We start from the raw sequence: 71,084 nt of genomic DNA, 5'->3' as shown, positions 1-71,084 counted from the left end.
AAGAGAAAAAATAATAAGGAAAAAAGTTAAAATGGTAAGAAAATATATTTTATATAAAATACTTATAAAAATAAAAGTATATTAGTTATTTTAGGTTGCTCACTCTCTGAGAGAGTGCGCACACTCTCAATGTCAGGTGGACAACAAATAGTGTAATAATATCAGTTCAAGATTGTTTAGTGGGATAATAAAACGCTCGCATAATTAAGGTGTCTTTTTGAAAATTTGAGACAAATTCAAGTGTCACTTTATGTCTTTTTTCATTTTTTTCCGTAAAGTTTCCAAAATCTAGGCCAACCATATACGTAATTGTTTGGGCTCCATGATCTTATGGGCCTGTAAAAGATCTAAATTCTAGCACCTACAAAAGGGAACCGGCTATATGGGCTTTTAACGTAATTGTATGTAACATGATTTTATCTGACTTTGTGTGCCATGTTTTGTAACAATTAAGGATATTTGACAAATGAACAAAAATCAAATGAGTCGAGGTGTTTGAATGATCTATTTGTAAATTGAAGGGGAAAATGCATAAGTACGCACCCAAGCCTATGCCCGAAATCTCAGAGACACACCTAACCTTTACTAAGGTCCTATTACCCCCCAAACTTATTTTATATGTAATATTCTATCCCCTTTTGGCCTACGTGGCACTATCTTGTGGGCCCAGCGCATGTTGACAAAATTTTCAAGAATAGTGCCACGTAGGCCGAAAGGGGATAGAATATTATAGATAAATTAAGTTCGGGAGGGGGGTTAATAGGACCTTAGTAAAGATTAGGTGTGTCTCTGGGATTTCGAGTATAGGCTGGGGGTACTTATGCATTTTCCCTAAATTGAAGTATTCAAACTATACAATAGACACGAGTTGAAATGTCCAAAACATAATGCATAGATAAATATTTTAACTTGGCATTAACTAACAATTCAAACCTCCAACTTTAAAAATGCATATCTAAACACCTCAACTTATTCACCCGATATCTCGTGGACACTCAATACCGACACAAATAGAAAGTTGGATGTTATTATTATTATGTTAAAGAAACAACAAAGAAAAGCAAACAAAACTAACCACATATTTAATCAATTTGTTCACGTTTATTTGAAGAAAAAAAAGAAGAAGAAAAAAACTGTTTACATTTTCTAGAAATTGTTTAAACTTGTTGCTGTAACTTGCAAGTTGCAACTAAGCTATAAGAGTTATTGATTTCTTCATTCATTTGTCCTGGCTCCTGTGAAGTTTCAAGTTCTTCATCAATTTTTATATGGTAAAAATCAAATTCGTACCTTTTTTGCCTTTGATTTTGTGAGATTTGATTTGTTTTTACCTTCAGTGATCACTTAATTGCTCAAAGTTTGAAACTTTAAGCTTCTTTTTCATGTATAGCAAATGGGTTATTGGCATAGTTCAAGATTCCAGATGGGTTTGCCCTTAATCATTATTCTGAGAAGTAAATAGTTGTATTGTTTAAAATTTTTTAGTTTTGCAGTATACCCACTTGGTAATTAAGTGAAATTTGTGGGCATATGTTTGTGTTATGGTGTATATTGGGGGATTAGTAATTGATTGAGGAGACGGATTTTTTAGATGATTTATTGTTTGTCTTAGGTTACTTTTGAGTGAAATTTTTGATCAAGATTTTAGTATGAGTGAATTTTAGAAGGAAAGATGGATAAGTAAAAGTGGTAGTGGTTTGATTTATTGTACATCATTAGTGAGTTAGTTTATCAGATGGTTACGTGACTAGTAATTATTATCTCAGAAAGTTACTTTCTTTGTTGAAGAAAATTGAAATCGAGAAGAAAGGTGACTTTTTGAGATAGTAACTATTAGTTGAGTTACCACATGAGAAATAAACCCCATCATTAGTGATAGGAGACTGACTGAGTTTAGATCTTCTTCGTTTTTTTTTTTGTGATCAGGATAAAAGGGAATGCCTAAATTCTGCAGAAGTATTGGGTTATAATTGACATTTTGAATTCACATTGATTTAGTTGTCTGATGAAGCAATGCTTCCTATGTTCAAGTAGCTGTGTGTAATTTGTTCCTTTTTTTCAAATAATGTACTTTATCAATACCTAATAGACTTTTTAGCTCCACAATGAATACGATAAAGTATACTTTTGGAGGACTGTGCTCTCAAATGGGATGCCGTGAGAAGTAATAAGCTAAGCTTAGAATTATATTTTATTTACTTTATAAATCACAAGTGTTGTATGATTACATCTTCTTGGTCTTTGCTGTCAATCTCTTTAGTTGACGAGCTGAAAAATATAAGATTCTACTGATAGTTTGACGTGTGACAGTCGTAATCAGTTACCTGGTCTGATTATTTTTCTGATTATTTTGCTTATAGTCTTGATATGTATGGTACTGGTTATTTTCAAAGTTTCATTTCATTCTGATAGTAACCGTTCTATGAATGTCCAGAACCATTAGGTATTTCCCATTATAGTTGGAGGTATTGAATTCTTCTGGGTGTAGAAACTGTTCCTTGCCTCAACATCAGGATTGATGGCCACTTCTGAAGCAGTTCTGCAAGTTTTAGGTGGTTCACTACCTAGTCTTTTTGGATCTGATAATTCTTTTAGGAAATTGGGATCGTCACATACCTCCAGATCCTTCATAAGAATCAGAAAGAAGAGGGGTTCAAAGTGTGTGAATTTTCTTAACTGTTCAAACATATCATACCGTGCTATTAGGGTAGATTGCTTTCAGAGCACCAGACAATCTGTGCATGGAGATATTACTCATTCCTATTTGAGATCTGTGAACTGCAAATGCCAGCAAGCTGACAGTGCGAATAGTTTTGCATCAGAAAAGGGAAACGGATCATGGATTAGTGACAATGACCAGAGCTTCGATACAGTTCTTGGTAATACACCAAGTGTAATGCAGTTTGAGACAGTAAGAGAGCTTAAAGTAGGAGAGGAGGACTTTCAATCCAATGGGAGTTTACGTCCAAATGTCTCAGTGGAAGATACCTTGAATAGAATAGCTGGAAACTCCATTGAAGATGAAGCATGGGAACTACTACGAGAGTCTATGGTTTATTATTGTGGTAGCCCTGTAGGAACAATTGCTGCTAAGGACCCAACTAGTTCCACCGCCGATGTTCTAAACTACGATCAAGTCTTTATCCGTGACTTTATACCTTCTGGTATTGCTTTCCTTCTGAAGGGAGAATATGAGATTGTTCGCAACTTCATCCTTCACACTCTTCAGCTGCAGGTAAGATGCTATTAACTTGCACAAGTTACTGATGTTTTCTTTCAAACAGTCATACATTTCTTGATTGCAGTTTTCCTGCTTGTATCTCATCATTTAGTTTCTAATCTCATTCAGCAACCTTGCTATGTATGTTCCTCCACAGCTGTGTGATTAAAGATGGTTGCAGGAATAACTTTTTGTGATATGGTACTGCTTCTTATTATTTCAGTTAGGGATGGATTCCTGGGGAAATTTCATGTTTATCACTGGATATGTAAGCTAGTATGAAACATTTGTTTGACTAATCTTCTAGAATTAATGGTTGGATACTGATATTTCCTCTTAAAGATTTAGCTTGATGAGATAATATGGGTATACACCTATTATGTTTATGTCTGCAAACAGTTAGATCACTGTTTTTCAACTATGTCCTGTTATACATCCCTCTCAGCATTCCGATGGTTTTGCTTTTCTATTTGAGGTAAAATAACAATCTTCTGTGGCTCTGCCTACTCTCCTTTTACACGGTTCTCGAAGCAGAGGAAGAAGAGTGGGCATCAGCTATTTATCCTGCATGGCACAAGTGCTGGTTACCTTTAAATTCTGTAGTAAATGATTGAGAACTGTGGGCTCAACCAACTAAGTTGTTCTTAATTTCAATAAAAGATGTTCCATAGGTTGTAAACCTGAACATTCTCTATAGACTCCATTAATCTGGTTAGCACTTTATGCAGTATAAAAATTCTCTTAATGGAAGTGGTTTATCGTACAGCTAAGCTTAGATCAAATGAAGTGTTTCTAAATTCAGAGTAATCTGTATGATCAAATATATTGTTCAGATGTCAGGGAAAAAATATATGGAATGATAACTGATATGACATTATTCTGCAGAGTTGGGAGAAAACTATGGATTGTCATAGTCCTGGTCAAGGGCTGATGCCTGCTAGTTTCAAGGTCCGTACAGTCCCATTGGATGGTGATGACTCTGCAACAGAAGAAGTACTGGATCCAGACTTTGGAGAGGCAGCAATTGGCCGAGTTGCCCCAGTTGATTCCGGTAGGAAAAAGGATCTCTCTCTCAAAAAAACAAATAATAAGTTTGTTTTTTTTGTTTCTTCACCTTATCATTATTGTGCTTACAGAGATCTCTATATACTGTAACTGTTAATCCCAGGACTATGGTGGATTATTTTGTTACGTGCATATGGGAAGTCCTCTGGTGATCTCTCGGTTCAGGAGAGAATTGATGTTCAGACTGGAATAAAAATGATACTAAGACTATGTCTTGCTGATGGCTTTGATATGTTTCCAACATTGTTGGTGACTGATGGTTCGTGCATGATAGATCGCCGTATGGGAATTCATGGTCACCCTTTGGAGATTCAGGTTTGATTTCAATCACTGTAATAAAAAAGCTGTTATACCTGACAGGTTGGTGTTTAGATGGGATTAAAAAATAGTTGAATCAATTGTGGCTGGTTTAGTCCTTTACTAGATTTGAGAATATTGCTCAGTTCGCAAATCCTTGAAGATTCTCCATCTTAGAGTAATTTCAATTTTTTGTTCTTTTGCACTGTGCTACTAAGATTTTCTCCTGTTAAATATATATATGAAGCTTCTCGCAAAGGGGACTTGTGTGGGACCTGAACAGAATGAAGATTGTTTTTTCCTTCTATTTCCTTAGTAGAGAAGTAAACAAATGTAGGGATATTAAACTGATTATATTCCAGAAGATACTTGTGCTGTTGTTTATTTAATTCGAGATCTAATCAAGACGTTTTCAGTTGATTATTTTCAATGGGGTTTCGGGAACTTAGTGGACTTCACTGATTTAATAGATGCTGGGGCTGGGAAAGAACGATTTACAGCTTTAATTAATCTGAAATTGGAAGTCCATATCCAGAGGTATGTGTCTTAAAAGTCATTAATGTTTAAATATTAGATTAGAGAATACAAGGTCCATAAGTTCAAATTTTGTCCTACAAGAGTGTAGTGCCTTCATTTTCATGGAAGACTGTTATGATGCAATCCATGAGTGATCATCATGTCAATCAAATTCAAGGATTTTCCTTGAAGTGCTACTGTGGTTGAATGATAGATTAGGGCATTAAAGAGTATGCAGATCTTTTGTGTATTATTCTGCACCCTTCTTCCTTTTCAGAATCATTTTTATTAGTGCATTTCTTCTGTATCTCTCAACTCGTGTGTGTTGATCTTCTATGCAGTTAGAGCTATTTGTTCTTTATCTGAAAACTTAATGAATTGTTGTTTTTGTTCTTTGTTAGATCCACCTTGGCTTTAGGTTATCTCAGGTTGCTCCCTAAGAATGTTGTTTAAGCTTACATTTTAATTTGTTGCAGGCACTGTTTCATTCAGCACTGCTTTGCGCTCGAGAAATGCTTACACCAGAGGATGGATCAGCTGACCTTATCCGAGCATTAAATAATCGTCTTGTTGCCTTGTCATTTCATATTAGAGAATACTATTGGATTGATATGAAAAAGCTAAATGAGATTTATCGGTACCAGACGGAGGAGTACTCCTATGATGCAGTTAACAAGTTCAATATTTATCCAGATCAGATTTCTCCTTGGCTGGTGGACTGGATGCCAAGTAAAGGAGGATACTTGATTGGAAATTTGCAACCTGCTCACATGGATTTTCGATTCTTTTCTCTAGGAAACTTGTGGTCTATAGTCTGCAGTCTTACAACAAATGATCAATCACATGCTATATTGGATCTCATTGAGGCCAAGTGGACAGATCTGGTAGCTGATATGCCTTTTAAAATATGCTACCCTGCTCTTGAGGGTCAGGAGTGGAAGATAATTACAGGATGTGATCCCAAGAACACGTAATTTTCTACCTCGGTTACTTTAAAAAGTTTACTTTGTCTTCTATTGGATCTTAATAATAGCTGGCCCATTATCTTTCTTCATCTCACATCTATCTTCTTTTTTCTAATGCAGGCCTTGGTCCTACCATAATGGAGGTGCCTGGCCAACTTTACTCTGGCAGGTAACATTTATCTGTCGGTCTTGAATTAGGAATTTGGTGCTTGCATCCGTCTTATCTTTGGTTGGGAGATTAGACCTTCCCGACCTGATATTTTGTTGCAGTGCATGCCGTTGCTCACATTAACATATTGTTACAACTTACATCTCTGTTTTGTGTTAGGTCTCGTTAGTTAATCGGCAATTGTGTTACAAAGAATGACTTGAATTGCAGTGCATTTTTAGTGTATTTTTTATCTCGTGCATCTCGTCATTCATACAATCTCATTTATCGTGGGAGCATCTAATGAAGTTGCACTAGTTTGTTTCTAAGATAGAGAAAGATGGTGCAGAAAGTTTTGAACCAATTTCACTGGTGATATATAATACTGTTCGTGTATGTAGTATTGTCAAAGGTTTGCTCGTCTTTGTGTTCCGTAATTGAATTAGTTCCCCTAAGATACTATTATAGATCGGAATCAGCTGTGAGGAATTCAAAGTTGACATGTTATCTCTTGAAACTTTTGTAGCTGGCTGTTGCTAGTATTAAGATGAATAGACCTGAGATTGCTGCAAAAGCTGTTGAAGTTGCAGAAAAGCGCATATCACGAGACAAGTGGCCAGAATATTACGACACCAAAAAGGCACGGTTCATAGGGAAACAAGCGCGCCTTTTCCAAACTTGGTCAATAGCTGGATACCTCGTTGCCAAACTCCTCCTTGCCAATCCAAGTTCAGCTAAGATTCTCATTTCCCAAGAAGACTCCGAGCTTCTCAACGCCTTCTCTTGTGCTATCAGTTCTAATCCCAGAAGAAAAAAGCGCGGTCCAAAAAGTCCCCAGAAGACCTACATAGTCTGAGATCACACACAACCCCACAAATGATTGGATGTACAGTTGTTGATTGACTTATGACTATTCATTGAGCCAGTTAAAGTGTATGATAACTACATATAATTGTTTTGCCTGATGTTCACAAGCTGGAATTCTATTTAACATTTCAGCTTATAATATAATGTTCTGCTGTAAACTATTCACTTATTGCAGTCAATATTAAGAAGCTTTCAACCTCGAACAAGTAAGCGTCGTCGTCGATGCTTGAATATGAAATGGTTCATTATGAATTTTCTCTTAGAGTTCTCCATATGGAAGTCCCTGAAATTGTTTTTGCATAAATTTTGCTGTTGTACTACAGGGAGAAAGCCAGTCTGGAAGAGGCCTTATTTCATAGATTTGGACATTTTCTGCAAATTCCTATATAATATTGTATAGTAATACATAAGTATTCATTTAACACTCTACTTTTGTTGAATCTTCTGAGAAAAAGTGTTAATATGAAAAACAATATTGTTTATATATCATGCTACAGAGCTACGGAAGCAGAAGCCACTGATGCTTGAATTAAGATAGATTGTCTACATCACATCGCTCGGTGTTTGTAACAATCTTAAGCAATTTATCCATAATATTCACAAATTAAAGTGAGAATATCGCTTAAATAAAAGCTTGTATGAAGATAAACATCTCATAATTTTTTTGGTGTATACTATAGTCGGAGCTAGGGGGTGTGAATCGTAATGTAAATCCCTTTGACAAAAAGCTATACTATATACATAAAAGTTAAAACTATATTTTTTGTATATACGATAGATATTGAACTATTTTTTTTTCTCTATTTACGTCTTTATATTTTAAATATCTCAATAAAATTTTTGACTCCGTCACTAATATATACCTCATGTATAAATTTTTTTCCCAAAAGAACTCTACAGCCTATAGGATGTCATTATATTCCCCAAGAACAATATAGGTAAATTGTTTTTAATATATGTAGCTTTCAAATATCTGTAGCCTAGAATCTAGATGGCTCAAAATATGCAACAATTAAACCATAGTTAATATGCCACCAAATATGTACCAGAAAATTAATCTATTCACAGTACCTAATATCACAATAACTCTTAAATTATAGCATACATCCCATCCATTTAAAAAAAATGTCTCTTTCCTTTTTTAGCAATTCTTTAATTCCAACTTTCCACATAACATGTTTAAGATCACAAGATTAAAAAAATATTTCAGTATATTTGACATAACTTTAATTTAAGACCATAAGATTCAAAAATCTTTTTTACTTTCTTAAACTCTGCTCCAAGTCAAAATAGGGGCAAAAAAATTGATGGAGAAAGTATTATACATAAAATTGCACGTTTTGCTTTTTAAATGAGCTGATTTTTAATTTTTGCTCTTCAAATAAGCTAGTCTTTAGATCTGAACATAACTAGTAGGATATTATAATACAAAAATATAAACTAAGACTCGCGATAAAAATGATTGTTACGAGAACAAAATTAAAAACCAGCACAAAATAAGGACAAAAGGACAAATGATATAAAGTAGTTATATCATTCTGTCTTGGGCCATAAATGGGCCCTTACTCATTTCAACCCGCCGGCAATATGACCCACAAACCATTTTGCCGGCCCAAAGATCTACACTTCTTTGATCCTTCTAACTACCATTCAAAACAAAACAATTTTTTTTTTCATTATAACTCACCAAAACAAAATTTCCATCAATCTTATTTACCTTCAATCTACAACAATTTCTCTCAAAGAACCATGTTAACATCTCCGGTCCACGATGACACGACCATCTCCTCAGCGTCTGCAGCTGTCAGCTCGATCACGTTAGAGGTAGGAGAAGGAGAAGTTCGTGTTAGCGTGGACATGGAGGTGGAAACAAACATGTACAATGTTCATACCTCATTTTCATCCTCTACTAAGCCCCATGCAACGTCTAGTGATCCATGCTGGAACGTCATGCAATCAGAAGTCTCGAGTTTGAGTCTGGACGATTTTTGCTTCATTAGGAAACTTGGGAGTGGTGACATTGGTTCTGTGTATCTTGTTGAGTTGAAGGGTAATAATAAAGGGTGTTTGTTTGCAGCTAAAGTGATGGATAAAGAGGAATTGGTTAGTAGGAGTAAAGAAGGTAGAGCAGGGACAGAAAGGGAAATATTGGAAATGTTGGATCATCCTTTTTTGCCTACACTTTACACTACTTTGGATACTGATAAATGGTCTCTTTTGTTGACTGAATTTTGTCCTGGTGGTGATCTTCATGTTCTCCGGCAACGGCTGCCGGAAAAGAGATTCGATGAAGCCGCGGTCCGGTTAGTAGTGTACTTCTCCCTCTACCTTTACATCTTTTCTGTTTAACCATTCGTTATCTGAAATCTTATTATACTAATAAACAACAAAAATATGTCACTAATCCCATTTAACGATAAATTATTTTTAAAAACCACCTATTTTACGATAGATCAACGACAACCCCCCCNCCCCCCCCCCCCCCCCCCCCTTATTTCGTCATAGATCAAGTGTTGATGCACGAGTGAGGGTACAAGTTTGACCGAATCTAATAATTGTTGTCCATAGTTCAGAAATCAATAACTAAAAATCTAGATTCTCTGACTCATAGCCTTCAAATTTTGAATCTGTCTCGATTGGTACGAGTTGTCAACCTCTCATGCATGCACAAACAATTAACATACAGTAAGAAAGAGAGTTGACCGGGCGTCTTGTGGATGAGCTATCGGTCAATGTCTCACACACGCGTTGTATATTCCTTTATTAAAAGTTTGTCTGTTGTTGGAGCTCGAACCCCAGAACTTTGATTTAGGTTTGAAGGATTTCTATCTATTCCCATCACTACACTCATTTGATAGTACATCTACAATTAATTATTCCAACTATATTTTATAATTAACTATATACCTTATTGATGATTGATGTAGTGATCAATGTGATTATTTGTACAGTTTGTCAACGGGTCCACATTGCTATGATATATTTAATATTATAACATGATATTTTTAATGTGTCCTACCATAATTAATTATGTGCTTTCAATTATTAGTTGAAACTTCTTGATCATGACCAAAAAAATTGAATTAATGTAACATGTGAGTTTGTCTATTTGATTTAACAGGTTTTACACATCAGAAGTTGTGGTTGCTTTAGAGTATCTACATATGATGGGAATAATTTATCGTGATTTAAAGCCAGAAAATGTGCTAGTAAGATCAGATGGTCATATTATGTTAACTGATTTTGATCTTTCACTAAAATGTGATGATTTAGTAATGCCTCAACTTGTTCATGATGAGGGTACTAGTCCAAATTACATACATTATAATAATTCAAATGATCATAATTCGCCTTCGTATAATTCATCGTCACCGTGCATCTTGCCTAATTGTATCGTGCCACAGTACGTCTCGTGTTGGTACTCTAAGCACATGAGAAGACGAAGAAGAAGAGGAAGAGGAGGAACGAGTACTGAGAGACCCTTGAGGTTGATAGCTGAGCCGATTGAGGCTCGGTCGATGTCGTTTGTCGGGACCCACGAGTACTTGGCCCCAGAGATCGTGTCGGGGGAAGGACATGGTAATGCGGTGGATTGGTGGACGCTAGGGATTTTCATGTACGAGTTGCTTTATGGCGTGACACCTTTTAGAGGACTTGATAATGAGTTCACCCTATCGAACATCGTGGCTCGAGCCTTTGAGTTCCCTAAAGAGCCATTGGTCCCAAACATGGCTAAGGACTTGATCACACAACTTTTGGTCAAGGACCCCACCATGAGAATGGGGTCCATGATGGGGGCCACAACAATAAAACAACATCCTTTCTTTGATGGTGTGAATTGGGCACTATTAAGATGTACAACCCCACCTCATATTCCAACAAATTTCAATAGTACTAGAGACTTTGTCTCAGCTTATGATGATGATTATGTAGATTATTATTAATTTCGAGTATCGACTATAGTTATTTTTATACTATCAGGTTAAGTTTACGTACAATAACATGTAACTATTTGTACTAAATTTGATATGGTAGTCTGAATGATATAATCAGAGGATAGTTATAGTACGGAAAAGGTGAGTTGATTCCTGCAATGATTGTACGTTGGGAGGTAATAGGATCCTACTTAAGTTTAAATATGTTGTTGAAATTTTGAATATAGTTCGGGAGGGTACTTGTGTCTTATTTCCTCTAAACAATTTTTTTTTTGTATGCAACTAATGATTCTTCAAATCATAGTTATATTTGATAATTAAAATATGGTAAAATTAAGTAAGTATATAAAAATATTTTCCCTTTTAACTTTAAATTTCAAATTTCATTAATTTTATTGAGTGCATATCTTTTTTAAGTATTTGATAAATATATATTTTTAGTTATATTTTTATTCAGGCTACTTTCCATATATAATAAGTAAGATTTTTTTTGGTATGTAACTAATGTTTCTTCAAATTAAATTTATTTTTGATAATTAGGTAAGTATATTAAAATATTTCCCTTTTTAACTCTTAATTTCAAATTTCACTAATTTTATTGAGTGCATATCTTTTTTAAGTATTTGATAAATATATTTTTTTAGTTATATTTTTATTCAGGCTACTTTCCATATATAATAAGTAAGATTTTTTTGGTATGTAACTAATGTTTCTTAAAATTAAATTTATATTTTGATAATTAGGTAAGTATATTAAAATATTTCCCTTTTTAACTCTTAATTTCAAATTTCACTAATTTTAATGAGTGCATATCATTTTTAAATATTTGATAAATTTATTTTTATAGTTATATTTTTATTCATGCTACTTTCCATATGTAATATGGTAAGAAATTAATTTATTTCTATTGGGGAAGAATTTATGTGTATAAATATCACGGTGATCCATTTTTTATAAGTACCATTTCTTGAAATTAATTAGTTCATCAATAAAGCTTATTTTATTCTAGTAATGGAGGGTAAGAAGACTGCCGGACGTCAAAAAATTCCCATGAAAAAAATAGAAAACAAAGTTGCTCGATTCACCTCATTTTCAAAACGTCGATTGAATTTATACAAATTGGCCGGTGAGCTCGTTCAACAACATGATGTTGACATAGGAATAGTTCTTTCTTCTCCAACGAATAAGCCTTATTCATTTTTCCATCCAACTGCTGAAGCAGTTGTTCAGCGTTTTTTGAATCCAAATATAGAATTAAGTGACACTACAAAACTTGTTGTGACAAATGTTCGAAACAATGTGAATGAAATCGAATATAAACTAGCAGAGTTTAAAATTAGAGAAGATGTTGCAAACAAGGAAACAATTACACTTGACCAAGCCAAAGAGATGAGAGAAATTGGTTGGTGGGAGGATATTGAAAAACTCAAAATTGATGAGTTAACTCAGTTTGAAGCTTGGCTAAATGTTGCTGATTATAATATGAAAGATCGTTTGCAACAATTGGAAAATGAAGTTGCATCTAATGTTTCATAAATAGATTCATCTCTACATTAATTTTTGAAATATTATTATTTGTTCTGCTTTTGTTTTTTTATTTATTTTATTTTATAATTTTATATTGATATGCTAGCTATTTAATGTACTCTACAATGATATATTATGAAATGTTATTTCCATTAATATCAATATATTTTTTACATGTTTGATCACTTATTTTCTTATGTTTTGTTATATAAGTACTTTCTTAATTTGTTGTGTTTTTGCACTTTTTTTGTGATATAAAAACAAGAAATTTATATGTTATAATTCTTACAATCACTCATGGATAATTTTCTTTTACATGTATTTAATACTTAAAATATATAAATAAAAATAATAATTAAACATTAGACTTTTCAAGAATATATGGTCAAAAAGAATGCTTGGAACTGGCTAGACATATAGAAATTGATCTGCGGTGCAGCCTGATAAATATTCTTCATACTATCGTACATGTAAGAGAAAAAAATATATTGTTATTAATGGAAATAATATATATTTGTCCTTCCCACCCAACAACCGCGCCATCCTCAAACCCCTCCCCACCCTCCCCCCCAACTCCCATAGTGTTTTGCTACTATTGAGCTGATATTTATTCACTTACTTACTAAACACTTGAAAATAAATAAAAAACACTATTATTTTCTATTAAAACATTTTCTTTCAAATTAAACACACCCTTAATTTTGACTTGTTGCTGACTTACTGACCCTGTTTAGAAAGCTAACACAACTTATATTATATGTAAAATAATTTATTGTTAGGTAAATTTATCAGTCTAGATTGCATGAAAAATTTCCTCCAAGGTCAATCATGCACATAATTAAAATCTTTTTACTTCACTTAATATTCCAAATTTATCTTACTACTTTTATTTTTCAATTCAGTTGAGCACATACAATTAGTCATGGCATTGAAACATTAGACTTAAATTAATGGTTAATTTATTGCATAGTTATAATTATTTTTATTTGATCACAATACTGAAAGTAGATGTTTCTTTTTTATTTGTTCAATCTTAAAATTAAAAGATAATTTATCACTTATTTTTAATTTATTTATATTATTAATTATAGTTATTTCTTAAAGTCCAGAACTTTGAATTTATAATATTCAAAGGTTGACATAGTTATTATTCTATTACTTATTTATAAAAAATGTATCAGTTTACAGTGAACAAGTAAAAACAAGTAAAAATAAAGGAAAGAATATTTCCCAAATTGGTCTGAAGTGCACTTTCTTTGACTCTTGTAAAGCCAAAAAAGGAAAAATAATTATGGAAACAAGGATGAGAGAAATGAAATATAAAAAAGGAAAATAATTATGGGAATAAGCTAAGTTAGAGAGTTGAAAAAAGTCAAATTAAGAAGACAATTTTGTCTTTTGTGAAGGCAAATAAGTACTTAACCCTATTTAAGTGTATTAGTTTGATTGAGAATTAAAAAAAAATAGTAATTCACTACTTAACTTCTATTTTTTTTTTTGTGATTTTTGAATTTCAAATCTACAAGGATGGATAACAACCCACTCAATCAACATTTTCTTGACGAAGAGGTACAACAATGACAACATTATTGATTATTGTTTCGGTAGAACTTCATAGTTTTGAATCAAATATTGTATTTTGTATTTAAATATACATTTGTATAAATAATTTATTAAAAATATTTTTTTGATAAATTCAAAATTGTAGTTCAAAGTTTCTAGAATTTTTTACATGATTTTTCTTGTGATACACATTCACTTTTTGTGTGCAGCTTGTTGACATCGAAAAATCGAAAGAAAGTCGGATCTTTCAGCATCTTGAGAATGAGGTATGACAAGTGCATGATTGCATCGACACTTAATTAAGATGTTGAATGCTATTGATTTTTCGTGTGTTATACTTTTTTATATTTTAAATTTTTTTAGTGAAAATTTTAATTCTGCAACGAGGGTGAAGAAGGCCAAGAAAATGTATAGTTATACAACTTTTCCTTTGTATTTATGCGTGAAGGGTGTTTTAGTACCCAAACGTATGATCTACAAAACCGTTATTTTTAATATAATTGATAAGTGAAAAATGAAGCGAGGAAGTAGTTTTGAAATTGACATGAAGTCCACTTTCTTTGACTTTTGTTTGTAAAAGCCAAAAAAGGAAAAATAATTATGGTAACAAGTTTGCTAGAATAAATAATTATGGGAACAAGGAGGGGAGAAATAAAAGGATTTTTGTTTGAAGAAAGCAAAAGAAGAAAGTTTATTAAGAACTTTTATATATTAGTAATATTTAAATAAAAATAATAAAAAAGTATTATAAAGTAACTTAAATTCTAAATTAATTATATGAAATTTGTTTAGAATTCTTGATTTATGAAAGATAAGAACTTCTTTTACCGTCATTATTTGTCACCCTCGTCTTCAACATCATTGGAACAATTTGAGTGAACCACCTTTACACACAAAAAGAAAACATGATAAAAAGTTATCATATATTTTTGTATGTGTGGGTGATTGTCTCAACTTGTTTTAATGGTGTTGAGGACGAACGTGACAAATAATAACGATGAAGATAAACGGTAAAAGAAGTCCTTGTTTTTGGTAAGGCAAATAAGAATCTTATACAAACTCCATATAATTAATTTAGAGTCCAAGTTACCTTATAATACTCTTTTTGTTATTTTTATTTAAATATTAATTATATGTAAAAATATTGATAATATTTCTAAAATTAAACTGACAGTGTAATTTTTTTGTCCACTGTCGGTGGATACTATTTAATTTCTCAAGTATATTGATTAACCCGTAGATAAAAATTTTAAAAATAAAAAAAATGTTTTTTTTTTAAATTTTATGATTCTTCTTGTGACACACATCACGTTTTATGTGCAGGTTATGGATGATGAGTTTGAGAAAGTAGATGAATTGGAATTTAATGAAATATGTCAGTCCTTAGAGAACGAGGTACGTTGAATGACATCAATACTTATTGGCGTAAAATTATACTGTTTATATATAATTAAAATTATTTCTGTATAGGTTCTCGAAACCAATAAAATTCATATAAGTGCACTCATTCAATCACTTGAGGATGAGGTATACCAATGATGTTGCACTTCTTAGTATTATCTTACTATAATTTACCTGAATTCTCTACTCGTTTAAATTATGATGCTTGGACTCTTTAAAAATAATGCCGCATGTCCAACATGAATCTGTCGATATTTTTGAAGAGTCCAAGTAACATAGAGATGTTTTCACTCAGTTGGTATGCTTTTTGTAGGGTATGGTTAATAGCGAATTTCGGAACGTTTACTTGTTGAAGAAGGAAACTCCTTCATTCTTCCGGAATCTAGTTTGTGATTTTTTCCATGATGCTCGCACTGTTATATACAACCTGACTACAACTCTGTATGACTTCTCCTTATTGTTATGAGTCAATTTCGTTTTTATTTTGTCCATGTTTTTTGACGGCTTGTGTTACTTTCATTTAATTTTAGTGAGTCGTCATCAGTTGTGAATTTTGATTTTTTAAAGAATCATTGTTTCAAGCTGAAAGGAAGTTCGGCATGGTGAGTTGTTATTTCTAAAAGTATCCATAAGAATTCTTCTTCATAATAATGCAAATTTATTTGTTCAACTTCTTTTGCGCAGCATTGGAGCATGTACTCTTGTTAATGGATGTTCTATTTTTATCGAGGCAGTTGAAAATAAGTCCAAGAACGAGTATGATTCTTTCTATCCTGCTATTATTACTGGTTATTTCTTCATAAATATTGTGTTTTTACTTTTTTTTTGAGTCGAGAGTCTATCGTAAACCATCTTTCTACCTGATATACTCTACTCTCTCCAAACCTACTCGTGAGACTATACTGAATATGTTATTTGTCTTAGGTTATTTGACAAAACCTTTTCGCCTTACCTGTGTAGGTGTCTTGAGGCAGTAAGAAACATGAATCAAGCATATCATGAGCTTGATACCAAATTGAAAAGCCTCATGAAGGTACTCTAATATCATGCCTACATTTACTTGTAATGCTAGTAAAAGTTGCATAATGTGCGTACTAACGTAACGTTATTGTTTGCATACAAAATGAAGGTTGAGAAGGAAATAGTGGCAGCTGAGGAGAGAGCCTTCAGACAACAACAATAATTCTCTCATATTAATGGACTCGAGTAGCAGTAATATTCTGTTGTTAGTATATACCCCATGTTTGTTAAATGACATTGGTATAAATTTTTTCTTTGATATCATCAGACAGAATGGATGTATATAGTTGCTTCTTATGGCTTAGTTAATTCATGATTTATGTTTCACCTTTCGTTTGTTTCGAGAAGTGATCTATTGATCAATACCAATGCTTTCTTTATCTCTTAATTCTTTTCCGATACATTCACTACAAGAAAAGTGTGAATTACATGGGGATTAGTATGAAAATTCGTAGGAAACTTATTTTCCTGCAAATTTTCATACTAATCCCAGGAAAATCCCCATGTACTTCACACGTTTCTTGTAGTGATTGTTCATGGATTAACAATAATATACCTAAACTCTATTAATTGTCTCTGTCATTCTATGAGTCTTTTCCTTTTTGTGTATACATCCATCCCTTTGACATAATCCACTAATTTATAGAAGCTACACTCCTAGAACATGTTGTTTTTATTCATTATCTAAATAGTCTTCATTTAGAAGACGTCACAATGTACTATGTGCATGGATATATAGAAAGATAATGATGAGATTTTTAAAATGACATTCGTTTCAACGAGCTAAAGAAAAACATAGCTTAAATACTCATTTAATTTTAAATCGTGCTATTTTTTGAAACCCACGAGTACTTGGCCCTAGAAATCTTGTGAGGGAAGGCCATCGCAATTTAATACTTTTTTTTTTAAAAAAAAAGTGTGTTATTTCAATATTAGACAAGTAAAATGGATGGAGGGAGTACTTCTCAAGTTGGTTTAAGATCCACTTTCTTTGACTTGTAAAGCACCCAAAGAAAAAGGAAAAATAATTATGGAAACAAGGTTGAGAGAAATTAAATCATAAAAAGGATAATAATTATGGTGATGTGATGCTCCCGCTTAAGATTAGAAGTTATACATCGATAAAAATATAGGAGAGCTATTGGATATATAAGTAAGTAAATCTTACAAATTAGTGAAGCGTTTTAAAGCCATGCGGGTCTAGGCCCAAAGCGGACAACATTACTAGCAGACTGAATTGTTACAAATGATATCAGAACCACTCATGTGTCAGCCTTGTCGATGTGGGCCACAGTTCAACTGAGTTTAGGCAAATTCTAGTAAGACGAGGCAAACAAATGGTATCAGAGCCACTCATGTGTTAGCCTTGTCGACGTGGGACCACAGTTCAACTGATGAGTTTAGGTAAATCTCAGTAAAACGGGGCAAACCTCAGTGTTAAGTTCAGACAAATCACATGCGGTGGGGCAAACCTTAGCGAGGATGTTGAGTCACATAAGAGATGTTGGGTATATAAGTAAGCAAACCTTACCAACTAATGACGCATTTTAAAGTTGTGGGGCTTAGGCCCAAATCAGACAATATCACTAGTGAGGTGGGCCGTTACAGAGAACACGTTCGATAAAATAATTGAATTTCCATAACATGACATTCTCCTTAGCAAAAATTATTGCAGTAGGATAACAACTAGGAGGATTTGAAAAGTATTACATATGGCATTACCATTTTCAAGGCTTAGCTCAGGATTCCACTACTCATCGTATTTGATTTACTAATGCTACCACACATGACATCGAGATTCTATTACTAAGAAACATCTTTCTCAAAATATTTTTGCTTCTCACTTTGGTCAACAAGCAATAATTTTTCTGTAAATAGTTTGGCAAGGAAATTTTGAGTCGTTAATATGGGAACAAGTTAGAGAGAAATAAAAGGAAAATAATTTTTTTTTAAAATTCCAAAGAAGAGAGTTTGTTACTCAATTTTGTATTATTCGAAGGCAAATAAATACATACTCACACCATTTTTAATTTTAAATATCTTAGTTTGACTAAATATAAAATTTAAATAATTATAATCTTTTATTAAATATCTATATAATTGTTCAAATTTTGTGTATTAAACATGTCATTGGTAACTTATTGTATAGAGCCAAAAAAATTGGAAAGAAAACAAAACAGAAAATGAAAACGCCAAAAGATAAAAAGTGTTGGAATTTTGAAAATAAGTTTTTTGTCTAAATTTTTTACTATAGTCCAAAATATTCATAAAATTTGCGTGTCAACATGTATTTGGACAATTATAAATGTTGATGTTGGTGAAAAAAATAGCACATAACATTATTATTCAACTTCGATTACCCCTAAAATTTTTGAGTGTTTACTTCTCAAAAATGGATAATGAGCCCTCTAATCAAAATTTTCATGGTTACATTGAAAATGAGGTAATAATTTTTGGTTCAAACGTTTTATATATTTAAAAAATGAATTTAATATATATACTTTTTATTAAGAACTTATTTTCTCAAATTTTCTACTCATAAAGTTAAAATTATAGTCTGAAGTTTTTATAACTTTCCACCATATGATTCTTCTTACAATACACATTTACGTTTTATGTGCAGATTTGGGACAGGAAATTCAAAGAAACCTCTGAGTTTCTAGAGATGGAGGTACGTCAATTACATAATTAAAATTAGTTTTTAATATACATAATAGATGTTGAATCCCTATGATTCTTCGTGTATTTTTTTTAAAAAAATTCTTTTAGTGAAAATTCAGTCTTCACCATAGAAATGAAAAAGGTTGAGGGTAATTTTTTGATACATTACGTTTTAGGTGCAGAGTATGGACCATGAATTTGAAGAAGTTGATCAATTGGCATTTAGCCAAATATGTCAATCTTATGAGTATGCGGTATGTAATTTTGTATTTTGAGAAATTTCTTATATTAATTTAATTTAACATAAATACTCATTAAGTAGAGTAGTTACTACTTATTAATTATGTTTAATCCTATCTCAAATTTGGTCAATATAATTATAATGAACTGGTTCCTAAAAAGCAAAGTAATTACTACTTACATAATAATAATAGCGATAACAGTAATAATAGTACTCCATTTGTTCCAATTTATGTGACACTTTTCATTTTTTGAGAGTCAAATAGTTTATGTTTGACTGAAATCTGTGCATAGAATCTTCAATTTTTTTTTGTAATGAAACTTATATATTTGTAAACTATGTAACAAGTACTAAAAATCACAATAATTTATCTCCTAATTTTTAATTTATCCTTATTATTAATTATAGACATTTTTCAATGCCTAGAACCTTGAATAAATTAATATTGAAAGAAAGAATGATATAGTCAAATTATAATCCTATTCATTACTTTTTAAGGAATATATCAAATCAATACTGAATAAGTAAAAATAAGCCAGGGAAGTACTTCTCAAATTGGTAGTCTAAGATCCACTTTCTTTCACTTTTGTAAAGATAAAAAAGGAAAAATAATTATGGAAATAAGGTTAGAAATATACATTCATGTCTTGTGATACATTTTCCATTGTTCTTCTTGTGATACACATTCACGTCTTGTGTGCAGCTTTTGGACTTCGAGAAATCGAAAGAAAGGATCTCTAAGGATCTCGAGAATGAGGTACGTCAATTACATTGTATTTTGGAATCAAAATTTCTATCCCTAATAAATTACAATATTTATATGAGGTTGAACACCTGTGATTTTTCTATCCCCAATCATAGATGTTGAACATCTATGATTTTTCGTGTGTTATATTTTTTATATTTTGCACTCTATCTTAGTGAAAATATTGATTCTGCCACAACTATGAAGAAGGCTAAGGAGATGTATAGGCTTCTATACAACTTTCCCTTTGTATTTATGCGTAAAGTGTTGTTCATCCTAAAGGTCGTGACAGTGCATTAAACATGTGGTCTACAAGTTTTTTTTTTATATCTAATTTCAATATAGTAAATAAGTGGAACTGAAGGGAGGATTTTTTTTTGATAATTAAGCCATTATCACCTTAGGTTGTGAGCCTTTGGTTGTGTGGTAAACTTGACCCCTACCATGTTGATATATCACAAAAAGTTACAAGAGGTTAGAGTGGGACATGGACCTTACCTCTAACCTATTAATAATAAGAGTAACCAGAGGCGTATTTAGAGGGGGTGCCGTGGGTTCACGTGAACTCATGCTCCCCTCTCTAGATCATCTATAGTAGTGTTATAGTTTTTTAAAAATATTTAAATATAGATGCTGTGAACTCATGTTCAAAGTATCATATAATAATGCGATAGTGATTGGGTGCACTTCTCTAAGTGAGAGATAAAAATTTAAATCTTATATCTATCTTGTCTCTTTGAGTAACACTTTTCCAAGTGGTTATCAGTTACACTTTTGTCGTTTCAACTAATTTTTGTTTTGTTTTTTTCCTTTATTCTTTCAAAATTTTTAAGTGTGTTACATTGAGAATTCCTTAAAAATTTAGCATTGTAAATTTTTTATATAATTAAATCAAATGTGTCTATTAAAATTTAAAACTAGTAGTATTATATATTTTGGACCTATAATTTTTAAACTTTAATGGTTCCTATTACAAACTAAAAGTCAAATCGATCAAATTTATATTTAAGATACATTTTTTTGTAATCGTGCATCCATCTAGCCGAAATCCTGGATACGCCTCTGAGAGTAACACCAAAAAAGTTGATGAGAAGGAGTAGCCTATACAAGATTTTCTCATCCTAATCAAGAGTCATATATACTAACTTACAAAAGAAATTACTCTTTTCATATCTTCTCCTCGTTGAAAGGAATTGTCATTTGTCTAGTAGAATTAAGCCTTGATAGGAGAGGTAGAAGCAAATTTGGCTAAGTGGTCAGCCACACTATTTTCTTCTCTAAAACAGTGGGATATACTATCATTAACATTACTAAGAATTTTGGTGGTCTCCTAGATGATAGGTTTAATCTAAATGTTTTTTAAATTTTATCATCTTACACTAAATATGTGTACACTTTTTTCGTTTCATATTACTTATTCACTTTCTCTATTATGCCACGTCCTTAAAAAATTATAAATAAAAAGAATAATTTTGTGCAGGTTATGGACAATGAAATTGAGAAGGTGGATGAATTGGCATTTAGCCAAATATGTAAGTCCTTAGAGAACGAGGTACGTTCAATCACATCGACACTTCATTGAAGCTTTTTATGGTAATTTTGTATTTCGGAAAACTTTTTATGATGTCAAATTATACTGTTTATATATGGTTGATTTTTTTTATTTTATGTGTATTTATAATAACTAGTTTCTGGACACGTGCAACGCATGTGTGTCTCATGTAATATTTTATAAATTCATTAGGACGATTAAAATTCAATGAAAACATGCGTGTAATAAGTACTAAAATGCAACAATCTCAAATAAATGTGATGATAATAATTTTTTTTTTTTTATAGAAAATTAAATTAAAGAAGACTAATAGATAAATATAAAAAAAATAAACATAGAAGAAAAAAATAACATACGCAGCCTTCTTAAGACTTTAATCATAACATTACATAAATGAAAAAAGAAATACAAAATCGGTACATAATTTTCCAAGTTTTTGTCGACACCTTGTCTCATATCCAATCAAAATTCAAAAGTCTTCTCCATCGAGTCAAACTAAAGCATGAATCAAATAGAAAAATCACTTTATTTTCAAAAAGTGATATATAATGAAACTAAGGTAAATATATAAAATAAACATAGAAGAAAAATATAACATACACATCCTTCTTAAGACTTTAATCATGACATTATATAAATGAAAAAAGAAATACAAAATCGGTACATAATTTTCCAAGTTTTTGTCGACACCATGTCTCATATCCAATCAAAATTCAAAAGTCTTCTCCATTGAGTCAAACGAAAGCATAAATCAAATAGAAAAATCACTTTATTTTCGTAAAGTGATATATAATGAAACTAAGGTAAATATAAAAAATAAACATAGAAGAAAAAAATAACATACGCATCCTTCTTAAGACTTTAATAATGACATTATGTAAATGAAAAAGGAAATACAAAAGGTACATAATTTTCCAAGTTTTTGTCCACACCTTGTCTCATATCCAATCAAAATTCGAAAGTCTTCTCCATCGAGTCAAACTAAAGCATGAATCAAATAGAAAAATCACTTTATTTTCGTAATGTGATGTATAATCAAACTAAGGTAGATATATCACATACTTTAGATGTTAATGGCTTCACTACTTTAACTATAAAATGAAAAGGATAATTTTGGATGTGAGTTTCATGAAACAAAAAAGATGAATTTATATAGATAAAAATAGAGGAATACCAAAAGACATCTTAAAGTTTTAAAATAAATATTTGAAGGTTTCAAAGGACCAAAATAGATAAAAGAGAACAACTTTAAGAATATTAAATATATGAAATGAGCCTCCATTAAAATCTGGAAGAGTAAACAATCCTCCTTTGAACACATGAACTCTCCATTTACTTAATGTAATAATTAATTATCACACACTAATATTTAAACATGTAATTAACTAAATAGTTATAATATTTTAATTTAGTGTAGGGGCAAAATGGTATTTCAACTTTCAACTTTTTTTTGTTCCTACTTTTAGTAAAATATATGATGATAGATGTTGAACCTTAACACTTCTTCATATGTTCAGTTCTCATATTTTAAAGAGGAAGGGGTGCAAAACTCAGTTTTGACCATTAATATATTTTGTTTTAACACCGTTAATGAAAATTTTAACAACATGCATGACACTACAATTTGATATTTTGTCTTAAATTTATAGGTTCTTGAAACCAATAAAATGCGTATAAGTGCACTCATTCAATCACTTGAGGATGAGGTATACCAATGATGTTGCACTCCTTAGTATCTTACTATAATTTACCTGAATTTTCTATTCGTTTAAATTATGTTGCTTAGCCTCTTCAAAAATAATGTGCATGTCCAATATGAACTTATCGACGTTTTTGAAGAGTATGAGCAACATATGACGTTTTCACTCACTTGGGGTGCTTTTTGTAGGGTATGGTTGATAGCCAATTTCGATTCATTTACTTGTTGAAGAAAAATGAGGCCCCTTCCTTCTTCATGAATCGAGTTTATATTTATTTTAAGGACGCTCGTGCTATTATACTAAACCTAACTATGACTCTGTATGTTTTTTTCACGTTGTTATTGACTATTTGTTTTTTTTTTAAAATGACTATGATTGTTGACTTGTGTTACTTTTATTTATTAATTTTAGTGAGTCGTCAACATTTGTGGACTTTGATTTATTGAAAATACATTGTTTCAAGCTGAAAGCAAGTTCGGCATGGTGAGTTGTTGTTTCATAAAGTAGTTGTAAGAATTCTTCTTCATAATAATGCAGATTAATTTGTTCAACTTCTTTTGCACAGCATTGGAGCATGTATTCTTCAGAATGGAGTCTCTATTCTTATCGAGGCAGTTGATAAAAAGTCCAAGAACGAGTACGATTCTTTCTATTGTGTTTCAGTTATCACATTTTAGTTGGTTATTATTGTTATTGCTCGTCTTTTGAATGCTATGTTATGTTTTCCCTAATATGATTCAAAGTCTATATGTGGGAAAAGGTATTAAAAGAAGAAGTTCTTTCTTATTCATTTAAGAATACTTCAAAACATATTTTCCTTTAATTTCCGGAGGATACAGATTAACGTAGAAGGTTAGTAAGTAGTAGAGTGTTATCTTACTTATCCTATCCTTCTATACTGATAGTTGTAGTATTTCTCCCTTAATTACTTATTTCTTATCCTTCAATTTCTGTTAGTCTTTTTGACTCTTGTATTCCGATATATTGTAGCCTTCTATAGTGTTACATAATAATAATAATACTAATTAGTTAGTATCATGTAGGTGTCTGCTGGCAGTAAGAAACCTGACACAAGTATATAATGATCTTCATTCCAAATTTGAAAGCTTCATGGAGGTACTATATATATACTATCATGCCTACATTTACTTGAAGTCATTTAGTGATTACATTTCTGATTTTGATCTTTTTTACCTCATCACATTTTGCTAATTGTCAATTACATTAATCTAATTAACAATGGTAGAAGTAAGTCCATTCATCATAAAACAACAACATATTCAGTATAGTCTCAGGTCTGGGAGGGTGAGGTGTACAAAGAGTCAAAGACCTTACACCACGCCATTGAGGAGTAGAGAGACAGTTTTCGATAGACCTTCAGTTCAAGAACATGTTTTATAGACTAACAAGAGCAAAAGACAATGATGTAATTTAATGAAGAGAAAAAAAAAAGAGCATAGGTAGCCAACGTAAATCAAACAACAGTACCAGTAAAATCGAAGGATAAGATAATGCTAGCATAAAAACAATAATAATAGTAAGGAAATCGATAGATGCACTAGCTTGAAACCCCTCTCTATCATAGGGAAGGGGAAAAATGCTCAACTATCATGCTCTTCTATCTATGGGCATATGCTCGATAACCTGGAGATGTACCCTATCTTATCTAATCACCTCTCTCCAACGTCTATTAACATTATTGTTTTCATGCAAAATGTAGCTTGAGATGGAAATTGCGTTAGCTGAGGAGAAAGCCCTTCGTCTCAAGTGATTCTCTCATCCTTATGGATTGGTAATAATCTATAGTTCCCTTATTTGTTTTTTTACTATGTTTCCTATGTTATTAGTACTCCATGTTTGTTTCAAGAAATCTATCAATTAATTTCGATTCTTTTTTTTTTTTTAATTTTTTTCGATTGAGATATATAGATCTTATTCATAGATTAATGAAAATGTGCAAAAAATTCTATTTATATTTGCTATTCTGAATCTTATCCTTTTTACGTATGATATTGACTCCACTCTGCTTTGACAACATCCACTAATCTAGAACTTAATTTAATAATCATATTTCTCGTTAGTAAAAATATAATTTTGACACCATACAAATGTTATATTGTTGTTTAATACATTTTTTCTTTTTATGTTTTGTGAATAAAAGGAGTTTCAGATTAGAAGATGGGAAATCGAACAAAGGTCAATGCATGAACTTCGTTTCAAGAATCAGCCATGAATCTGGAGAGTGAATGTTGCTTTATTTACTACTCCACTACAATACTGCTACTAGAAAAACTATGAAAAATTATGTTTCAACTTTTTTGGTCACAATATAGGTGCACAACAATGTGTTTTGTATGAGATAGAAGCAAGACTATCTTTATTTATCTATCTTTGTTTTAATTTTACTATGCTTTTTTAATGGTTGAAAAGTCGTGCTAAGCTTAGATAGTAGCGTTGATTTTTATTGAGAAAATTTCAGAAATAGTAAAGATAATCGACATAATAATAAGGTTCTATATTTATAGAGATAATAGACATAATAAATTAAGTTCTATATATATTTATAGTTTCGGTAAGTACGCTCCATAGCTATAGTTATAGTTCTGTTTGCTATGGAGGTTGCGATTTGTATATTTTGCGTGTCTGTACGGTTTGTATATTGCACTTCTGAATATACAAAAAGGGTAAGTATATACAATTAATTATGTAATTATACATTTAAGAATTTTTCAGAACTCCATTTGTATATTACACTTGCCAATATACAAACATGGTAATTTATCATGATTTTTTCATAAACCGTATACAAATAGCTAGGGTAAGAATATACAAATTCTGGATTTATACAATCAGGAACCAGTTTATATAAATTCTGAATTTATTCAATCAGGGACCTAATATATACAACTTTTAAATTTATACAATTAAAAAACTGAATAACAAAATTTCGCAAAACTATGCCACAAATTAAAAATACTCAAAATTATAGTTATATTACATAATATACTCTAGAACTTTCCGCCATAATTCCTCTTCTCATACAATCATGTTTTATGTGCAAATTATGTCAGTCTTACGAGTACGAGGTACATTGATGACATTGTCACTTTGTTGAAGCTTCCTACAATAATTTGTATTTTGAAAAACTTATTTATTTATTGATTTAATATAAATACAAAGTTAGCAGCGTAATTAGTACTTACTTATTACTTTTTTAATCATATCTCAAATTTGTTCAATATAATGAATGAGTTCCTAAAAAGCAAAGTAATTACTAGCTACTACTTACTATTAATTTCCCAATGCCAAATATAGTTAAATTATCATTTTATTCTTTGCTTCTTAAAGAGTATGCCTAATCGATTGAATAAGTAAAAATGGAGGGAAGAAGTATTTCTCAAATGGGTCTAGATCCACATTATTTGACTTTTGTAAAGACAAAAAAGGAAAAAATAATTATGGAAATAGAGTTGAGAGAAATAAAATTTTAAAAAGGAAAATAATTATGGGAACAAGTTAAAGAGTTGAAAATAAGTATCCATTTCTATTTAAGTGTGTTAGTTTGATTCAGAACGAAAAAAAAGTTGTAATTCACTACTCAAGTTCTATTTTCTCTATGATTTTTGGGTTTCAAGTTTACAAAAATGGATGACAAATCACTCAATCAAAATTTTCTTGACGAAGAGGTACATCAATAACAACATTTTCGATTACTAATTCGATAAAACTCAATAGTTTTAGGTTAAATGCAGTATTTCTATTTAATAATTTATTAAAATCTTATTTTCTAAAATTTCGAACTTATCATAAATCCAATATTGTAGCTCAAAGTTTCTAGAATTTTTTTTCACGATTCTTCTTGTAATACATATTCACGTGGACATGTGCAGCTTGTGGACATCGAGAAATCGAAAGAAAGTTGAATCTTTCAGCATCTAGAGAATGAGGTACGTCAATTGCATTGACACAATATTAAAAAAATTTATAGTAGTTTTTGTATTATAAAACCGAATTTTCTAAGATGACATTTAATTTGATATAGAAAGAGTAGCATTTTATAGGAATCCGAACTTTTAAACTCAAAATTGTAGCTCAACGCTAGTTATTTCTAGAACTTTCCACTATGATTCTTCTTGTGATACACATTAGGTTATGGACGATGAGTTTGAGAAAGTCGAGGGATCAACATTTAACCAATTATGTCAGTCCTTAGAGAATGAGGTACGTTCAATGACATCGATACTTATTGACGTAAAATTATACTGTTTATACATGATTAAAATTATTTTTGTGTAGATTCTCGAAACCAATAAAATGCATATAAGTACAGTACTCATTCAATCACTCGAGGATGAGGTATACCAATAATGTTGCACTTCTTAGTATCTTACTATATTTTACCTGAACTCTCTGTTCGTTTAAATTATGTTTCTTGGACTCTCCAAAAATAATGCTGCATCCATGTCTGATTCATGGAGCATGTACTCTTAAGAATGGATGCTCTGTTTTTATTGAAGCAGTTGATAAAAAGTCAAAGGATGAGTATGATTCTTTCTGCATCAACTCAATATTTGGTTTGTCTACATCTTGATATGTAATTTTTTTGATTCAGAAAATGCTTGTATGTATGTGCTTGTTTATCTCGAAATCGATTTTTTCAGATCAAAGATCTTAGTTTTGTTATGTTGGGATTTTGTGTAGGTGTTTGCAGGTAGAAAGAAACTTGAATCAAGCATATCATGAACTTCATAATAAATTTAAAAACCCCATGAAGGTACTATAATATCATGCCTATACATTTACTTGAACTCCCTTTTATCATTTGGTAATTACATTTCTGATTTTCTATGTCTATGTTCTTTCAATTAGTCATCTTAACGTTTTAATTTGTCTCGTTGAAGTATGTGATTATCAAAAAGTTTAAGTTATGTTGTAGAGAAAGCACAGAACAACAACGTATTCAGTATAATCCCAGGGTGAGGTACCTAGGGAGGATGAGGTGTACAAAGAGTAAAAGACCGTACCCATCCTTGAGGGGTAGAGAGGTGGTTTTCGATAGACGACCCTCAGATCAAGAACATATTCTAAAGAAAAGCAAGAGTGAAAAACAATGATGAAAATAATGAAGAAAACGGTAAAACAGTGTAGATAGCTAAAGTAAATGAAACAACAATTAATAGTAAAATTGAAGGATAAGATAATGCTAGAATAAAAATAATAATACTAGTAAGGAAATCGATAGATGTACTAGCCTCGAACCCGACTCTATCACAGGGAAGGGAAAAACTCTCGACTACTCTGCTACCCACTAACCGATAATCCTCGTCCTTCATGCTCTTCTATCTATGATCATATCCTCGATAAGGTAAAAATGTGTGATGTTTTATCTAATCACCTCTCTTCAATATCTATTTATGTATTATGCTTAAAACCTAATGTATTACATGTCTACTAACATTATTATTTGCATGCAAAATAAAGCTTGAGAAGGAAATTGTGTCAGCTGAGGAGAAAGCCCTTGGTCTCAAGTGATTCTCTCATCCTTATGGACTGGTAATATTCTCTAGTTTCCTTTTTTGGGTTTTAGTGTGTTTTCTATGTAGTTCTCCACGTTTGTTTCGAGAAATTTATCGATCAATTCAGATTCCTTTTTTTTTACCCTTGATTCTTTTCTGATCGAATATATAGATCTTGTTTATGAATTAACGAGAATATGCAAAAACTCTATTTACTTATGTCATTCTATAAGTTTCTTTCTTTTTACGTATGACATTAATCCCACTCGCTTTGACACCATCCACTTATTCGGAACTTAATTTGAAAGTCATATTTCTTGTCAGTAAAATATTAATTTAGTATTTTTCCTTTTATGTTTTGTGAATATAAAGGGCTTCCAGTTTCAAGATGGGGAATCAATATGCATGGAGAGTGAATCTGTTTTAATACTACAATTTCTGCTGGTAGAAAAACTATGTAAATTAAATAATGTTTCAACTTTATAGTGACCATACCGGTTCATACAACGTGTTTCGTATAAAACAATTATACTATCTTTATTTATTTATCTTGTTTCTATTTTACTACTATTGTCTTTTTTATGGTCGTTGATTTCCCAAATCATCACTTAAATTTATTAGGTCTCTCAGAAGATAATAACCTAGATAGTCGTTCATTCAATTAGAACAGCAAATGGTAATAATATGTATTTTCAAGAATATGATCGATACTGACCTAAAAAATCAATTCTCCCGATCATAGGTAACAACCATTCAACCATTTAATCATTCATTCTTATTATTATTGTTATGCATGTTATATTATTAATGGTGCTAGTTATCATGAATCAGCAAGGAAAACTAGGATCTTGAGTTTTTACAGTTGGATGGTCGAAAAGTGCCGGACCTCCACCTCCACCTCCACCTCCAATCGTATCGTTAGTTGGATCATAAGCGGTTGTTGAGTATTCCGGCTCTCCGGTGGTGGTGTAGCCTTGTGCTCCACCATGCCTAAGAAAGAAAAAAAATATATCAAATCTTTCATTTAAGTAGTTCATATATATAGTTCCAAGTTGAGACTATATTATTAATTCAATATTAATAGCCTTATATCATTTTACGTGAATCTATTTGACTAGATATGTAGTTATTACAAAAGAAAAAAACAAACCTTTTGAAACCTTTATATTTGGACATATCATAAGATTTGTGTAACTCTGAGTCTCTTAAATTTATAATCTTAAACATATAGATTATTCTTTTTTATAAGAACTAAAAAAAAACACAAATTAAACGGTAGCAGTACCCTATCAAAGCGTTATATATACCTATAGAATAAAAACTTATATAATCAGATCATTCGTAAATTTATTGTTACGGATAATATATATAACTTTTTTTTTTTTGATGACAAGGGAAATCCGCAGCCGCTACCCTTTGAGTGCGCACAGGGTAAAACCCCCGCTCCTATGTAATAGCTCGCAAACCAAGGAGAATATATATAACTTAAATTCGTAATTTTTGTTTTTTTATGTGTGTTTATGCATATATATATACCTAGCATTTGCATTTTGGTCCTTGGCCTCTTTCTTGTTCAATTGAGCAGCTGTTTTCTTGTCTATGTCCTTCGTTCTCATTCTCTCCACCTGTCAAAAATATGTTTAATACAAATTCGAGCTTGTTATTAATGATAAATTCAGTCATTGATATTGGTATCAGAATCACAAAGTTGAATACTTCACGAATAATTAAAACGTATAAATTTTTTAAAAATAAATATTATTTATAAATAAACAATATTTTATTATAACAGTCAACTTATATTATAAGCATATATACTACTCCCTCTGTCCCAATTTATGTGACACATTTCGAATTTCGAAATTTAAACAAGTTTATCTTTGACCATAAATTTTTCATATATCTTTTAAATATTTTAAATTATCAGGGACTTATAGTACTTTTTATGTAGTTTATAAATATAAAAATTTTATTTTTAAAAAATTGAAGATTCCATGAGCAAATTATCGATCAAACTTAAACTGTTTGACTCTCGAAAAGCGAAATATGTCACATAAATTGAAACAGAGGAAGTAATTAAGTAGATAGACACATTAACGTAGTCAATTGATAGACTATAGCCTAGCTAAATCATACACTTTAATTTTGAGTATGAATATTAGTTAGACATTTTAACTAATTGAAGTGCATCAGTTAAACACTCCAACTTATAAAATATGAATTAGACCACTTTTAAATTTTGCGTCACATCAACCTAGAATGTCCACGAAACACTATGAAAACATGTTAAAGTGTTTAGTTATTAGTTGAATTCAAAACAATGTATCTAGACGTGTACTCTTGATGTTGAAGTATTTATTTGCTAGTTGAGATGAAAATCAAAATATCTAAAATATGCGTTTTATAGAATAAAATTTTGCAATTGACACTATTATAAAGAAATTTGACGTATATATACCTTTTCTTCAACGATGGCATTGGTCTTCTCCATGACAGACTTTGCTGAGGCAGCTGCATTAGCTGCTTTCTCCTTAGCTCTCTGCATATATATATTTTTTTCTACTATGATAAGCTTGTTTTAATTTGTTCTCTATTTATTTGCAAGATGTTATAAAAAGATAGAAATTTGTAGGGTTTTTATTGGGATTGAAGTGGAAAGAGATTGATTCAGAATTTAAATATTATAAATTGAAATATTAACGAATTTATATTTATTATCGTCATTCTTTTGATATTTATTTTTTTATGTTAAATTTATATTTTATATTAAAAATATTAAATTCAGATAAATTCATTGAAAACAAGAAGTGTTGCATCAAGTCGATAAGTGTAACGTTACGTGGTAAATGAGCAAGTTAGGATTATTGACGGCTTGACACGTTTCAATAGTTAGTCACCCCATGTGTAGTTCATTTGCGAAGTTGGTCCCAAAAATATTTGTCCTATTAATCTCTAACTTATTTTTATTCAAATATTTTTTTTTGTTTTTCATTCGATGTTCGAAGACTGTATTAGAGTTTTAATTAAAATTGGATTGTGCATTATAAGTCTTATTCGAAAGTGGTGCTCCCAATATGTTTTCTTTGTACTCAGGGCTTAAATTTAAGATCGCTAATTAAGGGTGAAGTAGTTTCATCACTACACCACAAGACTATATTAGTAATTTCGATGAAAATTGAATGGGTTGAAATATAGCTTGTTTATTAATATAACATTTTTTTTGGTTTTCCATCACCGGACCTTACATTGGAGCTCTGACTAAATTCGAATCTCGCACTGTAAAGTCCATTCAGAGATAGCGCTCCCAATAGAATTTTCTCCATACGCAGAGCTCAAACTCAAAACCTCTAATTAAATAATTCATTTATTTGACACTCCTCTTTGTGTGCTTACTAGAAGTTCCAAATTCTTAACTTAACATAATGAACCAAATAAATCATAAGTTTCAAATAATTCAAGAATTATAATCCCTACATAATTTTGTGCCGCCAAATCAAGTCAACCCTCGAAAAAATGAGATCTCGTCATCTTACAATTTGAATAGAAGAAAATGATCTTTTCAAATTTCTGTAAAAACGAAAGATTCTTTATGAAAAGACCATAAAACTAAAAAAAATAAATAAGTGCCCTACGAAATCATTTCTCCCCGATCCCTAGGGGGGATTACTGTGTTGGGGATGGTCAACTGGAGTAGGCCCAAGAATGGATATTTGTTGACATCTCAATAGTAACTAACTCCTAATAGCAACCTTGTTGGGATCGATTATATGAATCCTCTTACATCTACGAAGAGAATCTTCGTAGTTAGACTCTCTATGTTGCTAGTCAACTGTCTATAATCCTCCTCCTCTATTCAGGCTTGGGACCGAGTTTGCTGGAGACATATTGAAGTCATAAGGAGTTAACCTTGTTGAGTGTTGACCTCTCACATAATGAGGTTTCAGCACTGTCGATTCATTGTAGTCTGATAACGAGTTATCAGATAACTTGCCCCTCAAAATTCAGTGAAAACATGAGATCAGGGACATAGCCTGAATCTAACAATTGGGCTGTCAATCCAGTCAAAACTTGCTGCAGATAACTTTCTTGAAGGGACATGATATTACATGCCGAGAATGTATACATTTTGTTCTGTAATTCAATCCAACTATGTCCAGTTTCCTTCTTTAACGCCTTCGCCTTTATCAGTTTCCTAATCTTGGCTGTTTCATCCCACATCTGTAACTCCGCGTAAATGTTAGATAATACAATGTAGGCTGAAGTATCATCAGGATCGATATCTAGAATCTTTTCAGCAGCATATTTCCCCAAGACAAAGTCTCTATTAGCTTTGCAACCAGACAAGAGACAACGCCACACTACCTTATCCGGTTCCCCTGAAAAGCTCTTTATGAAACGATAAGCTTCTTTTGTTTTTCCTTTGCGTGCGAATAGACTGACTACACAAGCTAAGTGATCTGTCCTTGGAATGATTCCGTGCACCTTAGTCATGCTAGTAAAATGGTGAAGTCCTTCGTCTAAAAGTCCAACGTGTCCACAGGCAGATAATACTCCAAGAAATGTAATGTCGTTAGGCTTAACCCCACTGCTCTGCATCATACCATAAATTTCCAAAGCTTCTTTCCCAAACCCATGCTGGGCGTATCCTACAACCATGGTGTTCCAAGATATCAAGTTTTTCGCGGGAAGGATGTCAAAAACTCTACGTGCATAACCAAGTCGTCCACATTTAGTATACATATCAACGAGGGCGCTGTCAACAACCACATTGGAATCAAATCTAGACTTTAGTACACGGCAATGGGTTTGCTTGCCCCATTCAATAGCTGGTAAATCTCCACAAATGCTCAAAATGCTTGAGTATGTGTATAGGCTCGGTTCGAAACCCTCAAGCAACATTTCCCTGAGAAATCTCATAGCTTCTTCATACCGACCCGAGCTCACACATCCAGCAATTAGCGTATTCCAGCTAACAACATCATGTTCTTTCATTTCTTGAAAGAGCTTTAATGATTCCTCAAATAATTCACTTTTGGAGTAAAAGTCCAACAAAGCATTGCATACGAAACTAAATGAGTCGAATCCCTGTTTTACAATCCGCGAATGAATCTGTTTCCCAACTCTAAGTTCTTTTACATCAGCAAAAGCTCCAATAACTGATGAAAATGTTCTCTCGCTTGGTTTCAACCCCGAGGAAAGCAACTTACAGAAAAGTTCAATGGCCTCTCTTCCACTCCCTAACTGCACACAACCTCCAATAATCGCAGTCCAAGCATGCAACTCCGGTCCATCTGCCTCATCAAAAGCTTGACGTGCCAATTCCAATCGACCACATTTAGCGTAAAAATTAATCAAACCAGTCACCACAAACTGATCGATCCCCAAACTAGACTTAACAATCAAACCATGAATTTGCATCCCAAGTTGCAAACTTTTTACCACAGCACAAGCACCCAAAACACTCCCACAGAAAAACTCATTCAATATCACCCCTCCCCTCAATGCCAACACGAACATGTTCAATCCTTCTTGATACTCCCTACAATGAAAATAACAAGAAATCAAAGAAGCCCAAGTAACAGAATTAGGTTCCAAAATTCCATCAAAAACAATCCTAGCTGATTTCAACAACCCACATTTCCCATAAAAATTAACCAAACAATTACTCACAAAACTATTTAAACTTTCCTCAGTTTTCAACATCCTCCCATGTAACTCCTTCCCTGTTCTTTCAGCACCTAAACTACTACAAGCTGATAAAGCAGCAACATAAGTATAACCATTTGGACCAAACCCATCTTCAAGATTCATTGATCTAAAGCAACCCAAAGCTTTTTCAGACATACCCAATTGAGAATATGTGGAAATCAATGTTGTCCAAGAAATGATGTTTCGTTCAGGCATTCTGTCGAACAGTTGTTGGGCATCATCAAGTTGATTGAGCTTTAAGTACATTGTGAGCAAGTGATTGTTTGTAAAAATGTCAGCTTTTTGGCACCCAAGTTTGAGTAGCTGAGCATGGAGTGACTTGCCATTGAAGAGGGAATTTGAGCTTGTGCATCCACGAAGGAGTTGAATGAAGGACATGAAAGAACAGAGTAATAGTAACTAAAGTGAAATCAAAAATAAGATTTTGATAAATAAATTTTCAGGCTAAGATAATTTCTTCAAAATTTGAGACTATATGACATAATTTTGTCAAATGGTGTTACAATGATCAATATTGATTTTGTAAGTTATATATAGTTACTTTTTTTAGTATTATGTTTTATTTTACAAGATAATACAGAAAAAAGTACCTTTTAACTTGGTTTCAATAGACACGTCTTTCAACTTTGTGTGTGTACAAATAAACATTTAAGTTTATATAAAATTGAACAAATAAACACTCCTTCTACGTGACGTCATACATGATAATTTTACTTTTTACTTAACGTCTTACGTGTATTATGTCTAATAAGATGTGTGTCTACTTGTTCAATTTTATACGAGTTTAAGTGTTTCCTTGTGCACATTCAAAGTTGTAGGGCATAAGTATCAATTGAAATCAAGCTAAAGAACATACTGATGTATTATATCTTATTTTTTACTATAACATATTTGAAAAAATATATCTTCTTTTATGTAAATTTATAAGGGTCAAGAGATCTTAATTGTCCCTCAAAATGTAATAATTTGTTAATTCACATACTATACTTTGAACTTAAGACACAAATTTTCAATATCAATCGCATACGTCTGAAGTTGTTCTTAAGAGGACCAAAATCTTGCAAAAAAAAATTAAAAAACAAACACAAGCTAAAGGGCGGTCCTAAGAACAAGGGAATATGATAATTATTTGGCCCCAAGCTTATAATCAAAATTAGTCCATATTTTCATATCTTACCACATTTAGCTCATATTGTACATATTTAATTTAAAATATTTAGGGGAAACAAAATTAATTTGTTTATTTGTGATTATGATAGCTGAAAGTACAAGATGAGTGATCTCTTATTTCGTTTTTTTTCCTTTCATTTTTTTTATTCTTAGAAACTGACAGAGAGTGATATCCATGTTTATTATCATGTATTTAAACATTGTTGAATGAATTAAAGTAAAAAAATTCACTAAATATGTTGTTGAATTAAAGTGAAAGAGTTTAAAAACTGACGGAGAGTGATATTCATGTTTATTATCATGTATTTAAATATTATTGAATAATTAAAGTGAAAAGTTTCACTAAATATATTGTTATTGTTAAATTAAAGTAAAAGAGTTTAAAATATCGTTGTTGGCATATTTAAAAGTTTGAATACTCACAAATAAATTTTGCGACTTATTGAATCTTTTGAGTTTTGACAAATTGATGATTGACTTTCATTGGGATGTTATTTTGATATTGTGGTTTAAATTTAAAGTCATTGAAAGAAGATTTGAGCTATTTACCAATGTTTTTGTCCTATTTTTGTTGATCGAAGAAGTTTATAGGATGAAACTCAATTTTTGTATAATTTTATCCCCCCCCCCCCCTAATTTTGGGGATAGTTATTATGCTACTGTCAAATCCTTGTAGTCTTATATTTAAAAGTGAATTCAAAATTTGAAATTAATAAAATATTTATAATAATTTTAAAACATTAATGAAGAATAGTAATTTCTATGTTATGGTTGAGCACTCTTAAAATAGTATAAGATGATGCAATTTGCAACATATACTTAATTTGATCTACTTGGTACTTTTTCTACTTTAGAAGTATAAAATATATGCAACTTGTAAGCATAATTTTTCCTTGAATTTTTATTTTTATTTAATAAATCCAAATTTCACAAAACACCAAGGTATTATTTGGTTCATGGATTAAATTATTTCAGAATTATATCCTGAAACTAATTTATCTCATTTGGGAGGTGCGATAAAACAATTCCAAGTTGGATGGAATATTCAAGATTAAATTTATACTATATTTCGTTAACGATATAAATTTAATTCAAATTTAATATTGAGATATCCATCTTATCCCGCGTACTAAACGGCCCACTAACAAACGAAAGAGGAAAGTCAAACTCTTATTTACAAATTAAGAATGCTATCACATTGAGTTGGTACACATATTGGGTAGCAACTAATCAAGTGGAACTTGTTTTTTCATGAACACTAGATTTAAAACCAGAAAATTTTACCATTTCAATTTTATTAATTTTACTGAACATGAAGTTTATGCACAATACTAGTAATAACTCTCCATCTCAGTTTACGTGGGGGTATTTGACTAGACATATAATTTAAGAAAGAAAGAATTTTGAAACTAGTGATCTATTTAAAATGCCATGATGAGATTTTTGTGTGTTTAAAAGGATATGACAAATTTTAATGAGGTGCAAGAGGTTCATCTGAATCACATTCATTAAAAAATTATATGGTATATAATGAAAAGTCAAAATTATTTTATATGTATATAGTAAATGTTGAATATCATCATTGGCTTCTTCATGTACTTATTTCATTACAATGCGTTCCGTCGGTGATTAAGAGTAAAATGAAAGATCTGAAGTTTAATTAATTTCAAATATTAAAAGATGTTATCCTCAGGGTCGGCTCATGTTTTTATAAAGATTCAAAATATGAAGAAGTAAACACACGAAGAAGCTGAATATAGGCTTCAACATCTACTATATACATGAAAAATATAATTTTAACTATGTGTAAATAGTATACTTTTCTGCCGAAGAGGTTCATGCTCTACCTTACTTTGCCCTTCGTCATTCTTTTTGGAATCGACTAATATGCAATAGTGCTAACATAAAATGAAACAGTAGTAGTAGAAATTATGGTAACAAATATTGTCAACCTTTATACTCATGAAGACATAGTAAGGTAGTAGCTGTGGAATTCATCAAAGGTCAGATGATTAGTTCAAGAATACTTCAACATTAGTGTAGTTGGTAATATACATGCAATCATGTTTTGTTTTTGTAACATAAGAATGGTTCCTTCAATTAATTTCTCAAACTATAAATACTCCAATATGTTCATAAGTTATATCCATCACTTGAGGAAAAGCATAGTGTCTTTTGAGTCTCAAAAAATTAAAAATGGATTCCAAAGGCATCAATCTTTCAGCTCTTGCACTTTTTGCTTGCTTGATTTTATCATTTTCGTCGTCTATTATTGCCTATCGAACACCATATTGGCCATCGATTAAAGTAGGTTACTATAGATATACTTGCCCCTATGCCGAACACATTGTTCAAAATGTTGTAAACAGAGCTGTCTCTCGTAATCCAGGCATTGCTGCTGGCCTTATCAGGTTACATTTCCACGATTGCTTTGTCAGGGTACGTACTAATAATTTATTGCTAATATTTTTATTTTGTTAAAATGATTATCTTATAGCGGTTAACATGTCCTGTACTTTAATTAGGGGTGTGATGCGTCTGTGTTATTGGATGGACCAAACTCCGAGAAGGAAGGTATTCCCAACAAGAACAGTTTACGAGGTTTTGAGGTGATTGATGCTGCAAAAGCTGCACTTGAGGCTGCCTGCCCTGGAACTGTCTCGTGTGCAGACATCGTTGCCTTTGCTGCTCGGGACAGTTCCTACAAAGTTGGGAGAATATACTATGATGTCCAAGCTGGACGTCGTGATGGTCGTGTTTCTATTGACTCTGAAACATTGACTAATCTTCCTTCTCCTTTTGTCAATGCCACGGAACTCATCAAGAGTTTTGCAAGGAAAGGTATGTCGGTTGATGAAATGGTGACCCTTTCTGGCGCGCATTCTATTGGTATTGCACATTGCGGTGCTTTTGCTAGCCGTTTGTACCCTCAAAACAATCAACAAAATCTTCCAATTGATCCTGAATACGCGGACTTCTTGAAGTCCATTTGTCCACCAGAAGCACTTACAAATGGAACTGGAGCTGCTAATCCCGCGAACCTTGATGCCCTGACACCAAACAGGTTGGATAACAGATATTACTTGGCTTTAAAGAGTCAAAAGGGACTTATGATTTCAGATCAGGCATTGATGGCAAACCCGACAACTTCTAGATTGGTGAACTATAATGCTAGATTTGGTTCCCTTTGGTCAAGGAAGTTTGCAGCAGCAATGATTCACATGGGTACTTTGGATGTCCTGACAGGTCGAAACGGAGAGATCAGGAGGAACTGTCATTTCGTCAACTAACATCTCTATCATTTGCCTCATTATTTCAAATTCTCCATCCTATTCAAGATGCAAGGATGGTTCAATTGTTATTGGTTTTTTCTTTTCATTGTTTGTTCAATTTAATTGTATTTCATTTTCCCCCAATGTTTGTCCAATTGATTGGAGTTTTTTTCCTTATATTTGTATAAGTGATTGACTTGATGGCCTCTTTTTCTTCTATTATTGAATCTGATATGGAGGAGAATGTGTAACAATTGATATTCTATTGTTATTAAAATGACACCAGATAACAAATGGTGGACGACTAAACTCATCATTCAGACTCCGCCTATTATTATTTACTGGAACCTCTGAAAGAATATATGTAATGTCAAGTATGGGAACAAGAGATCTTCTATGGCCAAAATTATTTATGGGAAACTACTTAGTTCTCACATTGGAAGTAATCAAGCAAAAAGGGTCTTTTGTGTCTCTCAAGAAGACCACAAGCTTTCAAGAATTGCAAGGGACCTGATAGAGTTATCAAGTGCGTCTTTACTTGTTGATTGTGAGTTTGTGTCTTGCGTGTTTCATCTTGCTTGTGATTGAAGTCTATATTAACTAGACTTAGTTGATATAGTACGTAATAGAGCTATTGCTTTGGCTCAATCCTGTAATAGAGTTGTTACAAGTTGTAGGATTAGGAGTTTAATCCTTATGTGATTATTGGAATTTGTTATCACTTGTTGCTTAAAGATAGTGAAGAACAGTTAGAAATCTTGTGGAGCAGATCATGATTTTCCTCCCTTGAGCAAAGAGGTTTCCACATAAAAATCCTTCTTGTTTTTATTTTGTATTATAGTGTTTACTGCATTAAATTGTGACAAGGACCTGGTCCTATGGTGTGTGGTGGACTCGTATAAGTTATTAGGGTTTACTGCCGCTATATTATATTTAGTCACAATAATATAATATGGGTAATAATAACCAACACACTATATTAATGTAGTTAAAGACTGTAGCGACTCTAAATGCAATAACATTACCTTAATTGCCACTAAATGTTTTTGCGGCAATATTTTAAAAGGAAAGTCACTAAAAGTCTCTTTTGCTAGAGTGAAGCTGCCTCTATTGGAATTCAGTCATCTTCATCCTGTCTCTATTTTTCAGTCATATCAAGACTAAACATACAGGCGCTTTTAGTTGCCATCTTAATTCCCGAGCCAGCGTAATCACTTATTTTCCTGAAAACGATCAATTCTTTTTTGAATCTCTATACGTGCAATTCCCTCGATGCCAGAGGACGTTCTCATATTCTTTTGTACATGATTCTTGATACAATCTCATTTTTCCAAACAACACCCTTAATTTCAGATTGGTTCTTCTTAAGATATGGTTGTTTATATGTTATGGTTGAGCACTCTAGAAATAGTATAGAAGACAATGATTGAGAAAACCTACATTCTATATATAGCTTATTAAATTAAATATAAAATCTACTTGCTAGTTTTTCTTCTAATATTGACATATATATATTTAACTAACAAGAATTTTTTCTTTATTAAATCTTAAAAAATGCAAAGATTCAAGATTATTCTATTTTATTACACAACTTGTTATAGAATAGGAATATTGGAGTTAGTAGACTAAGTTTCAGAAATACTAGTACTAACAAGATATATATAAGTATATGAAAGTCATATATACTGGCAACCAACTAATGAATTAAACAAGCATATTAATAATTATGCAGTCAAATGTCTCTTTATTTAAATTTATGAGACACTTTTATTTTTCATCCGTTTCAGAAAGAATGTCATATTTCTAAATCTAAAAACAATTTACTTTACATTAGCAATTTTATGCTTAATGAGAAACGTTTATTATAATCACACAAATGTTTTAACATGCTTAAAACCACAAATTTCGAAAGTCTCTTCATTTCTAATTTCTTAAACTCTGTAGCTATTCAAATAAAGTATTGTTTTCATGGGTGACAATTGACATAAGAGGGTAGTTGTGGAGTTCTTCAAAGGTCAGACAAGCTCAATAATACTTTAAACAGTTGAAATAATACAAGCTAGCACGTTTTGTAATTATAGACTTCTTCAAGAATTTCTCAAACTATAAATACTTCAATATGTTCATAAGTTATATATCCATCACTTGAGGAAAACCATATAGTGTCTTTTGAGTCTCAAAATTAACAATGGATTCCAAAGGCATCAATCTTTCACTTTTTGTTTGCCTCATTTTATCATTTTCGTCGTCTATTCTTGCCTATCGAACACCATATTGGCCATCGATTAAAGTAGGTTACTATAGATATACTTGCCCCTATGCCGAACACATTATTCAAAATGTTGTAAACAGAGCTGTCTCTCTAAATCCAGGCATTGCTGCTGGCCTTATCAGGTTACATTTCCACGATTGCTTTGTCAGGGTACGTACTAATAATTTAATGCTAATATTTTTATTTTGTTAAAATGATTATCTTATAATGGTTAACATGTCCTGTACTTTAATTAGGGGTGTGATGCATCTGTGTTATTGGATGGACCAAACTCCGAGAAGGAAGGTATTCCCAACAAGAACAGTTTACGAGGTTTTGAGGTGATTGATGCTGCAAAAGCTGCACTTGAGGCTGCCTGCCCTGGAACTGTCTCGTGTGCAGACATTGTTGCCTTTGCTGCTCGGGACAGTTCTTACAAAGTTGGGAGAATATACTATGATGTCCAAGCAGGACGTCGTGATGGTCGTGTTTCTATTGACTCTGAAACATTGACTAATCTTCCTTCTCCTTTCGTCAATGCCACGGAACTCATCAAGAGTTTTGCAAGGAAAGGTATGTCGGTTGATGAAATGGTGACCCTTTCTGGCGCGCATTCCATTGGTATTGCACATTGCGGTGTTTTTGCTAGCCGTTTGTACCCTCAAAACAATCAACAAAATCTTCCAATTGATCCTGAATACGCGGACTTCTTGAAGTCCATTTGTCCACCAGAAGCACTTACAAATGGAACTGGAGCTGCTAATCCCGCGAACCTTGATGCCCTGACACCAAACAGGTTGGATAACAGATATTACTTGGCTTTAAAGAGTCAAAAGGGACTTATGATTTCAGATCAGGCATTGATGGCAAACCCGACAACTTCTAGATTGGTGAACTATAATGCTAGATTTGGTTCCCTTTGGTCAAGGAAGTTTGCAGCAGCAATGATTCACATGGGTACTTTGGATGTCCTGACAGGTCGAAACGGAGAGATCAGGAGGAACTGTCATTTCGTCAACTAACATCTCTATCATTTGCTTTTGAGAAAGTTTTCAGTATTCTTTCAACTTCTCCAGCCCTATTCAAACTATCCAATTGTTTTTGCTTGTTTTCTTCACATTGTTTGTTCAATTGTATTATTTTTTCCCCTAATGTTTGTCCAATTGATTGAAAGGAGTTTTCAGAATATATTTTATAAGTGGATGGTAAGAAAATACAGTTCCTTTAACCTCATTTGATAGGCTATCCTAATTGGATGTCAAAACACTATGAAATTGTTAGGCAAATAAGACATTCTGTTTACCAACACCATGATTCAAGTGTTCTTTCCTTCTTTGGAAGGCATTAAAATACAAATGAAATGAGAGAGTGAAATCCAATTGTGCCATCACATCTTCACATACTCGGCCAGTCGGCCTTTGCTGCTCGGGACAGTTCTTTCCTTCTTTGGAGGACAAGAACTATTATTCCAAAAAACTGTCAATCCATATATCTTCAGTACTCGCAATTTGGTAACAACTGGAAGATGTTATCATTCAGGACTACAATTAGTTCACTCTCTACTGGAATTCCTTGGTGTCTCAATGTTATGAATGAGGAATCGTTAAATATATTTGGGACCCTGGAAAGATGCCTATATACAAAAGAGGGAAATAATCTATTCGGTGTTATGCTATGAAGTTGTCTCTTTATCTCTTAGTTGCTTAGATTAATTCGGTAACCTTCCTCCCATATTCCTTTCTGATAGTTTAGGTGAGTGCACCACGTGCTATGGGACCGGGTCGCTGTTACACTTAAGTGCAGTAAAGGAAACTAAAAATACATAGTGAAAACAACAAGGAGTTTTACGTGGAAACCTCCTTGCTAAAGGGAGGAAAATCACGACCTGTCAAACAGTATTTTCCAACTGCCTTTACTATCTTCAAGCAACTAGTGAATACAGTATACAGACTCCAATCAAAGGTACACAGACTAAATCCTGCAACCTGTATCACCCCTATTACAGAAAGACGAGCTGAAACAATAGCTCTATTGCCCACTATATCAACTAACTCTAGTTAATATAGACTTCAATCACATATACTACACAGTTAACTCTAACTATACTCATTGTTGGCTGAAATAATAAAGACACGATCTATTCCTTTATAGATTAGGAACGGATCTTACAAGTTGAAACACATAAGACACAATCTTTTAATCACAACAAACAAAACACTTGATAACTCTATCAGGTCCCTTGCAGTTCTTGGAAGCTTGTGTTATGCTTAAGAGTTGTGCTCAATTGTCTTAACTATGTTGTTTCATTTCAATGAGGTTATATTATCCTCTGAACAAAACTTCCTAGTGTCCTCCCATTGGTTGAGGACATTGTCCTCTTTTCCCGTGCTGGCAGTTTTACAGTTGTTCCCCGTTTCACAGAGATACATGCTTGACTCATTGGACCAGGTCCCATGGTTTGTGAAGATCATCAAAACAACAGAGTTACACTTTCCGTTTCTTTTTCTTCCCCGGAAGATTTGTTACTAGTTTGGAGTAATTGTAATGACGAACTCTTATATTTGTACGTGTAATTCCAATTATCCATTTCAATACAATATGAGTTCATTACATCTCAACAATGGTTATACTGAAGTCCACTTGGAAACTGTTCACTTTTTGAAGAATTCAAAATAACTCATATACACTCTCTAAATGACTGTCATTTCAATTGTCGAACCAGTAATCACTTATTTTTCAGGAAAACATTCTCTATCGTATCAAACAACATCCTTAGTTGAGCACTCTGAAAATAGTATAGAAGACAATGATTGAGGGAACCTACATACTTTATATAGATTATTATTAAATTATGCACTTTGCACGTATATACCAAAAGTATATAATCTACTTGATAGTTTTTCCTTTTATCTTTTTTCTTATTTAAATCTTACAAAATGAAAAGAACCAAGATTATTCTATTTTATTACACTACTTGTAATAAAATAGGAAGATTGGAGTTTTTAGACTAATACTAACAAGATAAAGTACAAGTATATGGAAAGTCATATGTAATGGCAACCAACTAATGAATTAAACAAGCTAATTCAATCTCCAAGTGGTTTTTTTTTTCTAGTACCATGGCACAAGACATTAATTTGAAGTCAAATGTCTCTTTATTTCAATTTGTGAGACACTTTCATTTTCCATCCGTTCCAGAAAGAATGTCACATTCTAGATCTAAAAACAATTTACTGTTTACAAAAAAGAGGGAAGGGGAACCAAAGCATAAGACACATACATTCCAATCCTTGCAACTAAAAATTGCCTTCGCCGTATTTGATCCTTATAGAAGGTATTTGGCTCTTGTCTAGTTGGATTGGACCTTTAGCCTTTTATGAAGTTGCTGTTAGGAGTTACAAAAAGACTCACTAGGGTCCGCGACTTTATTAGCTTCTCGACATATATATTTGCAATTTTATGCTTAATGAAAAACTTCAATTATAATCACAAAAATGTAATAACATTATTAAGGGTACAAGTTCTAAAAGGTTTATAACATGTTTAAGACCACAAATTTCGAAAGTCTCTTCATTTCTATATTTCTTAAACTCCATAGCGATTCAAATGAAGTACTGTTTATTTCATGGATGACAATTGGCATAAGATGGTAGTTGTACATGGAATTTTTGAAAGGTCAGACAAGCTCAAGAATAGTTCAAACAGTTGGTAATATACAACCTAGCACGTTTTGTAATTATAGACTTCTTCAAGAAATTCTCAAACTATAAATACATCAATTTGTTCCTAAGTTATATCCATCAACTGAGAAAATCCAATTACTAAGAAAACAGCATACTGTCTTTGAAGTCTCAAATGGATTCCAAAGGCATAAATCTTGCACTTTTTGCTTGCCTCATTTTGTCATTTTCATCGTCTATTCTTGCTTATCGAACACCATATTGGCCATCAATTAAAGTAGGATACTATAGATATACTTGTCCCTATGCCGAAAACATTGTTCAGCATTTTGTAAACATAGCCATCTCTCGTAATCCAGGCATTGCTGCTGGCCTTATCAGGTTACATTTTCATGATTGCTTTGTCAGGGTACGTACAAATTTAATCTTAATATTTTTATTTTGTTAACTTGATGATTAGATTAATAACGATAACGTGTCCTGTACTTTAATTAGGGGTGTGATGCATCTGTGTTATTGGATGGACCAAACTCCGAGAAGGAAGGTATTCCCAACAAGAACAGTTTAAGAGGTTTTGAGGTAATTGATGCTGCAAAAGCTGCACTTGAAGCTGCATGCCCTGGAGTCGTTTCGTGTGCAGATATAGTTGCATTTGCTGCTCGGGACAGTTCTTACAAAGTTGGGAGAATATACTATGATGTCCAAGCTGGACGTCGTGATGGTCGTGTTTCTATTGACTCTGAAACATTGACTAATCTTCCTTCTCCTTTTGTCAATGCCACGGAACTCATCAAGAGTTTTGCAAGGAAAGGTATGTCGGTTGATGAAATGGTGACTCTCTCTGGCGCGCATTCCATTGGTATTGCACATTGCGGTGTTTTTGCTAGCCGTTTGTACCCTCAAAACAATCAACAAAATCTTCCAATTGATCCTGAATACGCAGACTTCTTGAAGTCCATTTGTCCACCAGAAGCACTTACAAATGGGACGGGAGCTGCTAATCCCGCGAACCTTGATGCCCTGACACCAAACAGGTTGGATAACAGATACTACTTGGCTTTAAAGAGTCAAAAGGGACTTATGATTTCAGATCAGGCATTGATGGCAAACCCAACAACTGCTAGATTGGTGAACTACAATGCTAGATTTGGTTCCCTTTGGTCTAGGAAGTTTGCAGCAGCAATGATTCACATGGGTACTTTGGATGTCCTCACAGGTCGAAACGGAGAGATTAGGAGGAACTGTCATTTCGTGAACTAACATCTCTATCACTTGCCTTTGAGAAATTTTTCGGTATTATTTCAGCTTTTCCATCCTATTCAAGCTGCAAGGATGGTTCAATGCGTGTCCAATTGTTATTTTTTCTTCACATTGTTTGTTCAATTGAATTGTATTTGATTTCCCCCCAATGTTTGCCTAATTAATGATTGACATATATTTTTTTGAATAATTTTATAAATGATTCATGAAGTTCATATGTGTTATTGGAAAAAAAAATAGCAGACCAGATAGAGTTTGTATAATTAGCTTCAACTACAGACATAAGATTACTAGTATAATTGTAATTACTCATGCAAATTATGTATTGAAACCGGGGCGTCTAACCTGGTTCAACAACCTTCAAGATGTTCCTAAATGAGTGAACTAAGGAGGGTCAAAGTGCCATCCTGAGTTTTTCTTTGCCCTGATTCGAAAGGTAGGGATTCGCATCCTGTCAATCATTTTCATCATGTCCCCAGCTCCAGCTTTGCCTCGATTAGGTAAGTAGTTCCCGTCTGTAAGCTTCCATTCATTGTCTATTGGATTGGTTCACATTACCATGGTGCTTCTGAGTTGAGTTTGTAGGCTTCCGTGACAAGACAAACAATGTTCCAACTCCAACTACATTCCGTTGAACTAAATTTGTGCCCCAAGATTGTTTTGACTCGGAGTAGGACCTGATGAAGGATTCTGAATCTAGAGGTGTTGTTATTGCCATACTTCTCTAAAAAGTTGGAGTATTGATTGCTTGTGTCGATCCACTAAGTGTCTAAGAACAATCTACACATCTTAGCGTAAAGGAACACAAGATGTTTATCTAGAAACCTTCTTGCTCAAAGACGGAAATAATTATGACTAATTGTAGGACTTCACCAACAACTCCACTAACACGAGACAAGATTCAGTTATTACAACCTTAATCCGTACCAAGTCCCTTTAGTAGGTTTGTCGATCATCAAAATCATCATTACTGCATTACAACAAGTATGTTTGTATCAAAAGATCAATCAAAAGATTACAAGCTTCCATTAAAATAGATCATTAGGCGGAATACAATGATATTATCTCAAATTTATGAAAAAGGTTTCATTTGAATACCATAACTTAGATTTTGTACCTATATATTGAACATATATATTCAAGTAAAACTGTGCTTATTGAATACATATTATCAACCTGTCAAGTGTTATCACGTGGTGTAATACAACAATTTTGAGTCTGTTTTACCTATTTTTTTAGTTTTTATGTTTTTCCCAATCTCTTCATCTTCTCTCAAATCTGTATATGCATCAAACTATTCCAGGAGATGGATCTTTTATAGCTTGAGATTGAACTTGTCTCAATGTTATACAAATCTGAATAACAATGTATGCTATGTTTGTTCAATTTGCATAGTTTAAGGACATTTTTGACCATTTTCTGTTTACAAAAAAATATTTCAATCAATTGGACAAACATTGGGAGAAAATCAAATACAATTCAATTGAACAAACAATGTGAAGAAAAAAGCAAAACCAATTGGACTCGCAATAAACCATCCTTGCAGCTTGAATAGGATGGAGAAGTTGAAACAATACCGAAAAAATTCTCAAATTTCTCAAAGACAAATGATAGAGATGTTAGTTCACGAAATGACAGTTCCTCCTAATCTCTCCATTTCGACCTGTGAGTACATCCAAAGTACCCATGTGAATCATTGCTGCTGCAAACTTCCTAGACCAAAGGGAACCAAATCTAGCATTGTAGTTCACCAATTTAGCTGTTGTCGGGTTTGCCATCAATGCCTGATCAGAAATCATAAGTCCCTTTTGACTCTTTAAAGCCAAGTAATATCTGTTATCCAACCTGTTTGGTGTCAGGGCATCAAGGTTCGCGGGATTAGCAGCTCCCGTCCCATTTGTAATTGCTTCTGGTGGACAAATGGACTTCAAGAAGTCTGCGTATTCAGGATCAATTGGAAGATTTTGTTGATTGTTTTGAGGATACAAACGGCTAGCAAAAACACCGCAATGTGCAATGCCAATAGAATGCGCACCAGAGAGGGTCACCATTTCATCAACAGACATACCTTTACTTGCAAAATTCTTGATGAGTTCCGAGGCATTGACGAAAGGAGAAGGAAGATTAGTCAATGTTTCAGAGTCAATAGAAACACGACCATCACGACGTCCTGCTTGGACATCATAGTATATTCTCCCAACTTTGTAAGAACTGTCCCGAGCAGCAAAGGCAACGATGTCTGCACACGAGACAGTTCCAGGGCATGCAGCCTCAAGTGCAGCTTTTGCAGCATCAATCACCTCAAAACCTCGTAAACTGTTCTTGTTGGGAATACCTTCCTTCTCGGAGTTTGGTCCATCCAATAACACAGATGCATCACACCCCTAATTAAACCATATGACACGTTTTCATTATAAGATAATCTAATCATTAAGTTAACAAAATAAAAATATTAGCCTCAAATTAGTACGTACCCTGACAAAGCAATCATGGAAATGTAACCTGATAAGGCCAGCAGCAATGCCTGGATTACGAGAGATGGCTCTGTTTACAACATTTTGAACAATATGTTCGGCATAGGGACAAGTATATCTATAGTAACCTACTTTAATAGATGGCCAATATGGTGTTCGATAAGCAAGAATAGACGATGAAAATGATAAAATGAGGCAAGCAAAAAGTGCAAGAGCTGAAAGGTTGATGCCTTTGCAATCCATATTGATCTTTTCTTAATTAATTGGCTCTCTAATTAATCAAGTGATGGATATGATTTATGAACACATTGGGGGTATTTATAGTTTGAGAAATTCGTTGAAGGAACAATAATTGAAAACATGAGTACCTCTAATTTAGCACTAACTCTTTAGCTGAAGTATTCTTAAGCTAATTGTCTGACCTTTGAAAAATTCCATAGTTATCAATTACTGTGTATGGAATGTAAGTAAGAGTGAAATTGTGCTCATAAGAGTCATAGGAATGGAAGATTAGTATTACTAATCTCTCCCTCCGTTCCAGGTTATGGGATAGAGTACTCTGAATCGACATGAAGTTTAAGAAAGAAATGCATACTTTTAGAAATATGTTTTTATTTAGAACAAACTAAAAACAAATTGTGTTACATAAACTGAAACGGAGGGAGTATTATTGTGCTTGAGAGAACCTAACTAAGGTAAATTTCTGTTTTATAATTTTATTTTTTGAGTGCACAGTATTTTGTGCCATAGTACTGGATTAAAAAAACCCCACTTGTAGATTGAATTAGCTTGTTTATTTCATTAGTTGGTTGCCAGTATCTTTGTGCAATGCCCATTTGTTATATGTCAACTCATTATGATAGCTTTCTTATTTTGTAAATACAGGTTTGACTTCCTCATACATCTTGTTAGTCAAGGTATTCTGATTTTTTTTATTAGTCACTTTAATTTGTCCACAAACTATTCTATAAACAAGAAACAATCTTGATTCTTCCCACTTTTAGCTTAAGAATGTTAGGATTGAAATAATTAGGTGTCATGCGGAAGCTAGCAAAGCAAATCTTGAAGGACCATGAGTAAGAAGACAAACGAGAAATGTACCAAAAGACACAAAGATTTAAAGTGGTTCGGTCAATCGACCTACATGCATCCACAAAGGAGATAAGCAATCCACTATATAAACATGAAAGTACAAAAGAAATAACCTCAACCAATTCACTTGGAATACAAGGAGGTTCACACAAGTGATAACATGTCACTTGTGTCCCACAAATTCTCCCCCTAACTAAAACTCTTGAAACTCTTAGGACTACATTGTGAATACTGATTAAGTTAGAAGGAATTGTTGCCTTGGCAATTCCCCTTTGTTTGACAGACAAGAAAAGACTATTTTAGAAAAATCTCTCATGCACATGTCCAGTACCAGCATGTATTTGAAAAGTTTCCTAAACAGTACAATGAGTGAGATTCATTTCAAAATATTCTGTCACTCCATTGTTCAGTTTCTCAATCTTCCTACGCATCCTTTCGTGCATCTGGACCCAGCATTTCTTCCTAGATCTAGAAATTAGAACGATAAGTCACTTGCAATTGAGTTTTGCATATCTTATGAGTTTAATAATACTCCCTCTATTTTAATCAAAGAATTTCATTTTATTCTCATAGATTCAAGTACGCTTCTATATCAAGATTAATTATTATTTTTATGATTTGACATGATAGATATAAAAAGATGATGCTCTTCTTTTAATTTTTGTTCCAGCATAAGCTGGATGAATCATTTATAAAAGAATTATTCAAAAAAAAGAATACTTTCGATTAATAAGACAAACATTGGGATAAAATATATAATTGAATCATACTTGCAAATAGAATAGCATGGATAAGTTGAAATAATACTGAAAACTTTCTCGAAGACAAAATATAGAAATATTAATTAGTTTACGAAATGACTGATCAGGTTCTAATCCCTCATTTTGACATGTCAGGACATCCAAAGTATGCATGTGGCACAATATTATCAGTTCGCATATTTATCAAAGTAATACTATAACTAGAGTTCAGATGTCATTCAGTGACGTAAAAGACTTTTAAAAAGATCATTGTCATATGCATCGACATGTATTTGAACAGTTTTCTAACCATTACAAAGGCGTCTCAATAAAATTAATGGCCTAAAAACAATTATAATAAGAGGTCCTTAAATATATAAACATATGCACACAATATTAATTAATTTTGAATTTTCTTTTTTTGGTTCTTGTATACTATTTATGTTTAGTGCATACTCTTAAAAATGCATTAAGCGTATAAATTTATATAATAATATTATTGTTTATAAGAGTAAGGATTAGTTCTATTTAATAAGAGGTTAGACATTTGTTTGTAGTACATCACATTGGATGTTGATGCGAAAACTATATTTATTAATATGAAGATTTGAGTTGTTTAATTAAAAATCTTTTTCTTTTTTTCGTTTTATTTTTTATAATGTTCAACATTGTTTCAAGCGAAACTAAAATCATTATATATATATACTTGGTAATCCTCGATAGGCTAGTTGTATTCTTGTATCTGATAGAAGAGGTTTCAAGATACACTGTGAGTGAGTTTGCCAGTTTATGAATCTCTATAGGCATAATACATAAACGAGTCATATAGCTTGGCCTCAGTTTTGGGTTGCATTGCAGCGACAAAATTCTGCAGTCATATTTCATGCTTAGTGCCTCGCAACATGCTAGAAGTGTTTGCTTATAATGATTTGACATGATAAATTTAGAAAGAAAATGGTCTGCTTCTAATTTTTGTTCAAACATAAACTGCATGAATCATTTATAAAAATATATTTTTAGAAAATCTTTTCAATCAACAGACATATATTGGGGGGAAATAAATACAATTGAACAAACATTGTAAATAAGAAAAAAAACAGAAATAATTGGACTATCCTTGCAAATTGAATAGGATGGAGAAGTTGAAAGAATAATACTGAAAACTTTGTCAAAGGCAAATGATAGAGATGTTAGTTGACGAAATGGCAGTTCCTTCTGATCTCTCCATTTCGACCTGTGAGGACATCCAAGGTACCCATATGGATCATTGCTGCTGCAAACTTCCTTGACCAAAGGGAACCAAATCTAGCATTGTAGTTCACCAATTTAGCTGTTGTCGGGTTTGCCATCAATGCCTGATCGGAAATCATAAGTCCCTTTTGACTCTTTAAAGCCAAGTAATATCTGTTATCCAACCTGTTTGGTGTCAGGGCATCAAGGTTCGCGGGATTAGCAGCTCCCGTCCCATTTGTAATTGCTTCTGGTGGACAAATAGACTTCAAGAAGTCCGCGTATTCAGGATCAATTGGAAGATTTTGTTGATTGTTTTAAGGGTACAAATGGCTAGCAAAAAACCCCGCAATGTGCAATACCAATGGAATGCGCGCCAGAAAGGGTCACCATTTCATCAACCAACATACCTTTGCTTGCAAAACTCTTGATGAGTTCCGTGGCATTGACATAAGGAGAAGGAAGATTAGTCAATGTTTCAGAGTCAATAGAAACACGACCATCACGACGTCCAGCTTGGACATCATAGTATACTCTCCCAACTTTGAAAGAACTGTCCCGAGCAGCAAAGGCAACGATGTCTGCACACGAGACAGTTCCAGGGCATGCAGCCTCAAGTGCAGCTTTTGCAGCATCAATCACCTCAAAACCTCGTAAACTGTTCTTGTTGGGAATACCTTCCTTCTCAGTATTTGGTCCATCCAATAACACAGATGCATCACACCCCTAATTAAAGTACAGGATATGTGAAACCGTTATAAGAATATAATGCAATCATCAAATTAAGAAAATAAAAATGTTAGCATTAAATTTGTACGTACCCTGACAAAGTAATCGTGGAAATGTAACCTGATAAGGCCAGCAGCAATGCCTGGATTACGAGAGACGGCTCTGTTTACAACATTTTGAACAATATGTTCGGCATAGGGACAAGTATATCTATAGTAACCTACTTTAATCGATGGCCAATATGGTGTTCGATAAGCAAAAATGGACGATGAAAATGATAAAATGAGGCAAGCAAAAAGTGCAAGAGCTGAAAGATTGATGCCTTTGGAATCCATTCTTAATTTTGACTCAAAAGACACTTTGGTTTTTTCTTAGTAATTGATGGATATAACTTTAGGAACATATTGAAGTATTTATAGTTTGAGAAATTCTTTAAGGAACAAAACAATTCTTTTTAAAACATGATTGTTTGTATATAATACCAACTGTACATTTTAGATGTATTCTTGAGCTTGTCTGACCTTTGAAAAACTCAACAACTACTACATTATGGCATCCATGAATAGGTTGACACTCTTTTTACATAATTTTTACTAGTTGCTCTAGAAATAGAAAAAAAAAAGTAACAAAAATAGAAAAAAAGATTAACAATTCGAGTGGTGTGAATTGTGAACTATTCTATTTCCTTGGGAATCACTTGTGCTATAATTAAATTTATGTGAAGTAGTTTGAATTGAAACAGAGTTTATGAGACGAGAGGGAGTTGCTCGGATGGTAAGCACCCCTCACTTCCAACCCGAAGGTTGCGAGTTCGAGTCACCAAGAGAGCAAAAAGGGGTGGGAGCTCCTAGGGAGGGTAAAAAAAAAAACAAAGAAACAGAGTTTATGAAAAGAAACGAATATCTTTTAACCTTGTGATCTTAATTAAATACAGCGCCTTACACATCCTTTCTACTTAGTTAAAAGGTAAAACAAATCCCACTTGCAGATTGAATTAGCTTATTTATTTCATTAGCTACTTAGTTAAAAGGTAAAAAAACATCCTTGTGGAGATTGAATTAGCTTGTTTATTTCATTAGCTACTTATTTCATTAGCTACTTAGTTAAAAGGTAAAAAAACATCCTTGTGGAGATTGAATTAGCTTGTTTATTTCATTAGCTACTTAGTTAAAAGGTAAAACAAATCCCACTTGGAGATTGAATTAGCTTGTTTATTTCATTAGCTACTTAGTTAAAAGGTAAAACAAATCCCACTTGGAGATTGAATTAGCTTGTTTATTTCATTAGTTGGTTGCCAGTATCTTTATGCATGGCCCTTATGTTATATGTCAACTCATTATGATAGCTTTCTTAATTTGTAAATACATGTTTGATTTTCATCTTACTTGTATTTTGAAATTTAGTGACTTTGTTTACATAAACTTTTACTTGGTGCCAAAGTAAGTAAAGAGCTGGGTAATTTTTAGATTTTTTTTTAATTCAAAAAATGAATGATCATTGGTTTTCTGGGGAAGCTCACTGATCACCTTCCACCACCCGTCACTAGCAAACAAAACCCCAGCCCACTACTCCGACGAAAACAAAACCCAACCAGTGAGCTCTAAGCTCCGTCAAACAATAATGAATCTTTCACACGACTCAACCAGTGAGTTCTAAGCTCCGTTGAACAACAATAAAACTTTCACCACGCACCGACGCAAACCCCCAACGTATAAGCAAGCTATTTAGCTTTGAAATCAGTCACTAGCAAAACCCCAGCCCACTACTCCATCTCCGAAATCTGTCACTAACAAAACCCCATCCCACTACTTCCAAATCATGAACCATACTCACATCGTTGTGACGATAACTCCGGCAAACCAAGCTATTTAGCTCCGACGAACACTGAACTCCGATATCGCATAAACTCTATGGACCTATTAAGACATCCAAAGTACGCATGTCCACAATATTATCAGGTCACATAATTATCAAAGTAATACTATAACTAGAGTTCAGGTGTCATTCGGTGACACAAAAAACTTTTAGAAAGACCACTGACATGTGTATCGACATGTATTTGAACAGTTTCGTATCCATTACAAAGCGTCTCAATAAAATTAGTGGCCCAAAAACAATTATAATAAGAGGTCCTTAAATATATAAACATATACACAAAAACAGTAATTAATTTTGAATTTCCTTTTTTTGGTTCTTGTATACTATTTATGTTTAGTGCATACTCTTAAAAGGCATTAAGTGTATAAATTTATATAATACTATTATTGTTTATAAGAGTAAGGATTAGTTCTATTTAATAAGAGGTTAGACATTTGTTTGTAGTACATCATATTGGATGTTGATGGAAAAACTTTATTTATTAATATGAAGATTTGAGATGTTTAATTAAAAATCCTATAATATTCTTGATAAAAAGTATATAGTTGTATTGTTCTTTTTTTTTGTTTAATTTTTTTATAATGTTCAACATTGTTTCAAGTGAAACTAAAATCATAATATATATACTTGGTAATCCTCAATATGCTAGTTGTATTCTTGTATCTGATAGCAGAGGTTTCAAGATAATACACTGTGAGTGAGTTTGCTAGTTTATGAATCTCTATAGGCACAATACATAAACGTGTCATTTAGCTTGACCTCAGTTTTGGGTTGCATTGTAGAGACAAAATTCTGCAGTAATCTTTCATGATTAGATGCCTTGCAACATGTTATAAGTGTTTGCTTATAATGATTTGACATGATAGATTTAGAAAGAAAATGGTCCGCTCTAATTTTTGTTCAAACAAAAACTGCATGAATCATTTATTGATGAGATATGAGTGTAAGGTAGTTAAGGAGTTAGTTATTTCACTAAGATGCTCAAGGGTAGTATAGACCTTTTGTATTGTTTGTTACAACTAATTCCTTTCAAGTTAGTTAGTTAGTTTGATTAGAAGTTAGATTCTATAAATAGTACTTTTCAGCATTGTAAAAGTTAAGTCTTTGAACTCAAACAATGAGAGTTTCTCTTATTCTATCTTAGCTCCTTGTTAATGGAGGTTTTGTATTAATTTTGTTTCAGTTCATTTTAGTTCATAGTATCAGAGCCACACACAGTGATTACTGTGATAGGCAATTTCGATTGAGGATTATAGAATCGAGTTACAGATTCACAGATCCATCAATCCATCAGTTCATCAGGCGGTCTATAGGTTTTACACAAAGTATTGGGTGAAATCTGTAGATAATTGGTGAGTGATTAGCTTCCGCAAACAATTGTTGTTCAACAGTGAATCAGGATGACGAATGGAAGAACAGATGCAGACTCGATTCCAGGCAACAATGGAGAAAACACAGGTGTATCAATGTAATGACCCTCCAGGTCATTTTTAAATTAAAGAATTCATTTCATCGTTTAGAGCGTTCCTGTAGCGACCCCAAGTCATTTATGACTTGCTGGCACTGACTGTTCGGTCGCCTGGTCGTTCGTTTGGGTTTTAGGCCCGTTTCCCTGTTTTGGAGATTTTATAACTTGAAAAGTTGACTTTGGTCAACCTTTTTGGAAGACGTGCTCAGATGAAAATTCTGACAGCTAGGTTAGCTTCGGAAGATCGATTTTGGTCTAGAACGACCCTTTGTTCACTTCCCGAGACTTTAGATAGCAATTGTGGAATCTGGCTCAAATGATACTGGGTGTGGGACCCACTTTTCGTCGAAGCGAGCTCCAAATGGAAATTCCGCCTTCACCATTGAGTCCGAAATATCATTTCCAATCAGATTCCATATAAGGTTTGTATTTTTCCGACTCCGAACGAGTCCGAAACATCGAAATTTAAGTTTGGAGGGTTGTAAAATTTTGACGCGGCGGTGACGTGGCAGAGCCACGTGACGACACGTGGCAGAGGTGGAAATTTCCAGATTTTTAAGAACGAATTTCGTCCAAATTTTTGTTCAACTTCAAATTGAGATTGCTCCTTCATTTTTAATCCAAATTAAGTGATTCAAAAGGCAAACTTCAAGAGAATTTCGAGGGGAATCTAGCGGTGATCTCGAAAACGCGAGGGGAGGCTTCGTTGAGGTAAGAAATCAATTTTTAGCCACTGCCAGTGTGATTTTCGGATGTTTTGTTGTTGAATTTTTGAAATGTGAGATCTTGATCATCGTAAGTCCGTTTTGAGTCATTCTTGTGGCTAACTTGTAGAGTTTTTCGCAAGGATCGTCGTGGTATAATCTGTTTGGGTTGAAAGGGTCTCGTTTTTCCGGAAATTGATGATGAAAGGGCTGTCCTTTTTAATTATTGTGGCTGATTTGCGGTGTTGTGGGCATCTGTTTGTGCTAAAATTTTGGGATATTAGTTTAGTAAGGTAGTTGGGACGTTTCCACGGATTCGATTTTGAGATTCTAAGTGTGGGCCCCACAATCCCGTTTTAGACCCGATTTTGGGTCCGTCTCCGAAAAATATAATTTTAGTGTCAATATATTCGTAATGACGAGGTGATTAACCTTTTGTTAGTGGGGAAGCATTTGGAGACCGTTCGGAGAGGAAAAGATCCGGTACCGTGAGTTGGAGCACGCGTGATCGGCTTTCAGGTAGGCTATGGTTTTCTCTCGTGAGATTGAGCATGTTTAGGCAATTGTTTATTGATTTGCTTGAGTATGGAGGGGTTCGGGTGTCGAGCATGCTAAATTTCTATAATTCCTGCCTTAGACCTTATTTCGGGAAAGTGTTGGATTATGACAGCATGTCTCTTGATATTATTGAATAGCCATATCTGGTGGTGTATATGATAATATTGATTTGAAGTATGTTTGGCCTTAGTCTAGGCTTAGACTAGTGTTGCCATAGACTTGCGAGATTTCGGATGTCGTTGGGCAGTAGAACTTTTTCCGACGTCGTTTCGGACGGTTAGCTCCTTGTAGACTGATATAGCAGACTTGAGTCTGATAGTCGGTAACTCAGCTTATGACCTTGTATCCATAATGCCCTGCTTTTATATCGGCTACAAATACCCGGTTAAAGTCCGTGGTCTAGCTTACTCATTATTGGATACTTCCTCGGCGATTTGGGGTATATGAGGGTCGGACTAAAAGGATTATTTATGGTAATCGGTTTGGTGATATTTCCCGCGACGGATGGTTGGATATTGATTCTTAGCTACAGTACCCGGTTAGAGTCCGTGGTCCAGCTTACTTATTCCAGGTTTAGCTACAGTACCCGGTTCGAGTCCGTGGTCCAGCTTACCTGTGATCTGGTTTCAGCTACAGTACCCGGTTAGAGTCCGTGGTCCAGCTCATTTATGTCCAGGCTTAGCTACAGTACCCGGTTCGAGTCCGTGGTCCAGCTTACCTGTGATCTGGTTTCAGCTACAGTACCCGGTTAGAGTCCGTGGTCCAGCTCATTTATGTCCAGGCTTAGCTACAGTACCCGGTTCGAGTCCGTGGTCCAGCTTACCTGTGATCTGGTTTCAGCTACAGTACCCGGTTAGAGTCCGTGGTCCAGCTCATTTATGTCCAGGCTTAGCTACAGTACCCGGTTCGAGTCCGTGGTCCAGCTTACCTGTGATCTGGTTTCAGCTACAGTACCCGGTTAGAGTCCGTGGTCCAGCTCATTTATGTCCAGGCTTAGCTACAGTACCCGGTTCGAGTCCGTGGTCCAGCTTACCTGTGATCTGGTTTCAGCTACAGTACCCGGTTAGAGTCCGTGGTCCAGCTCATTTATGTCCAGGCTTAGCTACAGTACCCGGTTCGAGTCCGTGGTCCAGCTTACCTGTGATCTGGTTTCAGCTACAGTACCCGGTTAGAGTCCGTGGTCCAGCTCATTTATGTCCAGGCTTAGCTACAGTACCCGGTTCGAGTCCGTGGTCCAGCTTACCTGTGATCTGGTTTCAGCTACAGTACCCGGTTAGAGTCCGTGGTCCAGCTCATTTATGTCCAGGCTTAGCTACAGTACCCGGTTCGAGTCCGTGGTCCAGCTTACCTGTGATCTGGTTTTAGCTACAGCACCCGGTTAGAGTCCGTGGTCCAGCTCACTTATGTCCAGGCTTAGCTACAGTACCCGGTTCGAGTCCGTGGTCCAGCTTACCTGTGATCTGATTTCAGCTACAGCACCCGGTTCGAGTCCGTGGTCCAGCCCACCCGTGCCCGACCTTTGGCTACAGCACCCGGTTCGAGTCCGTGGTCCAGCCCATATAGGTTGACTCATTAGCTATAGTACCCGGTTCGAGTCCGTGGTCCAGCTTGCACGTGGTGTATTCCCAATTCCTCACTAAAGCTTCAGTTTAGTCTTGATTACTCTCATCTGTAGGTTGAGGTTTTGGAGGTTGGAGAGATTCCGGTTAAAGTCCGGGACGTAATGAGATCTTGGAATATGATTGGGAATGGTTCAGTTACAAGTCCGGAAATTGGTAATATTGTGATAGACCTTCTAGCTCCATTATTTTACTTCAACTGTCAGTCCATCTGCCGGGCTTATGGGGGTCCGTGCAGGTGGTTTCTTTTATTGTGCACGAGCGTACCCGTCGGGTTTATGGGAGCCCGGCGGAGTTAGTTAGATTGCTTGTCTTTGTTGCCTGTACGCTCGTGTACATACCCCCCATTTACTACTCTTTGCACTTGATGTGACCCTTTATTTGCATTTCAGTTTACTTTTGCTTATCTTGCTCAGTCGGCCGATGATGCCTACTGGGTACCTGTTGTTTTGGTACTCATGCTACGCTCTGCATCTATTTTGTGATGCAGGTCCGAGCACTAGTAGCCAGCGTTGATCGAGCTTGGAGTAGACTTATCTGGAGACGGGGGTGAGCACACGGCGTTCTGTACTATTTCGGTCTCCATCTGTATATATAGACTTGTCTTCTTCCCTTCGAGACAGTCCAGTCTCTGTTGTCCAGTTTTGGGACTTGTACTCATTTTGTAGTAGCTCTGTACTAGTGACTTCCAGGTTCTGGGAGGGATCTTTATTTGTATATAAGTTTTTGGTTTGCGTCCGCCTGTTTATATTGTTATTTGCCTACTCTTGTTTGATTTCTACCCTCAGACCCATTACTTGTTGTTCCGGGTTACGGGTTGGCTTACCTACTGGTGGGTTATAGTAGGTGCCATCATGACTTGATAAATCGGGTCGTGACAATCAATGTCGATCCCTAATTCTGTAATTGGCCAAGGTATTGACTACAATCATCCTCTTTTTCTTAGTCCTACAGATTTAAGTGGAGTAAATCTTATTTCGTTTCAATTACTTGGAATTGAGAACTACTCTCTATGGAATAGATCGATTACACTAGCATTGTTAGGACGCAATAAACTGGGGTTAATTTATGGAACCTATAGTAAAAAGATGTTTAGTGAAGAATTGTGGGGACAATGGGAGAGAGTGAATGTTGTAGTACTGTCCTGGTTGATGAACTCAGTGTCGAGGAGTTTACTGAGTGGAATTGCTTTTGCTACAAATGCTTCTCATGTTTGGAGTGATTTAAAGGAAATATTTGACAGAGTAGATGGTTCGAGTAGTCTTCATAAAGACATTGTATCACTACAACAGGGGACTGCTTCTGTTTCTGTGTATTACACCAGACTCAAGACCTTGTGGGATGAGTTTGAGGCTGTAGTTCCTTCTCCTGGATGTAATTGTGCTAAGTCGAAAGAGTTTGTAAACCACTTGAGCAGACAAAAATTGTATCAATTTTTAATGGGGCTTAATGAATCATATCATCAGGTTAGAAGTCAAATTTTAATGATGAATCCCTTACCAACTGTCAATCATGCTTACGCTATGGTAGTAGGGGATGAGAGTCAAAAAGCTGTGATTTCACACATTAGCAATATGGGGCTGAGTTCTGAGAGTATGGATCCTATGGCCATGTACTCTAAATCATCTACTGTTGGTTCTACTTCAGAAGTGAATCAAAGGTTTAAAAGGAACTCTCTTCTCATTTGTGATTTCTGTAAATGCAAGGGTCATAGTAAAGAATTTGCTACAAAATTGTAGGGTATCCTCCTGATTTCAAGTCCAAAAGGAAGGTTCAAGGTGGTGTTCCTTCAGGCTCCAACAATCCTGGTTCAGGTCAGGCTTATTTTTCTTATGGCTTGAATACTAATGTGCATGAAGCAGGATGGGATCTGAAGTCTGCTACTGCACAAAGTGAGCATGGAAGAGTGGATGGTAATAGCATTTTTAAAGCAACAAGTCAAGCAGAAATGGATGTGAAACAATTACCGAAGGGTTGTACATTCACAAAGGAACAATATGACCATATTCTTAGAGGTCTCACACAAAACCAAGGCCCTGCAACATCTGAGAGCAATACTACTTTTGCTGCTCACACTGCAGGTAAATCCTTGTTTGTTTCTAAGAATAATGAAGTGTGGATTGTAGACTCTGGTGCAACAAACCATATAGTTTCTCAGATGGACTTGTTTATAAAAGGTTTTGTGTCAAAATTATCGATTCCTAAAATTCTACATCTGCCTAATGGGGGTACTACTCAGGTTACTCATGTTGGTTCTTGTGCCTTAACAGACAGGAGTGTTATCTCAAATGTATTTTACTTACCTGAATGCAAGTGTAACTTGATGTCTGTAAGTAAGTTGACAAAGAAACTTGATTGTTCAGTTACATTCTTCCCTAACTTATGTGTTCTTCAGGAGCTTTACAATGGAAAGGTGAGAGTGGTTGGTAAAGAAGCAGGGTGTATGTATACACAAAGTTCTGGAGGTGATGAAAAGATTACTGCATTAACAGTAGCTCAAGTCCCCTCTGATATGGAATTGTGGCATCAAAGGCTTGGACATGTGTCATCTATAGTACTAGCTAAGATGTTTGATTTGAATATCAATAGTATGTGTAAGGTCTCCAAATGTTTAGTATGTCCCTATGCAAAACAGACTAGACTTATTTTTCCATCTAGTAGTATCAAGAGTTGTAACAACTTTGATTTGATTCATGTTGATCTTTGGGGTCCATACAATACAACTACTTTTGATGGCAATAAGTACTTCCTTACCATTGTTGATGATTTTTCCAGAATGACTTGGCTCTTCTTACTTAAACACAAGTTTGATGTATATGTGGCATTAAAGGTTTTTCTGCAGTATGTTAAGAATCAATTTGCTAAACAAGTCAAGGTGATAAGATCTGACAATGGTACTGAGTTTGTAAACTCAGTTTATACTATAATGTTTCAGGAGCTGGGTATTATTCATCAAAGGTCTTGTCCTTATACCCCTCAGCAAAATGGGGTAGCTGAGAGGAAACATAGACACTTAGTAGAAGTGACAAGGGCATTGAGGTTTTAGGGTAAGATTCCATTGAAGTATTGGGGGCATTGTGTTCTAGCTGCAGCATACCTCATTAATAGAGTTCCTAGTAGTGTTCTGAATTATCAAAGTCCCTATGAAAGATTATATGGAAGTAAACCTAGATTGACACACTTGAGAACTATTGGATGTATGTGTCTTTCCAAAAATCTAGTTGAACATGACAAAATGATGCCAAAATCTAAGTCTGCAGTTCATATGGGGTATTCAGAGACACAAAAAGGTTATGTTTTATTTGATCTTACTGCTAAGACATTCTTTGTTAGCAGAGATGTTATATTTAGAGAAGATTTATTCCCTTTCTCACAGATCAAGATGCCCGAAAAACATTAATTGTTTCAAAATACACTGTCAGATTCAGTTGTTCTATTTGATACCTCAATTACTCAATTCTTTCAAACACCTAGTTTATCAATGATGAACTATCCTGTCTTGAAGGTTCATCTGTGCTACTAGATGTTGAGATTGTTTCTTCAGATGTTTCTGATTCAGTTGAGGAACTAGTTCCAGCAGTCACAGAAACTGTTATACCAGCTAATCCCAGAAGATCTATCGGAACTAAAAATACTCATACATGGCTCAAAGATTTTGTTTCCTCAAAATTACATTCCAAAGTGCAATATCATGTGTGCAATTATATCAGTTATGGTCATCTTTCTCCTACTTATCAATCATACATTGCTGCTACATCTTCAGTTAGAGAACCTACCACCTATTAAGAGGCTGTGATAGACACTAGGTGGGTAGATGCTATGAAAACTGAGATCCCAGCCCTTGAAGATAATAAGACTTGGGAGATAACTGAGCTAACACCAGAAAAGAAACCTATTAGTTGTAGTTGGGTTTACAAGATTAAATACAAGTCCACATGAGAGATAGAAAGGTTTAAAGCAAGGCTAGTTGCTAAGGGATATAGTCAACTGGAAGGTATCGACTATCAAGAAACTTTTTCCCCTGTTGTGAAGATGGTGATTGTGAGGACAGTGGTGTCTTTAGCTGCTTCAAGACACTGGCACATTCATCAAATGGATATGTTCAATGCCTTCTTGCAGGGTGATCTTGATGATGAGATTTATATGCAGTTCCCTGAAAGCTTTGTTAGTCAAGGGGATAAAGTATGCAGACTAACAAAGTCATTAAATGGGCACAAACAGGCTCCAAGGTAGTGGAACCATAAGCTGACTGAAGCTCTTACTACTCTTAACTTCAAACAAAGTCACTATGATCATTTCCTATTTGTCAATAAGTCAGAAGCAGGCATTGTTGTGGTATTAGTATATGTGGATGATGTGATGATTACAGGCAGCGGCTTGAAGTTAATAGAGAAGAAAAAACTGGAATTGCAGCAGGCTTTTAAAATGAAGGACTTAGGTGAATTGAAATATTTTCTGGGCATTGAGTTCACTAGGTCAGCAGAAGGGATATTGATGCATCAAAGAAAGTATGTTTTGGAACTTATAGCTGAGGTTGGGATGTCAGTAGCTAAGCCTGCAGGTACTCCTATTGATGTTAATGTTAAACTAACCTCAAAACTATATGATAAACATGAGAAAAGTCATGGAGCTTCTGAAGATCCTCTAGTAGATCAGACAATGTATCAAAGATTAATTGGAAAACTGTTGTATCTGAACATGACAAGACCAGACTTGTCTTTCAGCACACAGAACCTAAGTCAGTTCCTATAACAGCCAAAGAAATCTCACATGGATGCAGCCTTAAGAGTAGTGAGAAATCTAAAAAAACAGCTTGGGCAGGGGTTATTGTTTCCTAGCTCTTCTAATGAAGTAGTTACTGCATTTTGTGATGCAAATTGGGCATCTTGTCCACTTACCAGAAGATCAGTAACAGGCTATGTGGTTAAGGTAGGGAACTCTTTGGTGTCATGGAAGGCAAAGAAGCAAACTATAGTTTCCAAGAGCTCAGCTGAAGCTGAATATAGGAGCCTTGCCTCCACTGTGTCAGAGTTAATTTGGTTACTTGGATTACTTAGAGAAATAAAAGTTGAAGTGCAGCTACCAGTTCAAGTGTATAGTGATAGTAAAGCTGTCATACAGATTGCTGCAAATCCGGTATATCATGAGAGGACAAAGCATATTGAAATCGATTGTCATTTTATAAGGGAAAGATTACAACAAGGTTTGATCAAAGTTAATTACCTTCCTACACAAGAGCAGCCTGCAGATGTATTGACAAAAGGGCTATCAAAGTATCAACACGAATATCTCTTATCCAAGTTAGGTGTCTTGAATATTTTTTGCCCCACCTAACTTGAAGGGGAGTGATGAGATATGAGTGTAAGGTAGTTAAGGAGTTAGTTATTTCACTAAGATGCTCAAGGGTAGTGTAGACCTTTTGTATTGTTTGTTACAACTAATTCCTTTCAAGTTAGTTAGTTTGATTAGAAGTTTAGATTCTATAAATAGTACTTTTCAGCATTGTAAAAGTTAGTCTTTGAACTCAAACAATGAGAGTTTCTCTTCTTCTATCTTAGCTCCTTGTTAATGGAGGTTTTGTATTAATTTTGTTTCAGTTCATTTTAGTTCATTTATAAAAAAAAAAACAGAAATAATTGGACCATCTTTGCAAATTGAATAGGATGGAGAAGTTGAAATAATATTGAAAACTTTCACAAAGGCAAAAAGATAGAGATGTTAGTTCACGAAATGACAATTCCTCCTAATCTCTCCATTTCGACCTGTCAGGACATCCAAAGTACCCATATGAATCATTGCTGCTGCAAACTTCCTTGACCAAACTGAACCAAATCTAGCATTGTAGTTCACCAATTTAGCTGTTGTCGGGTTTGCCAACAATGCTTGATCAGAAATCATAAGTCCCTTTTGACTCTTTAAAGCCAAGTAATATCTGTTATCCAACCTGTTTGGTGTCAGGGCATCAAGGTTCGCAGGATTAGCAGCTCCCGTCCCATTTGTAATTGCTTCTGGTGGACAAATGGACTTCAAGAAGTCCGCATATTCAGGATCAATTGGAAGATTTTGTTGATTGTTTTGAGGATACAAACGGCTAGCAAAAACACCGCAATGTGCAATGCCAATAGAATGCGCGCCAGAGAGGGTCACCATTTCATCAACAGACATACCTTTGCTTGCAAAATTCTTGATGAGTTCCGTGGCATTGACAAAAGGAGAAGGAAGATTAGTCAATGTTTCAGAGTCAATAGAAACACGACCATCACGACGTCCAGCTTGGACATCATAGTATATTCTCCCAACTTTGTAAGAACTGTCCCGAGCAGCAAAGGCAACGATGTCTGCACACGAGACAGTTCCAGGGCATGCAGCCTCAAGTGCAGCTTTTGCAGCATCAATCACCTCAAAACCTCGTAAACTGTTCTTGTTGGGAATACCTTCCTTCTCGGTATTTGGTCCATCCAATAACACAGATGCATCACACCCCTAATTAAAGTACAGGACATGTGAAACCGTTATAAGAATAAAATGCAATCATCAAATTAAGAAAATAAATAAAAGCATGAAATTCATACGTACCCTGACAAAGCAATCGTGAAAATGTAACCTAATAAGTCCAGCAGCAATGCCTGGATTACGAGACACGGCTCTGTTTACAACATTTTGAACAATGTGTTCGGCATAGGGACAAGTATGCCTATAGTAACCTACTTTGATCGATGGCCAATATGGTGCTCGATAGGCAATAATAGATGACGAAAATGATAAAATCAATCAAGCAAAAAGTGCAAGAGCTGAAAGATTGATGCCTTTGGAATCCATTCTTAATTTTGAGACTCAAAAGACACTATGGTTTTTTCTTAGTAATTGATGGATATAACTTTAAGAACATATTGAAGTATTTATAGTTTGAGAAATTCTTGAAGGAACAAAAACATGATTGTTTGTATATTACCAAGTCTATAGTTGATGTATTCTTGAGCTTGTCTGACCTTTGAAGAACTCAACAACTACTACATTATGGCATCCATGAATAGGTTGACACTCTTTTTCCTTAATTTTTACTATTTTCTCTAGAAATAGAAAAAAAAAAGTAACAAAAATAGTGAAAAATATTAACAATTTGAGTGGTGTGAAGTGTGAACTATTATATTTCCTTGGGAATCACTTGTGCTATAATTAAACTTATGTGACATAGTTTGAATTAATACAAAGTTACGTTAAAGAAAAGAAATGAATATGTTTTAACTTTGTGATCTTAAATAGGTTATAGTATATGTGTGCCTATAAAAGTTTTGGAATTTATCGTCTTATACATCCTTTAATATTTGTGCATGAATTATGAAAGCTTCTCATTAAGACTCCTCTTCCTACTTTGTTAAAAGATAAAACAAATCCCACTTGTAGATTGAATTAGCTTGTTTATTTCATTACTTGGTTGCCAATATCTTTGTGCATGGCCCATATGTTATATGTCAACTCATTATGATAGATTTCTTAATTTGTAAATACATGTTTGACTTTCCTCTTTCATCTTGTTAGTACGTGTATATTGAAATTTAGTGACTCCTATTGTATAACAAGTAGTTGCGAAATCAGAAATTTCGTTAAGAATATTCAAGATTTATAATGTATGAAAAATAATTGTTAACATATATACTTCATACAATTTTCTATATTCATAGTATAAAAGATGTATGACTGGCTACCCTAAGTTATATGTGGCTACGCTACTAATAACAAGACAAGTAGTGCAAATAAGTAGAAGTAATCTTTGATTCTTCCCTTATTTTAGTCTACAATCGAGACTTTAGTTCCGGTGATTTGCTTTGCTAGCTGTCTGGTGGAACATTTGAAATGTGAGAAGTCAATACTCCCAAATAAAAAGGGAATTTAACGCTACACTGCACATGCAATGACATAAGACGCTATATAGGCAAGGCTCATGAGGAACCCCAGAATTTGTATGCAAAATGAGCTTACATTAGTGCCAATCAACTGAGCCACCAGGTTTGAGAATAAAAGTGGTCGGTAAATCACTAATCAAAGAACGAGAGACCATCATATTTAATAATATATATTTCTGTGATAATAAATAATCATTAAAAATAAAATAAAACTTTAAACTTAAACCATTTTTTAAATATAAAAAGAAATTATTCTTTTGTGATAAGAGTTCCCAAAATGGTGAAAGTGAAAATCACTGTCAACAATCATGACAGTGTCCAAGAATTTTAAACCACAAAAGCTAAATTTAAAAAAAAATAAAAATAAAAATAAAAATTGTGCACGTCCTTTGTTTGTTAAAAGGAAAAGGGCCAAGAGAAATAGAATATTTTTTACTCACGAGTCACGTAGTCCTAAAAATATCTTTATCCTTAACGGAATGATTTAAATTTGCCTCTCTATTATAGGAAATAGAACAAAAATGACTTTCATTTGGATTTTCTCTCATATATGCCTAATTTTCTCGCTTTTTAAAAAAATAAAATGTGCTAAAAGTGTGAATTTGAACCCAAAAAAATTCAAGGTCTCATTCCTAAGAGTGGAAATTCTGAATCCGCCACTGTCTGTATAATTAAACTATACAAAGTAGAGCATATACAAACTTTATCCGTATTTCCAACTATTTTCAAATTGTAATCTTTTTGATGATCCAAAACATGCACAAATTAAAATACAAGATACATGATTTGATAGCAAAACTTACTATCAACATTACAAGAAAACCAAACACAGAAAATTAGCAAGACAATTATTTCAGCACTCATTAAGATCACATTCTGGCTTTAGTATAAATCACAAGCATATGGTATAAATTTTCAGCCCATTAATTAAGCTATATCATCATCATGCTGGAGCAACAGTTTCTGCGGGCTTTTCTTCCGCGGGCTTTGGTTCGGGCTCAGCTGGTGTTTCTGTGGGCTTTTCTTCTACGGGCTTTGTTTCGGGTTCAGCTGGTGTTGGTGCTGGTGCTGGTGCTTCCCAAAACGAAGTCTTCTTTCCAGTCTTTGAAACAGTCTGGAAAACAGCTTCTGGTTCCACATTTCCTTTTACGGTCACTTTTTGCTCCTTTATATCGATGTCAAATGATTCAACACCTACAATATATTCATACAGAAGTTTTGAGTCAAATTGGTATTCTTTATGTTTCAATTTATGCAACACTCACAGATTAATGTATTACTATATGAATTTAACTGAACTCAATAATAATATTATTTAAATCTTGTATTTGTATTAAGATAGAAATTCAAGAACTCCAAAGGACTAGAATCTAAAATCGATAAATTAAACCTCTAAATTCCTATTTAGTCTGTTTTAAAAAGAACAATTTAATTGCAATATTCACATTCTACCCTTTATGACATGATTTTATAGACATGAATATATATATCATGACATGTTACAGATGTCAACAAACTTCGTGTCAAGCTAAACAAGTTTACATAAAATGAAACGGATAAAAAAACAGTGCAATTATATACTAAAATGTACCTTCCATTTTCCCCAAAACTCTGTTGACAGCTCCAACACAGCCTTGGCATGACATACCAACCTTGAGAACAACTGTCTGCTTATATCATTTAGAAAAAAAAAAGTTGATCAACTAATTCTGAAGTTTAATTTCTATGCACAGATAATGTTATTTCGCGTAAATTTATATATGATACTCTAACTTCCTTTTTTATGCGAGACAGAAGATGTAACTATCTAAGCTCTTTCAATTTATCCCGTCTTTAGATAAGTGTTTGCAGTTAAGATGACTACTTTGTAACTATTTGTATATACTAAGAAGTTGATAAATGGAATCGATAACCTAAAATTATGATAAATTACATGTTATTATAACATGTTAAAACACATTAAAGTATATAATTAAACAATGGGATGGTAACACTTTTAGTCCCTCAATTGTTAGTAATTTTGATTTTATCTTTGTGATATATATTTGTAACACACATTTTATCTTTTATTTAATTTAAAATGAGTTGTTTTAATCCTTTTATGTGGGAATTAAGTATATAATATTTGTGCTATTTTTGCTGATATAAAGTAACAACACAATCTTATTATCATACATGAGTAATTAAGTAGTGAAATGGTGAAATAATTATGAATATTCACTAGTAAAGGAATTAAAAGTGCACATTTCAGCTAATTAAAGATTAAATATACTTAATAATATCTCACAATGATCAAAATTAAAATTTTGTAATAACTAAGGGGTCAAAGTTACAATTAGCACTTAAACAATGGTTATTATATAGTGAGCTAAAACCCTTAATCAAATTAGGTGAATATGACAATGTAAGGTCAAGAGCTTTCAAAATATTTATCAACCCCCCCCCCCCCCTATATTTAATAAATACTAACAATATAAGTTGAATTCTCACACACAATTAATAGTTATTATCACATAATCAACGTCATCTTTGTTCTTGATTTTAATCTTCTTTAACAAAAAAAAAACTAAAATAATAATTGTTAATTAAATGATCATATGAGAAATCAACTCGATAGTCTTTAACTAATCAAAGATTGTTTTCATACAATTCAATATGCCAACAAGGAAAAAGCATTCACCAAGAACCTAGAATTGATCAATTTTGAGCTCAAAAAAGAGAAGATTAAATTTCTTTATATTAATTCAGATCATCTTAAATTAATTAATTATTTGAAATCAAGAACCAAAATTTCCACTTAAAGTGGGGGGGGGGGGGGGGGGNGGGGGGACCCTAATTCTGATTTGGATTACTTAGCCAAAATTCATCAACCCCTTTAGAAAATCCAAAGATTATTGTTGACTTAGAAATAATTTATATCAGTAGGAAAAAAAACATGGAAAATTGTGAACATATCTAGAAAAATAATAATATTGAAGGGTTAAAGAAAGAGGTACCTGAGACATGATGAAATGTAGGGGGAAAAAATGTGAAAGCTTTTGCTTTTCTGAGAAGAAATTATGTAAAATGTGGACTTTTGAGATGATGGGAGAATTAGCTGTCTATGACTCCCTATTTATAGAACAAGAATAAAAGAAAAGGACAAAAGGATACTATTCTTTGTGTTGTAATTTATTGGGATAAGGGTCTGAAAAATATCCCAATTTTGGTCTAATTTGTTATTCGATACTAAACTTTCATGAGGATTTATTACCTCTGAACTATTTAATAGTGTATTTATGTATTTGTAAATTATTCCATTAATAATAAAAGAAATTAAAGTTAAATTATTACCTTGTATTTATTGCTGATGAAAGTGTCAAAGTATATTATGGAATTAGTCAAATGTGATTCTGACACCATGAGTATTAAAAAATATGTATATTAAAAATTCTTTTATCCTTGATAATTCTTAGTGTGTTTATTTCCTTTTAACCTTGATAATTGTTTCTTATAATATGACATAACTTGTGTTTAAAATCTTAGACTTAAAAGTGTTATGCACATAGAATACAAAATAAAAAATTACATCATTCAGTTTCGTGTTTAATTAAATTAGGATATATAAAGTAAAATAAAATTCAAAATATATCTTCAAAATAAAGTAAAACAAAATGATTGAAGTATATCTTCAAAATCTATTTTTCATAAACCTGTGAACCAATCACAATCGAACTTTCAATATATTAGGGTTAGTATATAGTTTAGGGGGTCGGATTTAGGGGGATTTTAGGAGGGATTGGACCGGCTCACTATCATTCCTAGTGGGCCGGTTCTTAAGAGATCGGGTTAGGTTATTTGAAGACTTTTTAATTTCTTTAAATTTACATCAAAATATTTATTTACACATTAAAATGATATAGTAGATGAAATTCTCTTACCTTATTACTTTTCTTAATAAGGTAAGACACTTCCTACCTTATAGGTGGAGTGTTAATTGATTGACATGTGTAGAAATAAACGATAATTTAGATAAATATATATTCTTATTCTTAAAAATATTCAATGTACCTCTATTTTTTATGATATTTGTATTAAAGTGCTTTTTTAAAATGGATAATAAATAAGAGAATATATTGTTTCAAGAATCTATGGAGTAATAATGTTGAAAATGTTCTACACAAAAAAAAAAGTATATGAAAATGTGTAGATGTGATTGGCACTTAATGAGTAGTAGCTATTGGTTAGCTTGTGGGTTGAACAAACTTTTTATTTGAGTACCAAAAATATTATTATGTTCTTACGTAACGTAAAAGCATGCTTCTTCTTTTTTCTTTTCAACTAGCTTTTTCGACATAATGAGAGAACAATCAGTATTCCGTTCGATATTTTTTGGTAATCAATATTTTAAAATAGTTATTGAATATT

General features: G+C 33.4%; 9 protein-coding genes, 1 long non-coding RNA gene and 1 pseudogene across 12 annotated transcripts; 5 read left to right on the top strand and 6 right to left on the bottom strand.

Annotated features, from left to right (window-relative positions):
* The first annotated feature begins 1,102 nt into the window (after positions 1-1,102).
* On the top strand, positions 1,103-7,236 carry LOC125844054 (neutral/alkaline invertase 3, chloroplastic-like). Its single transcript, XM_049523289.1, has 7 exons — positions 1,103-1,271; positions 2,435-3,235; positions 4,106-4,271; positions 4,389-4,600; positions 5,575-6,068; positions 6,184-6,232; positions 6,738-7,236. The coding sequence occupies exons 2-7, from the start codon at positions 2,519-2,521 to the stop codon at positions 7,065-7,067; spliced, it is 1,968 nt and encodes a 655-aa protein (XP_049379246.1). The 5' UTR covers positions 1,103-1,271; positions 2,435-2,518; the 3' UTR covers positions 7,068-7,236.
* A 1,547-nt stretch (positions 7,237-8,783) lies between these two features.
* Positions 8,784-11,154, top strand: LOC125845518 (serine/threonine-protein kinase D6PKL2-like). Its single transcript, XM_049525033.1, has 2 exons — positions 8,784-9,381; positions 10,200-11,154. The coding sequence occupies exons 1-2, from the start codon at positions 8,828-8,830 to the stop codon at positions 11,020-11,022; spliced, it is 1,377 nt and encodes a 458-aa protein (XP_049380990.1). The 5' UTR covers positions 8,784-8,827; the 3' UTR covers positions 11,023-11,154.
* An 18,612-nt stretch (positions 11,155-29,766) lies between these two features.
* On the bottom strand, positions 29,767-31,484 carry LOC125846024 (11 kDa late embryogenesis abundant protein-like). The gene is made up of 3 exons (XM_049525491.1): positions 31,398-31,484; positions 30,476-30,564; positions 29,767-29,929 (listed from the first exon to the last, which is right to left on the bottom strand). Exons 1-3 carry the CDS (start codon positions 31,482-31,484, stop codon positions 29,767-29,769), a joined length of 339 nt encoding a protein of 112 aa, XP_049381448.1.
* A 1,427-nt stretch (positions 31,485-32,911) lies between these two features.
* On the bottom strand, positions 32,912-35,110 carry LOC125845613 (pentatricopeptide repeat-containing protein At3g53360, mitochondrial-like). Its single transcript, XM_049525166.1, has one exon. The coding sequence runs from the start codon at positions 35,024-35,026 to the stop codon at positions 32,918-32,920; it is 2,109 nt and encodes a 702-aa protein (XP_049381123.1). The 5' UTR covers positions 35,027-35,110; the 3' UTR covers positions 32,912-32,917.
* A 2,904-nt stretch (positions 35,111-38,014) lies between these two features.
* LOC125844594 (peroxidase 5-like) lies at positions 38,015-39,237 on the top strand. The gene is made up of 2 exons (XM_049523909.1): positions 38,015-38,257; positions 38,344-39,237. Exons 1-2 carry the CDS (start codon positions 38,015-38,017, stop codon positions 39,106-39,108), a joined length of 1,008 nt encoding a protein of 335 aa, XP_049379866.1. The 3' UTR covers positions 39,109-39,237.
* Positions 39,238-41,256: 2,019 nt separating this feature from the next.
* LOC125844593 (peroxidase 5-like) lies at positions 41,257-46,480 on the top strand. 3 transcript variants are annotated; one of them, XM_049523907.1, is made up of 3 exons: positions 41,257-41,512; positions 41,599-41,914; positions 45,833-46,480. In XM_049523907.1, exons 1-3 carry the CDS (start codon positions 41,279-41,281, stop codon positions 46,279-46,281), a joined length of 999 nt encoding a protein of 332 aa, XP_049379864.1. In that variant the 5' UTR covers positions 41,257-41,278; the 3' UTR covers positions 46,282-46,480. The 3 variants fall into 3 exon arrangements, with proteins under 3 accessions (XP_049379864.1, XP_049379863.1, XP_049379865.1); XM_049523906.1 differs by lacking the exon at positions 45,833-46,480 and having other exon boundaries at positions 41,599-42,493; XM_049523908.1 differs by lacking the exons at positions 41,257-41,512; positions 41,599-41,914 and adding an exon at positions 45,182-45,430 and having other exon boundaries at positions 45,517-46,480.
* Positions 46,481-47,900: 1,420 nt separating this feature from the next.
* Positions 47,901-48,998, bottom strand: LOC125844931 (peroxidase 5-like). Its single transcript, XM_049524297.1, has 2 exons — positions 48,756-48,998; positions 47,901-48,665 (listed from the first exon to the last, which is right to left on the bottom strand). Exons 1-2 carry the CDS (start codon positions 48,996-48,998, stop codon positions 47,901-47,903), a joined length of 1,008 nt encoding a protein of 335 aa, XP_049380254.1.
* Positions 48,999-51,777: 2,779 nt separating this feature from the next.
* LOC125845005 (peroxidase 5-like) lies at positions 51,778-52,881 on the bottom strand. The gene is given in 3 exon segments (XM_049524376.1): positions 51,778-52,158; positions 52,160-52,543; positions 52,639-52,881. Coding segments are annotated over 3 exon segments (1,008 nt in total).
* A 3,664-nt stretch (positions 52,882-56,545) lies between these two features.
* Positions 56,546-59,345, top strand: LOC125845509 (uncharacterized). The gene is made up of 3 exons (XR_007444291.1): positions 56,546-56,603; positions 57,039-57,115; positions 59,264-59,345. It is a non-coding gene; the product is annotated as an uncharacterized LOC125845509 (long non-coding RNA).
* Positions 59,346-64,491: 5,146 nt separating this feature from the next.
* LOC125844985 (peroxidase 5-like) lies at positions 64,492-65,592 on the bottom strand (annotated as a pseudogene).
* Positions 65,593-67,370: 1,778 nt separating this feature from the next.
* Positions 67,371-69,772, bottom strand: LOC125844380 (copper transport protein ATX1-like). The gene is made up of 3 exons (XM_049523685.1): positions 69,674-69,772; positions 68,269-68,344; positions 67,371-67,871 (listed from the first exon to the last, which is right to left on the bottom strand). The coding sequence occupies exons 1-3, from the start codon at positions 69,680-69,682 to the stop codon at positions 67,621-67,623; spliced, it is 336 nt and encodes a 111-aa protein (XP_049379642.1). The 5' UTR covers positions 69,683-69,772; the 3' UTR covers positions 67,371-67,620.
* Positions 69,773-71,084: the final 1,312 nt, after the last annotated feature.

This window comes from Solanum stenotomum, chromosome 11, assembly GCF_019186545.1.
Source record: "Solanum stenotomum isolate F172 chromosome 11, ASM1918654v1, whole genome shotgun sequence".
Taxonomy (NCBI): domain Eukaryota; kingdom Viridiplantae; phylum Streptophyta; class Magnoliopsida; order Solanales; family Solanaceae; genus Solanum; species Solanum stenotomum.
This window is presented reverse-complemented; position numbering and strand designations above follow the sequence as displayed.

Coding starts and splice junctions, on each gene's coding strand:
- LOC125844054 (XM_049523289.1), top strand. CDS start 2,519: ATGGCCACTTCTGAAGCAGTTCTGCAAGTTTTAGGTGGTTCACTACCT. Junction 4,601..5,574: donor GTCACCCTTTGGAGATTCAG/GTTTGATTTCAA, acceptor AATTTGTTGCAG/GCACTGTTTCATTCAGCACT. Junction 6,233..6,737: donor GGCCAACTTTACTCTGGCAG/GTAACATTTATC, acceptor AAACTTTTGTAG/CTGGCTGTTGCTAGTATTAA.
- LOC125845518 (XM_049525033.1), top strand. CDS start 8,828: ATGTTAACATCTCCGGTCCACGATGACACGACCATCTCCTCAGCGTCT. Junction 9,382..10,199: donor TTCGATGAAGCCGCGGTCCG/GTTAGTAGTGTA, acceptor TTGATTTAACAG/GTTTTACACATCAGAAGTTG.
- LOC125846024 (XM_049525491.1), bottom strand. CDS start 31,484: ATGCAGAGAGCTAAGGAGAAAGCAGCTAATGCAGCTGCCTCAGCAAAG. Junction 30,565..31,397: donor ATGCCATCGTTGAAGAAAAG/GTATATATACGT, acceptor TATTTTTGACAG/GTGGAGAGAATGAGAACGAA. Junction 29,930..30,475: donor GACCAAAATGCAAATGCTAG/GTATATATATAT, acceptor TTTCTTTCTTAG/GCATGGTGGAGCACAAGGCT.
- LOC125845613 (XM_049525166.1), bottom strand. CDS start 35,026: ATGTCCTTCATTCAACTCCTTCGTGGATGCACAAGCTCAAATTCCCTC.
- LOC125844594 (XM_049523909.1), top strand. CDS start 38,015: ATGGATTCCAAAGGCATCAATCTTTCAGCTCTTGCACTTTTTGCTTGC. Junction 38,258..38,343: donor TCCACGATTGCTTTGTCAGG/GTACGTACTAAT, acceptor TACTTTAATTAG/GGGTGTGATGCGTCTGTGTT.
- LOC125844593 (XM_049523907.1), top strand. CDS start 41,279: ATGGATTCCAAAGGCATCAATCTTTCACTTTTTGTTTGCCTCATTTTA. Junction 41,513..41,598: donor TCCACGATTGCTTTGTCAGG/GTACGTACTAAT, acceptor TACTTTAATTAG/GGGTGTGATGCATCTGTGTT. Junction 41,915..45,832: donor CAAGAGTTTTGCAAGGAAAG/GTATGTCGGTTG, acceptor TTGCAAGGAAAG/GTATGTCGGTTGATGAAATG.
- LOC125844931 (XM_049524297.1), bottom strand. CDS start 48,998: ATGGATTGCAAAGGCATCAACCTTTCAGCTCTTGCACTTTTTGCTTGC. Junction 48,666..48,755: donor TCCATGATTGCTTTGTCAGG/GTACGTACTAAT, acceptor TGGTTTAATTAG/GGGTGTGATGCATCTGTGTT.
- LOC125844380 (XM_049523685.1), bottom strand. Junction 67,872..68,268: donor AGTTTTGGGGAAAATGGAAG/GTACATTTTAGT, acceptor AATATATTGTAG/GTGTTGAATCATTTGACATC.